General features: G+C 39.0%; 1 long non-coding RNA gene across 2 annotated transcripts; it reads left to right on the top strand.

The window, feature by feature from the left end:
• The first annotated feature begins 32,842 nt into the window (after positions 1-32,842).
• On the top strand, positions 32,843-71,113 carry LOC109145297. 2 transcript variants are annotated; one of them, XR_002046608.3, is made up of 4 exons: positions 32,843-33,027; positions 58,018-58,164; positions 58,795-58,972; positions 60,349-71,113. It is a non-coding gene; the product is annotated as an uncharacterized LOC109145297 (long non-coding RNA). The 2 variants fall into 2 exon arrangements; XR_005601551.1 differs by lacking the exon at positions 32,843-33,027 and adding an exon at positions 50,967-51,683.
• The last annotated feature ends 976 nt before the right edge of the window (positions 71,114-72,089 follow it).

The raw sequence follows: 72,089 nt of genomic DNA, 5'->3' as shown, positions 1-72,089 counted from the left end.
AATTTTCATGATTTGCCATATTCTAGGCCTTCCTGATATTTTCTGCAGCAAGTATTCAGAAGTAGCACAGAAGCTTGAATGTTCAAACACATCTCCCAGCTTCGTGTCCTTCCCTGGTTCTCTTGCTTGTAGTTGCAAATCAGCCTGACAGGAGAGACAAAACTGGTTCCTTAGAAGGCTCTATGGCCAGAAAAAGGACTCCAGCATAACTGAGCTGGCTGTACAGTCCATTTCTAAACTCAGACACCTTCCATGGCTTGTGCAGGATGATTCTCAAACTCCAAATTAAAGTACACTATTCTTCTGAGAGCCTCTCTGAGTGGGATGTAGACATCACTGCAGAGTTCAGCTTGAATGTGAAGGTAAGACAGAGAACGGGTGGTGCTATAAGACAATAAAAGTAACATCCATTAATAGGAATTTGTAATAGAATTTTCAGAGTTTGAAATTTAAATTAGTTATGATTAAAGTTTGAGTTTCTATAAAGAATTATTTTAGTAGTGTTTTAGGGGACTACAGTTGGACCTTCTCTCTTCTTTTGTAATCAACATCTCTGTCACCAAGAGAAAGCTCGCAAGAGCACCTGTAATGAAATCCTATTTCATAATTTATATGTGATGAAAATTTCATCTTTTGAAATCCAAATGCTGAACTGTCTTTAAGTTGGTGAATTTGGATACTGAATGGAATCTATACCATTTATTGGTTTGGATTGACTAACGTTCCACAGCACTTGCATTTTGAATGGCTCAGTATTTCCAAAAACTCCTTGTTTTTATTTCAGTTACGACTGCCACCATGAAGCTTAGAAACTGCACTGCATGTTTAATGAGAGCTAAATATTCCTTACTGCCTTGAGAGCTTTTAGAGGAAAACGGAAACTTTTCTTGTTTAGTCTAAACAAACATTTAAAATCAATCCCGACCACATTTGGTTTGAGAACTCCCTATGATGGAGCTTGTTTTTTTATTTTCAGCATCTTCTTGTTCATCTGCTGGAGATTATTGCAGTACCACAATACAAGCGGTGTTTTATGGGGAAATTTTGCAGTGTAACATGCCTTGTGCCTCTGCATATATTAGATTTTTTTTTTTCTGGGGGACAAGTTCAGTCCTTCCTCAAGCATGAGAAAATCTTTTTGAAAGTTGCCAAAAATCCTCTCTAACCAACATTTTTTTTATATTTTATGACCCTCATTAGTCTTTGTTTGGACATCCCTTTATGCATTAACATATGGTATCAATAAATAATACAAGTGTTCACAGTTCATGCCATCCTGTGAAGCACACACAATGGGATGTAAATTACATTGAAATAAAACTGCATGAATTATCTATATAGACAACCAGAATCGTCATCCTTTAACCAGATGCTGACAGTTTCCAATTCTAAGTAAGTTTTGACTGGGTTCAGTGCTATTCAGCTGGGGAAAAGGCCATGTATTCAAGCACATAGGTTGTTGGGTTGATTTGTGGCAGTTAAGGGCCCTTCAGTCTTAGTCAGCCTGTTACTATTTTGTGCCTGTATAAGACTCTGGCTAAAAGTAAGCCAATAGTTTTATTTTCATATAAAACATTTAAATCACAGTGCTGAGGTACTGTTTAATCTTGGGGTACTGTTGATACCACATGTGGATGTCACCTCACCAGTTGAGTTCTGAGTTAGGTTAGTACTGTCAAAAAGACAGCCCTGAACTGGCAGGGCCTGAGGGTGTGCTAGCCAGGAAAACAAGAAGCCCGGGGGTCTGGCAGCACCCTCCCTGTCCGCGGTTCTAAGGGAGAGAGTGAGCTCCTCACCCGAAGGAGCTTGTCCTGGGCTAGGCTGTCGGGGTGCACAGGCAGAGGCAAAGAATGAAGGCGGGGACTCTCTGTATAGGTTCCACAAGCAGGTTTATTGCTGGTGAAGGGACAAGGGATGAAGAGCCAATTTTTGAAGAGGGTCCAGGGATTTTACACTTGGGGCAGGAAAAGCAGGGATAAGGGATCCAGCCAATAGGGTAGGGCTGAGGAGGCAGGACTGACAATGAAGCGACCAATGGGGAAAACACAAAGGAGGGGTTACAGGGGATACCCAATGGGGTATCAAGTAACACAGAAGCTTCTAGAACTGATACATATTTAACGGTGGGAAATGAATATTTACAAACTTACACATAAAACAGGGAGGGGAGAACAAGAACCAACCAACATAGAACATGTAAATAACCGCACGAAGGGGTGACGGGATCTCACCCTAACCAATCTGTGTCTACACACTGGTGCCTGACCACCAAACACCGGGGTCTGCTGTTTCATCTGGGGTCAGAGTGGCTGTTAGCCACTTGCACTGCCACAAGGGCATTTGGATTTTGAGGTCTTTTGGAGATGGGCAGACAATCTCCACCCAGCAGTGAGGGATGGAAAACAAAGGGTTCTTGCTTGGTCTTAGTGGCTGTTGGTTCTCAAAGAAGCTGAAAACTGAATGAAACTCAAAGTGACAATCGACCATTGTATCATGTCTTTATAGTATAGTAGTCTTTATAGTATAGTATGTCTTTATAATATAGTAGCAAGACAGCTTGGGGAAGTGGAAATAAATGGCCAGGCTATATCCATTCTGTACAGCTTTAGGTGATTACATGCTGACCTTCTCATGCTTGCCCATACGAATGTTGCTGAATTCAGCACAGAAACTGCAGCCTATCTCAAGACACAGCTGATGCTGCCTTTCATAAAGTAGTTTGGAGCAATCAGATCAATGATGGCAGGAACTTGGGCATCTCCATTAGGTAAATGCCCAAGTCAGTGTGTTACTGCACAGGATATTTAGACCAACTTAAATGATGTAGGCAACTAATTTTTGGAGAAGGCTTTAGGTTATTAGTCCACATTTTACCCAGACCATTTAATTCAAAGATGCAAGAGATCGGACTTGGAGAAACATTACCTTTCCTCTAGGAAAAGTATCAGGAATATTCTTTAATAGAAGTTGTCAATTTTCAAAATGAAAATTGTCTCTTCAGATGAAAATTCATTACCTCTTATTTTAAAAGTAGTACTACTCAGCATTCCTGATGGCTCTATGCTTTCTATATTCCTCTTTTATCTTTGCTTTTTTGGGAGAGGGAGGATATTAAATGAGAATTCATGGAGACTCAAGGAGTCACCCAAATGGTATTTTTCTACAAGTACCTGATTTTACCCTCTACTTCTCTGCTAGGCTGCTCTACTGGAACTCAATTCCTATTACAAATTAATATGTCTTTAAATAAGAAGAATTTATCTTTTTCACTCAGATGGGATTAATGATAAAGGTAGCCAGTGCTACACTAAGCTTTATGGATAGGTTTTTGCTGCAGTATAAACATAAGGTTCAGCAAACATATAAGTGTTTTGGAGAGGTGGCCAGAATAGATTCCAGGTTTGTCACAAAAGCTCTTATCAAAACAATATTTTTTTTACTCATCTTCATTACAATTTGAACAATCTTAAGGTAACAAGAGTTTGGAAATTTTCCTAGTGTTTATGAACAGATTGCAAGATTTTACAAACTGCTGGGACCTCGCAAGAGCAGCATAAATGAGCTGTAATAAAGTGACCAAAGGCTTTACCATTCTCGGATGCAGTTTTTCTTCACCTGGTCTCATTTCTTGGACATATTTTCTAGGGATGTTCATGTTACTTTGGCCAAAATAATCAAGCCTGTTAAGATGATGCAGTAAGATTCAAAGGGTGCCTAAAGCACTGCAGTGTTTAAATACTGGGGTCTGATGTCACAAGTGGAACTTACGTTCTTGTGTCATGTGCAGTGAACCGAGAGGTACAGGCTTCCAAGAATGTGATTTACAAGAAACAGGGAACTAAAGGGGTATAGCTGTGCCAGTTGGTTGGAAATAATGCAGAAATTGCCCTGCAATTGCTCTGCCTGCCTGAAACAGGGATGAAGGAGACAGAAATGCTCTTCTGGCCTTTGTATAGTTAATGGCATTTAGAAGGTGTAGAAAGCTGCAGCTCAGTGCACATGAGAAAGGAGAAAATTAATTTCTGAGCCTTCTTCCTGGGATGTATATGGGAGTTTTTTTTGTTTGTTTGTCTTGTTTGGTTTTTTTTCCTTTGGTTTTGGTTTATTTTTCACAATAAAGATTCATAGAAAAAAAAAGAAATAGAAACACTTCAAAGAAAAAAGTTCATATAATTCATTGACCTCTCTGACCTAAATGATAAAAAATCAGATTCATCCCTGCCTTCAAGTTGTGTCTTGTGTCCTTGTTTCAGCCTAGACTGGGAGCATGCTTTGAACACTTTTGTTCACAATGCAAAGCAGTCTTAGAGACCATTGCCTAGACACTTTTAACTGAAGTGAAATAAAAGGTAATTCTTTAGTTGCATGCCAGATGCTCTTTAGAACCATAGCACAGGAAATCTCTGGACTTCAGGAAAACAGATTTTGGCCTGTTCAGAGCACCTGATTAGAAGAATCTCATGGGAGACAGTCGTGGAGAAAACAAATGTCCAGGAGAGCTCTTTGATTTTCAAGGATCGCCTCCTGCAAGCTCATAAAAGCTCCATCTGGCTATGCAGGGAGGCAGGCAAAGGTGGCAGCAGGCCAGCATGGATGAACAAGTGCTCATGAAAACATTTGGACATAGAAAGAAAGCCTACAGGAGACTGAAGGAGAGCTGTGAGACCTGGAAGGCATGCATAGACACTCTGAACATTCACAGATAGGATGAGAAATGCCTAAGCCCATCTGGAGTTCAGTCTGGTGATGGACATGAAGGACAGTAAGGAGGGCAGGTGCATGAAGAGCAAAAGAAAGACTGAGAATGTCTGTCTGCATAGCTGGAGCTGGAAGGGAAGAGACTTTTTCTTTCTCTGAAACTATGCACCTGTGAGATCATGAGCCAGGCCCTGGCACTGATCAGGTTTAGAGCAGCCAGGACAGGAGATACTTGTGTAGCGAGGGGAGCTGCTGATATTGCAACATCGACAGTTTTATTGCTGGTTATTGAGTGTAATGACAGTGGCAAAGGATTGTTGCTTCCTGTAAGAGTTTTGATTGTGCTCTCAGCCTTACAGCCACTAGAGGAGGAGAGACCATCTTGGCCCAATCTAGTAGGACACAGTAAGACCATATGAGAGATTTGAAAAAGCCATCAAAACTGAAGTTCAAAGGCAAATGGTCAGGAACCAAAAAGACAGGCAGAGTGTACATCTTTCACACACAGCCCTAGTATCCTCAAAAAAAAAAAAAAAAAAAATACAGAGAGGGCTGAGGGCTGAGGATCATATTACAAGGATATTGCAACCCAGTCAGATCTGCTGAGTTATTATTAGAGTCTGGGAGAGATGAGTAAGAAGGACAGAGAGATTCAAGTATCTAATGGATCCAGAGTAAGCAACAACTCACTATTGACAAGTGGGAAGGGACGGATCAACCTGCAGAGGTCCCTCTCTCTCCTGATTGTGGAGGGAACAAAGTATGAACAAGTTCCTGCCTTTGGAGTATCAGTTCAGTAAATAAAATTCAGAAAAAGCTGGTTCAGGCATACATTCATTTCCAGGCAATGAAGGAGTTGATAAACAGAATTAGCACAAACAGTGCAAGACATAGTTTTGCAGTACAGAGATGTGTGGACATACCACTTATCCTGTCTTAAGGCAGAGGCACAGTTTAAAAAGGTGGCTTCTTGGCTCACAACTGAATTCTACATGTTCTAAGGTTTCTTAGAAGCCACAGTGTTCTTGCAGGTCTAGGCTACTGAGGAAAGGTGCTGCTGGGGTACCTGTAGTGCTAGGTCAGATATCAGTTTAAAGCATTTTTTTTTAGTGAGGAGCAGTACTTTAGTCATATACCATATGCCCAGGTGCCTCAGTTCTGACTATGCCAAAACCATGTGTCTAAGGAACAATGTAAGAACAGGGGCTACGAATGCTGTTATTTTCCCATGGTACTTTCCCAGCCTTCGACAATTTCAGGCTCAGGGACTTTCTGAGCCTGACCTCATATTTAATATTGTTCAATATATCGTTGTTCTGTGCATCAGTTTAGTTATTTTTTGATCCATGCAAACTTTTAGCACTTTTTTTAACAGTGTCCTGTTTCAAATCTTCAACAGGCTGGCTTGATATGAGGTCCCCCAGCTCAGGATGAAAGGCAAAGAGCTGTTCTCTACTGATTCATCTCTCAAAAGATAAAAGTCATGGATATTTTTTAAGGATTTCCATGCAGGAAAAAGTAATATTGGCATGACAGTGTTATTAGATTTTTGACCTTTGAGATTATCCAGTGTATCCCCAAACCTAAGAAATTAAAGCAGAGTGGTTATGGTACCTAGTATGCCTTCAGTATATTATGAAAATTTAATTTTAGGTTTTTCTAGGGCTTAAAGACATCTTATATTTAATTTTACACACTGTGTTTCTGAAAACTTTTCTGCTTAGCTTTTTTAACCAGGCCGCACAGAGGATGGAAAATGGGTAAATTGTTTACTTCAGATGCAAAAGGGTACATTTTATATGATCAAAAAAGGGAAGATATTTGTAAAATTTACTACATCTGGTAATATGAAAAACATTTTATTAATCTCTTTATTGTAAATATTCTGTTAAGTTGTGGACTTTGTGTTTAAGTCATAGAAAGCTTAGATGTGTTTGAGGTCTTACTGTCATACAGTATGAGTTTAAGAAAGGGTGGTTCCCTTTCAGTGATAATGAAGTGAGTTCATATATGAAAATACTTGTTACTCCAATCGTAGTTTGACTGACATGTTCTCTTAAATCACTTCCAGATACAAGGATCTTTCTGAAATGAAATAGCTTAACATCTCATGGTTAGATTTACCATACTTCATAGGTTCTGGACCAGGTCCTAAACCAGGATGACATTGGCTGGATTCAGGCACTCGGAGGGCCAAGCTTTCTTTTGTTTCATTTAGAAAATAGATGCAGTGGGCAAAGTGAAGAAAAGTGCTCTGAGGTAAAAAATAAGGACACCATGTCACAGAAATTGTATATGCAAACAAATTTATTATTATAGATTCCTAAAACAATGATATCAGACACAGACATTAATATAAGATTTAATGTAACATTGTGGCCTTGGTTTCTAAACTTTCTTTCATTTTATTGTCAAGCAAAATACGCTGTTGTAAACCGTGACCGTGGAAAGCACTTCAGATTTAAAGTGGTGCAAGGACAACTTTATTTGAAGACTTACGTTGTTATGAAAACATCCATATTTGATCCTGGCTTCATAAAAAAGAGAGTTTTCTTCCAAATGCCTATATTTGGTTTTTGAATAAAAGCCATTACTCTCCATAATGAACATTTTGTGCAGCATGGAGTAAAAATTTTCCAAAGTTTGAATAAGTAAAAGTGATGATGTTTTTGTGATTGCTGTGCTTTGTCTGGTCTTGTCCATTTTCTTAACATTTCAGGTTGTCAGTGGCAGAGGAAGGGTTCAAATTCTTACCCAATGTGAGCTATAATTGCTCTGTCTGAATGGTAATCTGTCAATGCTATAAGAGTTTACTTTGATTGAAGACTGTACTTGGTGTCGAGGTCTATTATGCAACTGTTTGGTGTTGTAGATCTGCATTTGCATACCTGGCCAATGAAGGGAGATAAATACTGGATGCCCACTTGGATGAAATTACTGTATGAAAAGCATCTTTTTTCAGGTTATGCTGAAGCAGTAAAATAAGAAAAATAAAGATTTAACATTTCTCACATTACAGAATACCAGGAAAAGCTGATGATAGGCAACTAGACACAGATTAATTTGAGCTGCATGGCCATAGTTGTGCATAAAGAACTTTATTTCTATCTTCATATAAAAACTGGGTTTGGGGTTAGAGTCGGAGTGAATGAAAAATATACGAAGAAGAGACACCTCTCTAAGCCCTATAAACTTTAATTCTCATTTGAAAATGAGGTGTTTTTTGCAAAAGCTTGAACTTTTTTTTTAGCTACCAGAAGAATGACTGCTAAAATATTTCAGGATAGCTGATTTCAATGCCCTTTCTTCATGTGAGACAGAAATGAGTTATGAATTTGTAGCCTCAAAACAAGAAAGCTACTTTAAACCTGTATTAAATACATTCCAACATTTATCAAGTCTAAAACTCTAAATAATTGTAATTTCACTCAGCATCATTTTTTTAAAACATTTTGATTATTTTTATCTCGTGTCATAAAAATTTCACATTGCATCAAAGAGTAGATGTTTGATGATATGTTTAAACCAGAGAGCTGAAGTAAATAGTGTCCAAAATCTCTGGCTACAGCTGAAGTTGATGGTTATTTCCACCTCAGAAACCATATTTCAGGGAGACCTTTAAATCTGCAGATTTCTGTGGTCTCAAAATTTATGGAGTATTTTTTTATACAATGAGAATGTAAATGAAGGGGGATAAGAGGGATTAAAGAAAATTCAACTCAAACATTGATGTGGCCAGGACAGATACTGCACAGAGTTAAAAATGTCCTTGGAGATGACTGAGATTATATGGAAGTCATATGTGAAATTACAATGAGATTTTCCTGAAAAATAGCAGATGCTTTTACTTTTACTTTTTTTTTTAATCTCAAACCCCTGTAAAGAAAAAGAAAAATGGTGAAATAATTTGGTAAGCATTACCCAACACACAAAAATTTGAAAGAATTTATGCTTGCAAAAGCATAGGTTACTGAGCTCAAATTAAGTAAGTAGAAAGTGATGATTTATAATGAAGTTCTGCAAAGAAAATATGCTTTCAGGAGCTGCTGATTTTGTCTTTATTGCCTTCAGTATGTTTATTCAAATAAAATCCATTCTTCCTTCTAGGCTCTTGATTGGGGGATTTATCCAACAGCCATTATGCAATACTGTAACTACTAATATTACTTTAACTTGGTAGAAGCTGTAAGAGTTAGACATGATCTGAATACATTAATTTAATCATGCTCTTGCAGAAATTTGCATAGAAAAATATCCAATTCTAAATAGCTTTTGTCAGGAGACTGGAGCAGTCATTTCAGAAAAGGCCAGGCTATCATGACATATTATTAATATATCTCTATTAAACCTTTAACTACCTCAGGAATATTTTGCCTGTAATGTTATACATATAATTTCAGGAATATAAACCTGTACTTTCCTCGATTTTAGTTCCTAATTTTGCCTTGCATAATAATGATAATCTGGCTTCTTGGAAAGCCTGTTCAATTCAGTCAACATTAATACAGTCTATTCACTGATTTTACAAGCAATCGGGCAGTTTTAGAGCATCTTTTTCAATGACTTCTCTCTGGACAGAATGTTTTTGAGATTCACACTGGCAGATCTTGGTGAACTCTGAATCCATGGACTGTAGCAGCTACTCTTGGCTTGTTAATGGCTGCTGCATTTGGAAGGTAATGTGCTGGCCAGAGACATGATGATGCTTGCAGTCTCTCAAGGCTTTCAACACAGTTGACTTCACTGTTTGGGAACACATTTTGGGGAATGGTTTTATTTCAGAATTTCTAATTTTCCTAAAAAAATTTTGAAGGTATAAAGCAGTTAAAGAAATTATACTTCTCTTGAATGTGAAAATTTTTCACTTTTTTATCTCCTCCAATAATAGGCATTTTGCTTCAATTCTTCTTTTGATATTTATGAGAGATTGATGATGAATACACAAGAATGTAATTGGTAGGATTTTGTTATATTCTCTCTGCTTTTTTCTTTTTCTTTCTTTTTTTTTTTTTAATTTCTGTTTCTCATTGTTCTAATGACAAGGTAATAGCAAGTTTAGGTTTTTTATCTCAGAATTGGGTTTTGTGTTTCTGTGATTTAATGTTTCTCTGAACTGGTAATAAAGTAGATCAGGATTTTCTTATATGTAGAGGTTCACTGAAGTCTTTAGAAACAAAATTAGAAATTGAGCCTTTTTCAGAGCTCTTTCAAGTGCACTCAGACATGCTGAAGATATCAAACCACTCCATCCAGGTATTTTTATTGAGAGAAATTAACAATAAGATAAAACCTGCTTATTCCAAATAGGGGTCTTGTAACAAAGCATCAGGCCCAACTAGGCAGACTCAAATTGCATTTCTAAGTAAATAAAAGATTTTAGCTTTATGAAACTCTTCAGACAAAATTCCCAGATCCAATGCCCCCACAAAAATTAGCTTTTCTTGGCAAGAAGAACATGATTTTTTTCACACGATATTTCTTGTTATTATGGACATGTTGTAACATGTCCTGTCTTATATACATATCCTAACCTTTTTTTAATGTTGCAATGGTTATACAGAAGATAACACTTATTCTTAGAAAATGACACAGAGATCTGTAATATAAAAACTATCACTATGAAGAATGTGTTTGCTGCATACAGGCCTGGAAAATAAGGCATTGGTGAGAATCATTAGATTTCACTATTCAGATAGCTAGGGTGAAATGTTCTGGGAAAAAAGAAGAAAATAAAGAGGATAAAAAATCCAAGAGCTTTAAATTGCAAACATATATGAATATAAGCAAAAGAATCATGTTTTTAACATACATACTATTGCCTGTATTGCTGCCAAAATAATTTGTAATTCTACTTCATTTCACATCACAAACTTTATAGTCTTCAATTTGAACTATACAGGCTTTCTTTGGAGTGAGACGGATTTCAGTTGTGTGTCCATGTTGCTTCTAGGTAGCTATCACGTTTATACTTACCAAGACTCATTAGTTGACTACACTTTCCCAAATCTGTCAGCGTTTACTTACACCAATTAAAAGAGAAGCTCCTTGCCAAAGTAAAACACCCAAAAGGTACATGAAAGCACAAAGGGTGTTGTGCAACTTCCAACATTTTGGTTCCTACCCAAGAGAACTTTACAAGGACGCACTTTGTGATTTTTTTACTGTCTGGTCCAAGAACTGAGTTCAGAAAGACTTTGAACTGTCAGATGAAGTCTCCTGTAGTAAGTTCTGCACCAGATACAGAGCAGTTGAAAGGGCCTTAGAGACTGAGAATTTTGGAGGGACAGTGAGAACTCACAGCTGAAATAATTTGGAAGGAAAACCTCTTTTGTAATGGGTGAGCTTCTGAAAAGCTCAAGTTGCAATTGTGTAAAAGTGTAAGATTTACTTTCTTACTGTTCAGACCAGTAATCCATGCTGGCTGTCAAATGGATAGAAGAAGCAAAAGCTGTGCTGATTTTCAGTGAAGTGTCCCAAAAGGTCTGAAATTTATTTTAGAAGGGTGAGCATTCACATAAAGACTAGGATAATATGGACCCTTCCTTAATTTAGTCTTGTCACTTTGTTTCCTTGTAAATCCTCTTCACTTAAAATAATTACCTGTCTTTCTGAATAAAATGACTTGCAGCTAATCAGCACTCATGGATTCATCTGTGTGAGTTTCATTGCATTTTATATTTGCACCCAGTTTATTCACTTCAAGTCTAAATAGACTTGCTACACGCTAAGTTACTTGCTGTAAATCCATGAGTCCTTCCTGTAACTGATACGGTTTGCAGTTGTTTCACAGTCCTATGTGCTTTAAGCTGATTTTCCACTTTTGTCACTTGTAATAGGTTTTTTTACTTATATCTATGTTATAAGTAAGATATGCCAGCAGTGTGACTGCTTAATTTGACTACGCAACTCCTTCTGTGTAAATCATGTCATTCCAGCTTATTCAATCCACATTTTTGGCCTTTTTTACTATATTCATGTCTTATCTCAACCATGCTCTAACCTCTTTCTCAGCACCCCTCCAGAAACATGTCCTCCAGCCCATACGTGTGCCCAGAAGGTGAGGGGTACACCTTTCCCCTTCCCCGTGGCTGAAAATGTCCCTTTCTAGCCCAACTTCCTGCTGTTTCTCTTCTCTACTACTCCAAGAGAACCTGTCTGTAGTGATCTGCCAGGTAAAATGCTTGTAGTGTAATCTGCTTTTAGTTGCAAGCAGTGATGCTTGTAATGTCTTCAATAGTGCCCCTGGTTTGAGTGGAGCGAGGGTAGGGAGCAGAGCAGGAAAGCTCCTAGCAAATGCTCACCAAGAAGGGAGCCTCTTCCAAGACTCAGACCTTTGCAAAGGACAAGGGCTCACAAATAAATGACAATTGCTAAAATGAATCTAATGAGGGTTAGGTTGAAAACATGTAAAAAGAAAAAAGTGCTCTGCTGTTCTGCTTCTGTTTAAGCCATCCGAAAGTTACCATCTCCTTTCCAAAGTGTAGATGATTTCTGTTATGTAATTTTCAATTTTTCAAGCATCAACCCCTATCCATCCAGCACTGGCCTCAGAGTAAATCCTAAGGAAAATTATTAGCCAAGCTGAAAACTTCCAACCCAACCCCTCTCCTAGTTTTCTGTAGCCTGCGGGGTCTGAGGGATATCCAGGCTCTGGATTTTTTTCCCTTTTGCACATAAATTAATTTAGTTCTTTTCTCTAGAGTTGATAAAAATACATTTCTAGGAACTGACTTCACTTTAATTGAATATATTCTTTTTTGAATGAAAAAAAAATAGAAAAAAGAAAGGTGTGTTTGGATTTTTTTAAATTTTGCTGAAAATGCTGGAGTTTTTTCAAACCTGACTTGAAAACAAACCAGTCCAACAACCAATGACAAAGTGAGAAGAATGGATTTTGCCTTTTCTCTTTCTTTGTTGACTTTTTTTCTGCTTTGTCCTTACAACCCTTTTTTTTCTTTCACTAAAAAGGGAGTGGCTTATTCAAGCAGGTAGCTTTTAAAAATGGTCCAGTGGAGGGCCAGGAGTTGGACGCAATGATCCTTTTGGGTCCCTTCCAACTCAGCTTGTTCTCCAATTCTGTGATACTTGCCTCGGGTGTATAAAAGGTGTTCTAACTGATAACCAGCAGAGGTTGATATAAGGCACATGAGATGATCCACACTGGAAATAGAGATACTTAGATTTTACTGAAGCTTGTTGGCCGCTTGTAAGCTTAGCACCATGAAAATCTGTATTTTATCTGTGATTTTTGCAGAAGAGTTTAGTACTCACAGTTATTCTAAGCTGCAATAGTAATAGCAAGTGTTTAAGAATTTACTGATGATGTCCTTAAGCTGAAAATAAAAGGAAGCACTTCAGTGTCGTCTTTTTGTGTTTGTTTTAATTTCGCACTCCTCCTTCCTGTCTGAACTACTTTCACATCATCGGTGAAAAGGTTATTTAGGCAGTATTACAAGTAAATTACCAAAACGGGCAGTAAAAATTTTAGGTGAGCTGGTAAATGACAGAACAAGGTGCTAGACAGATTTTTAGGTACTTGAACTACAGTGGTTTTCTGACAGAATTTTAATAATACTGAAGTCTGTTGGTTATGTACATAAAGCCTCATTTCAGTTTGAGAGACCCTCTCTATTAAGTAGCTCCATTTAATACCCTTTCAATCATAGCTCAGGATCACAAAGAACTTGAAGTTATTACCAACTGGAAAGTGGTTATTGACTGCCTGTGGGTCAAATGTGTTGGTGGTCTTCTGTTCCTAACAGAGAAGAGTTCACATCACACATATATTTGGGGTCACAAAAACACATTCACACCACCCCCTCTGCTACCTCTAACTATCAGAGCAGACACTAAACAGCTTCTTCCTGATGACCTTAAAGGAGAGAGGGATTGAGGTTTATCAGGGAGTTCTTGCAAGGAAACCGTAACTCTGAAAACAAGACTGTTAAAAGAGAAATGTCCCTTGTGCAAAGGAAGGGAAAGAGTATATTCTTTGTTCCTGTGTCAGCTGCCCAACTTGGTCGTTGCTAGCATTTCACTTTCACCCTGAAGAGCAGCTAATTGTTTATGAAATGGCCTTGTTATTCCTGCCCTAGTAACCTTGTCTGGAAGGCCACCACATGCCTTTATTATTCTCCAAAGGAAAATGTGCTTTCTGACATCTGTTCTGCATTTGTTTTCCTTTAATTTCCTCTAGTTTCCATCACCCCCTCCCCAGATTGCTCATCTGTGCTGCTCTGCACAAGGTGGCATGAGCTCTGCTAGTCCTGCAACCCTGCCTGTGCTCAACTTCATCTTTTTCTGTGGTTCTTCTGTCCTGCATGGTAGTCAGGTACAAAAGGAGAGAGGGGCACTGTGAAATTGCCTTCCCTCCCATTCCCCTCCTGAGACTTTACATCCAGGCTTCTGTATCAGGCTTTACATTCCCTGAATTATGTATTTCAGTTTAAGTTTGTAAGAGTTTATAATGAGAGTATTTTGAGGACAAAGGCTCCTTCTCTCCTAACCTGCCTCTTACACCTAGTGCCAGAGAGTGCAAAAGCACTAGCAAACCACAATCTCTTTCCATGTCATTTTTTCAGCCAGCAATAATGAGCATCTACAGCTCAGTTCTGAGCATCAGTTACTGAGCTTCTAAAACCATGAAACTGTTTTGCAAGAAGTGTAAGTGACCCAAATGTCCTCTTTAGTAAAGGAGCTTTAATGTTGGCCATGATCTCTTTCAGCCCTTTCAGATTTCATCTGATAAGCACTCTAAGAGAATGGCCTGGCTGTTCCTCAAGGAGGCTTTGGGCATCTGCTAAGTGACATTTCTTCAACAATAGTAGTTAAGTGACTGACACCATTGCCTGCCCTCTCCCAGCAGCGTGAGCTCCAGCCCTGGCCATCCTTTGCCCTGAGCTAGTGTAAGTGTTTGAATGGTCATATCACAAATCTGATTTTGGATGGGTTTTGGGACAGGAAGAAGGGGTTGGAGGAAGGTTTTACAAAAGATCTGGATCAGTAAGTGGCGACACAAACTCCCATGCTGGCATTTGAAAGTGAGTGGTGAGTAAATAGGAACACAGAGCACATCATGACAACAGTTTCTACCAGCTTGAGCAGGACCTTCTAACACTACAGGCTTAATTCTGGGTTTATCTCAGTGGGCATAAAAGGAAAGGTACAGATTTGAGTGGAAAAGAGAAGTACCTTTAGCACTCAGTCTTGCTATGAGAAGTAATGGTGTGTAAAATAGGGGAGGAAGATTTACACACATTGTGTCTGTCTATTTCATGAGATTACCCACAGCCTCATGAATCCAGGTTATCACCATGAGACTGTGGTCACACCTGCAGAAATCTTGACTCTTCACTCTAGCCTGTGAGTCTGTCTAAGCTTTCAGACATGTCTTTTGGGTTCAGCCTTCCCAAGGTCACTCAAGGGGCATGTCCATGAAACTGAGGGAGGGGTGACCATTTCTCCTTACTAACTCACTCCTTGTCCAGTGATGGGAGCTGTTATGGGCTCTTAAGTTAACCTGCCTATGCCTCTGTTCTCCTGGGCTTTAGCAACAAAGACCATGTTCTCAAGAAGTGAGTAGCCCTTCTTCTTTTACACAGCCAATGCGGCAGGTTAAGCAGTCAAGTAGTTTTACTTCAGAACATGTGCATTCAAAATCTGTCAGCCCTTAGGGAATAACGTGGAATCTTCCAAAGGGTTCCAGAATTGTTTCATAATCTCTTATTTATGGAAGCACTATACATCTGGCCTTTCATGGGGATAGTTGTAAAGATGCTACTTCACTTTTGTGGTGATTTAAGCTGGTAGCTTGATTAGGTTGTATAAAATTACAATGATTTTTCTTTTCTTGTTTATTTGGGCTGAGATCCATTGTTGGTTTCTTTGGACAGCTACAGGACTTGGCAGTACAGGGTCAGTTGATGTCCCGAATATATTAAATTACATGAGACAGCACCTGGATGATTTTATGGTTTTTATGGTGCACTGTTGACAAATAAAGGGGGTGACATGGAAAGAAATATAACATTCCAGCTTTCCAAACAGGTTCCTTACTGGCAGGATACACAAGGTTTCAAAGGAAAAGTTCTCTGCATCCACCACATAAGGTGTTTGTGAGACAAATCCTATGTCCTCCTGAGGTCTCCTCCAGGTTCTTTGTCTTTTTATTGTTTTGCTTCATTTCATCTTCTGGGCTCTCTGCTGCTTATCACATGTCCTCAATTACGTTTGTCAATGCTGAGTTTTATTTACTGCATAGCAGCCTGATTTCAGAGGAAACCCAGTTCCTTTTTCTGCTCACCCACTTGATATAATCTGTGAACGCAGCTTGCATACTGTTTTCCATCTGTCTCAGTCATTTATATAGATTAAAACCAGCAGAGAGGTCCAACTAATGGCTTTGAGGGGACGATTCTCCACAGTGGGGCGGCTTGCTTTACAAGTCCTCAGATTTCACTTGGTTTGTTTGCTTTTTCTGGTCTGTACATTCACCGCTTGTATGTTAATAGTGTTGAAGAAGACTCCTCTCCAATACCCTCACAGCCTCATCTGAAACATCAGACAGTGCTGTTTGCTTATTCTCTTTCAAAACTCAGTAATTTGTGTTTCGTGAAAAACCATTATCCTTGGTTCTTTTCTTAGAGAGAAATTTTCTTATAAGATTATAAAAAATTGATCTCAATTAATTCCTAAAGCACACCTTTAAAGCTATTTTCCTGTTTTAATGTTTGAGATAATGAGTTAGATACTGTTAAAATCTCATAAACACTTAACCTCTTTGAAAGCCTTGCAGCTGTACAATTCTCATTTCAGGAGCAATTCCATCACAGCAGTGAATACACCTTATCTTGCAATGTCATTTTTTCAAGTTCTTGGTGTCAGAGGCTTTGGGCTATATTTTCACACATTTGCCTAGCCTTTATGCTTCAAGTATCTACCCTACCATTTTATATTAAATATTATATAAAACTTGATTTGAAAGAGCAGGTGAATTATTAATCCAAGTCTTTTCACTGTCACAGGTACCACTCCCTCCTCCATCAGCAATTCAATAAGAAGAAATGGCTTAATCTAAATTAAAGTTGAACATTTTGTCCCATTGGTAGAGTGGCAAAACTGTATATGATTTCAGAAAATCATGTCATGAAAATGACAGATTTCAGAAAATTTCTCATAAAAGCATACTACTGTGTCCTACCTCTGTTGCAAGTGCTTACAATAGCTAGATGTATAGGTATTCAGGCTGTAGATGTGTCTTTGATCTGATCATTCTTCTCTTTGTCACCATTTCATTTTGATTAGATTGAATATGTTAACACATTTTTCATGTGAATCTTAAATATAGTTGTGGGTCTTAAGGCAGTAAAGTGACAGTATTAGATGGTTGACAAATACTGGCAAGCTGAGTGGTGCCTTGAGCCACAGAGGTGTGAGGAAAAAGAAAAATTAGATTTAAACAAGTTGCATGGTGGCAGGGTTGTGTGTGTGTAAGAAACATTAATTCTTAAAACAGCAGTGAAAATGAGTATTCCCACTGCAGAGGAAAAATATTTCCATTCATGGTTCCTTTTTTGCTTTGCTCAAATCTTGTAATGTGCAGAACAGGGCCTAAAGGTGTGTTACACATACTTGGGGTATAGCGGGGTTAAATATCAAAATTATAACATTACCACATAAACTAGCTAGGTCTGTCCCCATTCAAGACCTAGCATCATAGAATCTTCAAGGTTGGAAAATACCTTTAAGACCCAGCTGTTAACCCAGCACTGCCAAGTCCAGCACTAAACCATGTCTCCAAGTGCCACATCTACACATCTGCTAAATACCTCCAGGGAGGGGGACTCCACCACTTCTCTTGGAAGTCTGTTTCAATGTTTAATAATCCTTTCAGCAAAGAAATTATTCCTGATGTCAAATCAAACCTCCCATGGTGCAACCTAGGGCCATTTCCTCTTGTCCTGTCACTGGGAGAAGAAACAACTCCCACTTGGGACCCCCAGCCCACTCCTTTCATGGAATTGTAGAGAGTGATAAGTCTCCCCTGAGCCTCCTTTTCTCCAGGTTAAAAACCTCCAGCTCTCTCAGCTGCTCCACATCAGACTTGTGCTCCAGTCCCTTCACCAGCTCCGCTTTCTCTGGACACACTCCAGCACCTCAGTGTCTTTATTGTAGTGAGGGGCCCAGAACTGGACACAGGATTTGAGGTGTGGCCTCAGCAGTGCTGAGTACAGGGAGATGGTCACTGCCCTGGTTCTGCTGGCCACACTCTGCGACAGGCCAGGACACCATTGGCCTTCTTGGCCACCTGGGCACACTCTGGCTCTTCCAAGGTTCTTTTCCAAGGGCAGCTTTCCAGCCACTCTTCCCCAAGCCTGTAGTACTGCATGGGATTATTGTGACCCAAGTGCAGGACCTGGCACTTGGCCTCGTTGAATTTCATACTGTTGTCCTCATCCCTTTGATCCAGCCTGTCCAGGCTCCTCTACAGAGCCTTCCTACCCTCCAGCAGATCAACTCTCCCACCCAGCTTGGTGTTGTCTGTGAACTTACTGAAGGTGAATGCTCCTAAGGCATCTTAGTCCACAGGCAGTAAAACAGGCATTAAAACAGGGCAGCTTCAGAGACTTGCTAGCTTTGGTAGAATACTTCTGGAATTCACAGGTGTGTAAATTTGAGTACAGTTTCAAGGTTTATCACTGGAACTAAATATTGTGGTGGCAAAAGCAGATGGAAAAGTACATCTTTAATGAACATGTGAATAAGAGATTTTATGTTAGCTGCTGCCTTAAGAGTCTCCCAAGGCCCTTTACAAAAGCAAAACATCAGTTTTTGACCATTGCCAGGCTATCTGGCTTCCAACAGGAGTAACTACAAACTAAAAATTGCTTTTAGAATGTGAAATTTCTGGTAGTGTCTGCTCTGAAAAGGATCATCATAATTTATTGCTCTTGGTTAGATCAACTCTTAAAGCATTTCAGTAGATCAAGGAAAGGTCTTTCAGTCAATTACCATTCTTTGAAGCCCTGTTACAGTGCCTATAAATCTGTTTCTTAGTTGCTCAGTTGGAGCTGGAATCAGTTACCATACCAGATGAACTCTGAAATCAGAAGATCAATTGCACATTCCCAAGAGGATTTTTTCTGTCTTATCTTTTCTATTTCTCTGAAAGACATATAAGATTTCACATATTCAAAACTTATATTCATCTCAACACCTACTGTATCAAATGAAAAAGCTAGGGAAGATAATGAAGCACAGTTTGGTTTATACTTATCAATCTGGCTTTTCCATGCCAGAAATCAACTCCCTGTGGAAGAAAAGACTTGTTCTTCTTCAGTAAAGAGATTTTTGCTATTACGGACCATGTGTTATGTCCCAAAGTTTATCAGGAAATGCTGCAATATCAGCATGTTTCATTCATTCTCCATTGTAATGAATCTCATACAGAGGGAGTAACCTGCAAAAGTGGCATAAAAATAGTGTGGAAGATCCTTGAAAACAAAAGAGATATAACAAAGCTATGTTTCATGATCTTTAGCCAGAACATTGCTGAAACTGTGAATGCAAGTATGGCACCATTCTTCTAATTTGGTCTGGCCTTGTGTGTAACTGGCAGACAACCTTATAAAGACCCAGACAAAGCGTACCTGAGAACTGCCAGAATCTCTTCAAAGCATTGAAATAAATGCCTAGACTGTGCAACGTAAGCTTCACAAGGTGCAACAATTCAAATAACAAATAAAGAATATTGCAATACTTTCAACAGAATGTTGTTGAAATATTAAGAAATTGCAAATCCTAGTAGCTCAGACACCAGATCCTGTACAAGCCCCTCAGTATGTTTCAGATGACACCAATCAGAGGAAGGGAGCTGACATGCTGGAGGATAGATCTGCTCTTCAGATGGATCTAGGGAGGCTAGAGAAATGGGCTGATGGAAAACTCATAAAGTTCATCACAGACATGAAGGAAGATCTGCAAACTGTAGGGAATATCGCCATGTGATAAAGCAGTCTAGGGCAGGAGCTTTGCAAGAACGAATCTGTGGATCCTGGTGGCCAACAACTTGAACTTGAACTGTATAAGTGGACAGTGGGGTGGATTGAGAACAGAATGGCAGATCTCAGAGAGTTGTAATCAGTGGCACAGGTTCTAGTTGGAGGCCTGTCACTAGCGATGTCCCTGAAGGTTCAATACTAGGACTGATATTGTTCAAATTATTCATCAGTGACTGGGATAAAGGGGAAGATGCCTCCTCAACAAGATTCTAGAGGAGTAAAGCTGGGAGGAGTGGCTAATACTCCAGAGTGCTGTGAAGCCCTTCAGAAGGACCTCAACAGGTTGGAAAGATGCCCAGAGAAGACCTGTCTGAAATTCAAAAAGGCAAATGCAGGGTCTTGTGGTCTTGCACCTGAGGAAGAATGACCCCATGCACCAAAGATGGTGGACAAACCAGACAGAAAGCAGCTCTGTGGAGAAGGACCTGGAGGACGTGGGGGCAACAAGCTGTCCATGAGCCAGCAATGTGCTCAGGAAGGCCAAGAAGGTCAATGGTGTCCTGGGATGCATTAGGAAAAGCATTGCCAGCAGGTCAAGGGAGCTGATCCTGACCCTCTACTCTGCCCCAGTGAGGCACATCTGGAGAGCTGTGTCCAGTTCTGGGCTCCTCAGTACAAGAGAGACATGGAGCTCCTGGAGCAGGTCCAGTGGACGGCAACAAAAATGATTAAGGGACTGGAGGATCTCTCTTATGAGGAAAGACTGAGGGCACTGGGCCTGTTCAGCCTCAAGAAGAGACAACTGAGAGGGGATTATGTCAATGTCTGTCAGTGTCAGAAGGGAGGGTATCAAGAGGATGGACCAGGCTCCTCTCAGTGGTTCCAAGCAATAGGACAAGAGGCTACAGGCAGGAACTGATGCACAGAAAGTTCCGCTTTAACACAAGGAAGGACTTTACGGTGTGCGTTACCACGCACTAGAACAGATTGACCAGAGGGGCTGTGGAATCTCAGTTGCTGGGGATATTCAAGAACTGTCTGGGCACAATCCTGTGCAATGTGCTCTGGGATGGCTGTATGTGAGCAGGGAGGTTGGATCGGATAACACAACGTGGTCCCTTTCAGCCTGACCTGTTCTGTGATTCTGTGACATTGAAGCAGCAGTGTGCCCCTGCTACAGGGAAGAGCAACCATATACCAGACTGTACAAGAAAGAATGCAGTCAGCAAGTAAGGTTAAATTCCCTTGCTTGGCACACGTGAGACTACATCTCTAGTACTGCATCCAGGTTTGGGCTCTTCATTACAAGAATTACAGTGATGGGCTGGATTGGGTCCCATGGAGGACCACCAAGAAGGTCATGAAGCCAGAATACAAGACCTATAAGGGAAGGCTGAAAGAGCTGGGTTAGCTTAGGCTGGAGGAGACACAGCTCAGGTGGACCTTACTGCTGTCTGCAACTCCCTAGTGAAGAACGTTTTGGGTGCATATAAGAAAAAGATTCTTTGTTCTTCACAACAAGGGCAACAAAACACTGGCGCAGGTGTCCAGAGAGGCTGTGGAATCCCCATCCTTACATAAACTCAGGCTGAACCAGACATGGCTCTGAACAGTGTGCTCAAAACCCAGTCTTGGTCTGAGCAGAGGATGGTGCCATATGATCCCCATGGTTTTCTTTGAAGTTCATCTGTTCTGTGATTTTGTGTTTCTCTGAAAAGCAGGGCTGGCCCCACTTGTAGGAGGGGCCTTCCATTATTGCCTGTACTTGCAAACTGTGTTGGAGGTGGAGTCTTTGAAGGATTCCTCAGGTTGTTGTCTTACTGTTGGGTAGGTGTCATTGGGTTCTATACAAATGAAACATTTTTGGGTTTGTTTAATTTTATGTTCCTAGTCAGTCTTTGGAAATCTTTGGGCAAAAGGCAGAGAAGAGACCTTCATGACCCTGGGGTACAAGATGCTCTTACTTCTAATTCAGATTACTTGTGTGATGCTGGGATAGTTAATGTAACTGAGATTTTTGAGTGATGAGTAATTTTAGGCTACTTTTATGGAAAAATAATTATCAGTCCTGATCTTCAGCTTACTGAAATTTTGGATTCTCTCAAATGTTAAAATGGGCTCCTCAAAATCCCAAACCTTCCCAAAAAGCATTGGTCAGTTTGAAAAATCCTTTAATCTCCTCTTGGCTTCTTCTGTATAATATAAAAGGTGGAGAGGTGGGGTTTTTTTTGTTGTTTTTTTCTCCTTGTGTTATCCTTTGTAAGCCATAAAAATGCTGGATTTCTACACTAGGTTCCAATTGCAAATTTGGACTTCATCAGTAGTGGATCAAGTCCAGAGATGCAATGAGAGACAAATCAGCATGGGAAAAATCTCTCCTCCTTCCCGTTCTCTAGGGATAGGTTCCAAAAACACATGGCTTCTGGCTGTCAGCTTGCTTTTGGCATCTGTATTCCAGCTGAGAGCTTGTTTGGCCTTGCATGCTTTGATGCAGTAACAACACAGCCCACATTTCTGCTGATTAATCATTTGGTCATTCTGTATCTTAACCAGCTGTGATCATGAGCTATTTTACCCTGCAAAGATTAGAGATGCCACTGCTCATCATCTTCATATTCTTCACTCCCTTTGTATCATGGCTAAATGTTCTCATCCTAGCAGGTGCTGAGGGTCCACATCCCCACTGAAGACAGGGAGGGGTGCAGATGTCTGGCTACACTCAAAATCAGGTATTATCCCCTTACCCCTTCAAAGATCATAATAAGCATCTTTTAAATTCAGTTCATGAGGAATTATGCTCAGAGTCCAATTTTATCTTAGGAGTAGGAATCCCCATGTCTCTAATTTGTGCTTCAGTTTTGGCATTTGGGGGCTGTAACCCACTGCGGGCAGATGGCAAATGTCAGCCAAATGGCACTCCCTGTATGACTCATGCGCTCTCTGGAGCATCTCACAAGTAAACCCTCCACACAAGATTTATGTTAAAGAGGAAGACTGTGCTGATAAACTGTTGCAGCTTTTTTGATTTCTTCAGAGCTATTTCAGTAATTCTCACTACTTGTTTCAGTCACTGGGGTGGAGGCTGCTAGCAGTTCAAGCTTCCTCTATGGAAATGGCAGTATGGTCTTCAAGCAATTTGCTCTGCAGCCAAATGAATGCTGAATGCAATAAGATTTTCTAATCTAATGTCTGATTCAGCTGAAATTGCCTAATAATGAGTGAATTCTGACATAAGAAATAGTATTTTTGTAAACAAAAATGCACATTAGGTGTCATCTCATTGATCCTTTATTCATAACAATAGTCTTTTCTCTTCAGGAATGCACAGGTTAAATTTTCTCTTCTATTTTGTCCAAAGTGACTGGTTTAGCTCTGGAAAACTGAGTTAATTAAATTATTTTTCTAAAGAGAAACAGAGCCTGTAAATCTGTAAATAATATAAAAAGCCAGTTAGTATATTCTGTGTGCAAAGTAGAAAAGCATGTATGAAAATACTCTGTCCCTCCCAGATCATCTATAAAGAATCGTCTGTCATGAGAACAACTTTTTCCCCCTGAGAAGAACAGAAAAATGCCCGTCATTAAATGTCATTCACTTGGAGTCTTTGTTTAATACTTTGGCTAGCTTTAGCTGCAATAAAAATCACTTCCATTGGACTGTGTTTTTCTTTCTATTTTTTTTCACATGGAGAGAGACCTCCTTTCCACACTGAAGGAGCAATGATACAGGAGGGCAACTGTAAATGTCATCCAAGTTAGCTGAAGAGCTTGATGATATAGCATTGTCAGGTCGATAGGTAAGGGAGGAGTGAACGTGGCCTTGAGAGAAGATGCAAGGGAGGAGGTTGAGAGGAGGAGGTTGAGAACTGCAGATTCCATTCTCTTTGCATGTGGAATTACACGGGATTTATGCTTTATGCAATAATCAGTCATCATGCCACAAGGGATGGCAATTGCTGGCCCCTGTTCAAGAGCCAGCTTGAGCTGATGCCTCAGCTCTTATGAACATAACACCTGCATGGGCCTCAAAGAGGGCTGGTGGGCATTAACACTGCTCATCTTTCTAAATCAGAGATAGTTCTGTGCTAGCAGGAAGCACTTCTTGGCTGCTAAATCTGTGGTAGGAGAAGGTGCTGGAGGAGACATGCCATGTTGCCTTCGCTAAGAATGAGCAACAAAAAGCTAATTTATGAGCCTTGCTTCTTTAATAAGTTTTTAGTGATTTGTAAGAAACCCAAACCATTTTGGAAGGCACAGCCATGGCTATAAAGACCTTGGCAAGGGTTTGGAAAGATATTTAGTTCTTTCATCTCCCTGAGAGAAAATAAATCTGCCAGGGACAATAAAGCACCAGCTTTAATTTTTCGTCAATATTCTCATGTTTTCTGTCTGCCATATCAGTGAAACAGCAGGAAAAATGACCTTTTTTTACATGGCTGTTTTTGGAGAACTTCCCTCAGAAAACTCGTAAGAGACCAGAGTCAGCTTTTTGGGATTTATTTGGAACCATGGACAAAAAAATGACCATAATGAAGAAGCTGAACAACAGGCCTGCCTAGACAGGCTGAGGACAAGAGAGGAGGAGGTTAGACTGTTATTCAGCTCAAGACATCCTCATTTTGCCTTCCATGATTTCTTTGCTGTTATTTTTGCGGAGAGGAAGGTGCATAAAGCAGCTCAAAAGAAGACACCTAAAGGAGCCTGCAGAAAGAAAAATCAGTGAGCAATGTATACTTTAGCACAGTAATGAACTTGCCTTGTCAAAGAATGCTTGTACTTGTCTGTGATAGTATTCAGAAGTGTTTCTTCTCTCGATTTCAAAGAAGCTGAACATGATTATACATATTTAAAACACCGATTGTGACTCTTGTGTTTTATATGTTTTGATTGGTTTGTAAGCACTAGTCTGTCTATTTAGCTGTTTATGACAGTATTGAGAGTGCATATTCTAAATCAGGGTTAAAATATCTGGAATTAACTATTCTGTTTGAAAAATAAAGGGCTGTTGAAGAAGGCTTTGAGTATACTTTTGACAAAGATCAGTGTAAACGTCTATATCATTTGAATGGTTTTCTGCATTATACTTTGATATAGTGGTGGCTTGTTCCTGTTCAATCTGTCTGGAATGTAGATCAGTAAAACAACATTTTATGTATATATACATTATTTTATCAGTGAACAGAATATAGTTTGGTAGTGAAGGGCTAGTTCTGGACCATTATTATTAAAACTGACCTTCTCAGCTCTAGTGTATGAGTTCACAACATTTACCTGGGAAATGTGGTGGATGTGGATGCTGCTGTCTTTGACTAAAGGAGTCACTACAGTCTGATATATCAAGGAGCCAAACTAATGATTTGAGCCCACTGCAATTGGTAAAAAGATAAAGAGCCTGAGTTTGTCATTGCAGTAGCTTCTAGGGATGTACAGCAGCTGCTACTCTAATTGGAATTGCTTACCTGTTTGAAGTAATTGCAGGTGATTATGGCATTAGGAGCAGTGAACAATCCAAACCATCTCACCTGAGCTGTGCCTCAGCCTGCTCTCTTCTTGCATACCCAAAGACTAGAGTGTGAGTAGGGACAGAAATGTTTCTTTCATGCTCTTCAGAAGAATTTTATATTTTTTTATGACTGAGTAGTTTTGTTTCCATAAAAAAGACTGGTTTACTATGATTTCCTCTAACATAAAAGATAACCCAAAAAGTTCAAAAACATTTAGTTTTGATTTTGGCAAGATAAAACCTGGGTTTTTTTGCTTCATTGCCAAGGACTCTGTGTATCCTTCAGTGCTCTAACTCCTGCTTTCACTCTGCCAGTGGTGCCAAGACATTACATTAAACCACCTGATCTCATTACATTAAGCCAATGGGTTGCTGATCTCTTGGTTGCCGTCTGAAAGAGAGGTTGTGGGCCAGGCTGAGGAATAATAAAAATGGCTTGGGACAATAGTGCCTGGGTGAAAGCCTGTTTGCAAAGGAGAAGACCAGGCTTATCTTCTTAAGACTGAATACACCTGGTTCTGTCAGTCACATCTCATACATTCTGTTTCCACTGATGACTCTGCAATGACCTTGCTCTAGTATGTCATTACCTGTCTTGTGCAAGGGACCCCAAAATTGAACAAAGTCCTCTAGATTTGATCTTATCAGTTATTCTGTGGAGGAGAAGGCCTTTTAGGTGGCCATGGCTCTCACCTAGCCAGCCTGAAGTACCTGAATACCTCTAGGAGTTTTCCTTTTTCCCCCTCTGCATGGCTGCAAATAATCCAACCACTATTATATCTCTGTAAAGTGTTTTTTTTACCAAAACAGATAAAGTGATTCTGCTCCTCTGGTGACAGTTAGCCTTGGCTGGAGAACTCTTCCAACACTAGGCATGAAAGGCACATGGAGAAGCAAGAATACAGCAGAGCTTTGTGAAATAAAGCTTTTGAGAAGAAAAAAGGGCAGATCTGAGCTAGTTTGATTTGGAATAGAGGAGATGGAAGGAGGATTTATAACAGTTTTGCAATATGTATAAGACTTCTCTAAAATGAACTGTGATAATTTTCTTTCCTTCTCTTTGAAGGGAAGAACAAGAAGTCAGCGCCTGTGATTTTCAGCAGAGGATATTTCTGGAAATGTGGTACTGAAAAGAGATGACCCTAAAGAAAGTAATGCATAGGAATATGTCACTCAGGAAATCTTTAGATATTTCTTTCATGGAAAAAATTTAATAGCAATCTGAAGTACTGCTGCTCAGTGATGTTCCAGAAACCATACATGGACTTTCAGATCCGTGCTGGTTTTCCCTTTCGAAGATTCACTGAAGGAAGATATCTATCTCAGCATAGAAACATGGAGTTGATTTTTTTTCCTAATAGCAAGTTATGGAAATGTACTTTGAAATATATCCTAGGGTGTACATGTGCTTTTACTTTATCAGAAACATCCAACCCTTTTTTTTTCCTAGCCCTAAGGAAAGCATCTGCTGTTGTTGTGAAAGTCTGTGGTGGCTCGAAGGAGAGATGGACAATCATTCTCCATTTTAGAGGAGCATGCAAAATCCCCACAGTATTTTCAGCTACAGAGTTATTACAGAATTAATAATTTTTTGGTTTTTTTTAATTTCATACTTTAAGTAGAATAAAAAAAAAAAATCTTTGTTGTGATACTAGATGGGCTTTGCAGCTCTTTCTTACTCATTTCATGATAACTTTTCCAATCATAACTTCAATATCCCATTAGAGAGTAAGTAAAGATTAATGAAATGGGAAGGGAATTGTGAAAACAAGCACAAAAAAATTAATACTATAAAGGAACAAGATACTCCTATTGGACTCTCATAAATAATGAAGAAACACAAATTCATTTGAGGAAGAAACCTATGACATTTCCTACATTCCATTGGACCTTAATGTGGAGTACCACTGACACTCCAGAAGATGTCTGGATTTCAATACTGTGGAATTGATATACATTTGGCAGAAGTTAATGGAGGTTTTTCTGTAGTGGAGTGAAAAAAGCCTCCCATGAGAGGATATTTTATTTTTCCACTTTGATGCCAGTAAATAACCATTATGTGTAGAATTCAAGGATCATAGACATGGTTGAGGTTAGTCATATGACCTCCTCTTCTACCAGCAGATAACACTGGTGTTCCTAGATGGACTAGAAGCTTTCCCTACAAGAAGTTTGAAATGACTTCAGCACTTTGTTCTCTGCTTCTTGTTCTTATTTGTTATTTATTTTCTGAAAGTATCTAGCTTTTTTGCTTAGCAGGGAAAATCTTCAAAATAAAGACTAAGCAGTCAGGCATCTGCCGCTATCTACAGATCTCATCAGTAGTTCTGTCAGCTGCAGTAATATCAGAGACATGACTCAGTGCGTGGGCAGAAGGTGGACTCCATGTGCATTGCTGTTACACCAGTGATGGGGACAATGTGGAAATACTTGTAATTCCTGTGCCCAGTAGGCCAGAAATGAAATATGATGTAGGTGCTTTTGGATCTTGAGAGGATTGGCCTTAAAACACCACAAAGATTATCCAATTTGGAAGCATACATCCCTAGATTTTCAGTAAAATTTTCCAAGTGTTTTATTGGAAATAAGAGAGCTAAAGAGGCATAAGTATTTTACAGATTTCACAGAAGTGAAATAGAGTGAGAAACTTATAGCAGGTGGCCAGAACATTTTAACATCTCTGTCCGGTCAATAGTTCTCAGGATTTGGCAGTGACCTTGAATTGCTACTAACAGCCCATGCATATCCAAAGTAAACAGGCTTGGGAGAAGCACAGGAACTGAACAGAGAGAAGACAATGTAGTAACTGCTGGCATATTCCTAGAATTTGCAGACTATGAAGAGGCCTGGTTAAAAGTGGCTTTTCTATTGTGTAATGAACCATGCAGTTGTCTAGATCCAGGGCAGCAAAATAATCTAACACAATGGGTGTGATTTTACTGAGATTGCTTTGCAGTGTATTTACAAAGGCCTCTGTTATTTCTTTAGGAACTGAGGCCTGTGAGACCTCTGCAGTTAGCTTATTGAAAAATGTACAAGGAATTGTGTTTATTAAGGCAACCTTACAGTCAACAGTTGTTTTAGCAATTTCACAAGGATCCTCCATTTTCATCAATGATCTGAGTACTTGAAGACAAACTGTTTCTGTGTCTTAGTTATTCTTATGATACGTGTTTGTACTACCACTGTTAAAAATTGTGAATACCCTACTCTTTACTCACTGAGTTGAAGAGCCATTTTTAATTACATAGCTGGATCTACGTGCCAGTTCATGGTGTGTGGATTTCTTCCTCCTCATTCATATCATCCTCTGTTAGTGTCCAAATATACTCTCTGTTGGTGAGATAACTACGTGTGCTGCTCTCCTAACCAAAGGTGCCTAATTATGTATGAGCTCCTGGATCTGGGAATACAGACTACCTCTGTCCCCCTGAAGGGCTCATTATTCACCATCCATTATAACTGTGGCTGCAAAATTTAGAGGTCATGCCTCTGCTAAAGGAGGACCCTGGATATAGCTGCACATGCTGGGTTTTTTGAGAGATGAATGGAATTTACCAGGGCACAACATTGATAAGGAGGAACTCTTGACAATTATTTTCAGGAGTTCTTACATCTTGCTTGAAATATCTTCTTCATCTCTTCAAAATGATGAATAGATGGTCAAACAAGCTAAGGAAACATTTACTAATATTTCCACTAGGAGGAAACAAAGACATAAATGGTAAGTACATACAGACTTTGTTTTATGGTAGAAGAGATGGGTCTGCTCATCTGTGTAGGCTGCTTCAGTTAGATGAACAGTCTGAGCTGTTCAACCAGGATCTCATCATACTTACTGGAGGAGATAACTACTATCAGGAGGTGAAGCATTTTATTCTAAGGCAAGAATTTAAGTTCATAGACACAATGTATAATAAATACTTTTACAAGAGATGCCAACTCTATACCTTGTAACAACATCAGAAAATGTCTCTGTTCCTTTGAGAGAGACATTGTCTTGGAGCAGGAACAAAAGTATGCCAAATACATCCATTTTAAAGAATATTGGTTGATAACATTTTCTTGTAAAGAAAATACCTGAAATTAGTTTTCACCTGGTCTAGGGATACTATTAATGTGCTCATGTGTTCCTCATTCATTAGAGCCATCCTGAGATGGTATAGAAAGGAATGGTCTTATGCAAGACAATCTCTACTCACTGAATGTGCAGGGCTTTGATATATTCAACTAATCTTTTGAACATGGAGTATGTAACATACAGTGATTTCTCCATTTTTGTCTGTTAAAGATGGTGGCTGTCAGGACTTTAAATCCTTATTAGTGATTGAAATAATTTGTCAAAATATCTTGTACCCTGAGCCCATCCTGCGTGCTAATGAGTTGGAAGTCTCACTCATGAGTGCAAAATACATCTGAAAATGTTGGTCTGATTATCTGGATGACTGGACAGTTGTCACCATCTTGTGATCCCTTCCTATACAATGGCAATACCATCTTTATTCCTACCTCATCATCTTAGCACAGGATTTGAATGTAGTGCTTTTAAAGCCTGGTTGTCTTGGGCAAAAAAATGAATGCTTTCATGAGGTCTATTTGTGCACCTCTTAGTCACTTCTCAAAGAATACTTGTTGCTGTTGGGCCACTTCAATCCACATTGAAAGGTGGTTAGAAGTCAAAGATCTTGATCACTTGTATTTTGTGAGAAAAGATTTTCTGGCAACAGGGAAATAAACACTCAAATAGAAGCTTAATTTGGTTCTAGAAAGGACAAGTTTAAGGTACTAAAGGCCAATTCTGAGATGCCCTTTAGTAGCAGAGTTACAGGCTGTCTCATTGTAGCAGGAGGAAAGGTCACAGAGTTTCCTCCTTGCAGCTGATAGTTTCCTGTTTTACTTTAGCATAGGTCACATTGCCTGTTATTGTTGGCTGTGATCCCTCACTGACTGGCTGATACACACCAAAAGCTGCCTTTTAGCCCACAATGCTCAACCACTAATCAATTGTCTGAGCATAAACTTAGACCAACATAGCATCATATTACATGAGCTGTGCAGTGTACTTGGCATCATCAGGGCTGAACTGTTGAGGCAATGTAGACAAAAGTCAATTCTAATCTGAAATTTGCAGTCAGATGTTTCTCCTTTTGACCCATATCCTAATTTTGTGCTTTCACATTTGACTCAAAAGATGACACGTTATTTTGGCAGGCTGCCCACAGTATAAGTAACAGAGACCTCTTTGAATATCTGCCCCTTCTCCCTGAACCAGTTTTAGTTAATAAGAGAATTACCAGAAAATGCTATTTTGAAATAAAAACATTCATAAATGCAGAGGCAATTTGTAAATAGCTTTGAGAAGAAATAAAATGTAAAGGGGAGAAAACATCAAGATGTATTTTTCAATTTTCAAAATGGAACATTTTAACTTCTCATGATGAAGAGATGTTTTCTTTTATGAAATTACCTCACTTAAGAAAAACGGTCATTTTAGATATCCAGAAAACAAAGCAGGCATTTAGTTTTCAGCTGAACATTTTGCCTTAGAATAATTTTTGAATTATTGTATCTCCGTATTTTTCCACAGAAATGGAACTTAAAATTTCATTATGCCCATGGCTCTACTATTCTGATGACAGGTATTTACTCAAGGTAGAAGCCAATTTAGGAAATCTATATGGACACTTTTTTAACAAATAAAGGACAACATGCATGAAGTAGAAATGGGATGATGAAATTGTCAAGTCCTAGCAAATTGTTCTCTTCAAGGAAAAACTTGCTACAGTAAACAGAAAACATGAAGCACTAGTGTACATATTTTTAAATCCCTTGTGTCCCTCAGAATGTAGTGGTTAGCAGCAAGTTAGTGCCAGTGGCCACATTGTATGGTTGCCTACAGATGTGAAATATTTTAATTAAGCTGTTACAAGGTAAATAGCTTAGTTATGCATTTAACAATCTGTAGTTGGATTTTTGTTTTACTGCATGAGGTAAATGCAACTGAAAATACATTGCTTTTGAAGGAAAAAACATGAACTGGGTAGGGACTGTTTTCAGTGAATTGATGAAGGTGAACTTATAACTTCTGCAAGCAGCATACCAAATAGAGGTGAAGGGAAGAAAATAACTTTTCTTTAATGGAGGGTACCTATTAATCCTGTCAAATCATGTTCTGATATATCCATCTTCTAGTGCTGAAATAATGCAGTTTGGCTATGAGAGATTCTAACAATTAGTGACTGTATTTGTCATTTTAAAAGATTTCATTGCAATTAGGTTTAAGTTGTGAAGTGTTGAGCAAAGTTGTCATCCGCTGGGGGTTGTAATGAGAGAGTAATTCCTCATTTGAGTTTACACTCATAGGGGCAAGCTGTATCCTGAGAGTTTGAAAGGGTCTTAAAGGGAAAGGTTTGGGGATGGCTGCAGAGCTTGAATAGGTCATCTGATGTGCTGTGCGACAGCACCATTGTGTGACTGGTATGATGGGTCCCTTCTACTGGACAGTATTATCATAATAGTTATACTAATCTCTTCTGCTAATGAATTAAATGGTGACAAAGTGGGGGCACTGGCACTGGAACCAGCCCAGTGAGCAAATGTTAGACAGTCCTGGCACTAGGACAGGTTTGGCTTGAATAGATTTGGCCTGGACTAGTCAGCACTTACCCAGTTCTTGTGGGCAGGAATTATCAAGAACCAGGGACCATTCCTAACAGATATTCTGGGTGTAGTTGACCTATTTTGAAGGACAGCAGTCGAATAATATAAAGAACTTTTGTGTAAGGCAGCTTCATTTCTAGAGGAGTGTTTTGAAAATGTTTGCTTTAACTGCATGGGTGTATCCAGACTGAAGAGGTCTTTTTCATCAGTAATGGGTGACAGAAAATTTGGAGTGTTATAAGAGTAATATCTACAATGGTTCATAGATCATTATCACTCATATAAAGTTATTCCTGATAGTCCTCCAGGGAGATTATCTTCTGCACTGAAGCAATATGGATGGCTTTTCCAAACCTCCTAATTTTTTTTAATAGGTTAATAAACTCTTGAATACTATGATTCTGGTTAACCTCGTAATCCACATAAATGTCCCCTTCTGCTTTGGCCTTGCCAAACTTTTTGCCTTGATGTAATGGCAGAATGCCTTGATCCTGTGGCAATGATTTTCAGACTGAACATGAAGATGGTTGACAGTGTCAAACAGTTTAGGAGATACAGGAGAGAAAACATTTGCTTATAAAGATTTTACCCTCCATATCAGAATGGAATTAGTCTGTTGTCTTCAGGTTTTTAGCATTCTCATTTTCTCCTCCTATTGCTGTCATGCATTTACCTCCACCTCAGGATTAAAATAAATCTACCCATGAACATAACTGTTTCCTAAGTGCATGGTCGTCCTTCCAATCTCATTATTTACCCTGTAATATTGCTTTTCAGTTCCCACTGTCTGGCTGTGAGCAACTTAAGATGTCTCCGGGGCAGTAAATAAACAAAGCCAGCTCAGTGTGAAAACTCTTTGCTTCTCTGAGTCTTAAAAAAATAAAATTTTGTGTGTGGGGGGGAGGAGGTGTGAAAGGGAGGAAAATATTTTTTGCAACAGCTGCCAGTAAACAGCTGGGTTTCCAATGTAATGTTCCATTGCAGCTCCCAAATTATTTTTGAGTTATTGTTTGGTTTTACAGTGTGGTTTTATATTACAGGTTTTCATCTCTGTTTTCAGTTTCAAGAGATTTTGATACTGGGTGTCAGAGGAGTCCTACTCCTGGAGAATGGCTGTCCTGAAGTTGTGCCTGATGGAAGAGCTTTGATTTGCCTATGGATGTAACATGTAAGGTGTCTTCTATGCCACTTCTCTGAGGAGTCTTGCAGTCCAATCTTACTGCACAAGACTATGCTGAATGCTTTGCTATCATTAAAGCAGGTGGCAGGTTGTGCCAGGTGCCATAGATTGACTTGGGATTCTGCTCATCCTGGGTGCTGGCTGGGAGGATTGGGTATTTTTCTGAAATAGACTGATTAAAGTCCAAAAAATATTTCAGACTTTTCTTAACATGGCTCTGGATTTCGCAATAAATAACCAGTTCTGGAGTTCTTAGCAAGAAAGATTTTTCAGTTAATAAATTAAAAATCAGCTCATTGTTAACTTCATGAACATTAAAAACAGTAGATGAAAATGAAATTTCCTATGAAAATAAAAATGTTCCTAGGAAAGCAGCTCCTCCATTTGACTGTGTCATTTGGAATACCTTTTTCTGAGAATATTTGAGCTTATATTTGAGTATATTATACTTAATATATCTCCCTATCTCCTCTCTCTCCCTCTCTCATGCTTGACTCATCTATTAAATGTATTTGGAGTATAAACCTTTAGGAAAAGGGGTTAAAGGGTGCCTGATCTGCCTATAGCTTTGTTTGATTCCATTCAACTGTGACAGCAATTTGTCTACTTGGCCACTTGTCTGTAGCTGACTTTTCAAAATTTTCATTTATGTTTGTGTGGTAGAACCATAGTTTTTTATAAGTAGCTGTATACATATCAGTAACAAGAAGGTTTTTTAAGTAGAAGGAGATATTTAGTACCCCAAAACAAGGGCACGGTGTAGAGAAGTGTGAGTGTAAACTCAAATGAGTTTGGTACACAAGGAGTCATCTTGAGAAGTGGAGACACTACAGGCCTGGAGCCTGACAAAACTGTTTACAGGGTGACACAGACAGCAAATAGTATCTAATATATGTAAATGGCACTATATGTAGGAAATGTGGATGTAACCTGGACAAGCACCAGTGAAGAAAGAGAAGGCTAGAAATGTGTGTTAGAGAACTTATATAAATGACACTAACTTGAATGAAAAAAAAGTAAAAGAAAAGTTAAAAATTAAGAAAGAAGCAGATGGAAAGAGGAAACTCTTTTTGAACATCTTATTCCTCCTGGTGAAGGATTTCAGATTCTGAGTCCTCCCTGCAAGATCCCACTACAGCCAACATCAGTGTGAAACCACTCACCTTAGCATGCAGAGAAGCAGAAGGGGGAGTTTAGCAGCAAGAAAAGTTGTGCTCTAATCAGCTGACTTCAGATTCTCTGAGTTTATTTAGGGTTGAGTTTTATTTTTTGTATGTAATTATGTTCAAAGTAAGTCACAGGAATCTGAGTAGAGAGGTGGCTTGCATTAAAATGACATAAGTGCTGAGTGGCTATCTTGATCTCCTGTGATGAAATGAAAGGAAAGTCAAACAAACAACCAGCAGACATCTTGGCTTTGCTTGTGTGAAGAAGAGATAGCAAATCTTAGACAAACATGTTGCTTATTATTGCCAATAATGAAAGGTGTCATATTATACACTAAACAGACTTGGTGCTGATATTTAAAATCCAAGATTCTTAAGAAATTCTGCACCACTGACTATGATAACAACCGAATGTCATTGACTTCTTTATGGATGGTGTGTATGAAGAAAATGGACAGCAACCATATCTCTGATTTTGCAGTTATTGGTGAAAAAAAGACAAAGAGAAACCAGTTTTTAGCTTCCTTATTGTGTCAAGTCATCTGCAAATTTGATATGATCAATGGCAGATAAGAACACACCTTAGTGTTTGCATTGTTTGAACATGGGGTCTGAACACTATTTGACACTTAGAATCACCACAGAATCATGGAATATCCTGAGCTGGAAGCGACCTACAAGGATCATCAAGCCCAGCTTCTGGATCTGCACAGGACAACCCTTTGTCTGCTGTGATGGTAGGAAAAATATTTACCTTCTTCCAGTCCTCAGAAACCTCCTCAGCTGCCATGATGCAAAGGTAAAGGACAGTGGCCTTGCAATGACATTAGCCAGCTTGTTCAGCACTATTTAGCAGTATGCCCACTTTTTCTCTTGTTTCTTTAGCTGCTAAGGTACCTGTAGAAGCCCTTGTTGTTGACCTTACACGTTCTTCACCAGACTGAACTCCAGGTGGGCTCTGGAATTCTTTGTCCTATCCCTGCATGCTCAGGCAGTGTCCTGTATTCCTCCTTAGCAACGTGATTCTCCTTCTGCCTCCTGTAGGCATCCTTTTTAATGTCCAAGTTTTGTAATGGGCTCTGTCTTCATCCATGCTGGCATCCTGCCACCTTTGCCAGACTTCCTATACAACCAGATGGACTTTGTTGAGCAAGGAGGAGATGATCCCTGAAAATAGAACAGCTCTCCTGGATCATCTCCCATAAGACTCTGCTAAGCATGTCCCCAAATGGGTCAAAATCCTCTCTCCAGAGTCATGGTCCTTTTTTTCTTCCTTTTCTCCCTTCTTCTGAGATCCTTAATTCTGCCAATACCTGTTCACTGTAGCCTACCTCTAGTCTTGGCTGTGAAAAGCAAAAAATGCTAGTAAGTAAAATATCTTGTCGTGTGATAAAGATACTGACTAGCAGTTCCTCATCACAGAAATAATATTTGCAGTTGTGACCATTCCTTTATCAAAATATTGCACAAATCAGCATTTTTGAGGCTAGGCTTGTAAAAGGCAAAACATTACATTAAAAGTTGCCTGATGGGTGTTTTGCTTGGCCAGAGACAAGATAATGACTAATGTTTCAAACAGATATGAAATACTGGGTTTTTTTTTCTTCTGCTGAGTAGTTCATCCCAACAAGTGCTATGAAGCCAGCAAAAGGCTCTTAGAATTCATGTGTAAGTCCCTGAACCAGAGTAGAAATTTCAACCATCTTGCTGGTAAACTTTTACATCATGGAGTGAAAATGCATCTGGTAGTTACATAAAGAAAAATATACAAGGCTGTAATTATTTTTTTTTGTTGTTTTCTACTCAGTGTATAAATAAAAACTGGAAACATGGATAGGATAGCATTGGAGTCAAAAGGGGAAATGAGTTTAAAAGCAGTCCTTGAGGGCATTAACGTTAATAGCCTGATTGAAATGTTTGACTGAGGGTGTCCAAAAACCACTAATTGCTGGGAGCTAAAAGAGTTTTCCAAAAGAATTATGATTTTTAAACTTGTACAGTTCCTTTTGTTTTGGCCACTGTAGGGAACAAGATAACAATCTAGGAGGACCTTTGGTATGGTACAGTTGGACTATACTTACATTAATGTTTGCTGTTGCAAGAAGTGCTGTTATAACAGACCATCATGTCCTCCAAACACTGGCAGAACCACTAATAACAGGGCAAAAGTGTTCTTCGGTGTGTAATTCTCACCAGCACTCCAACAGCGTAGTACTGAGTAGTGCTATTGTGAAAAAGAGACTAACTGTGAAATCTTCACTAGGAGCTGTAGCTCCATCCCACGTGCTTCTCTCCCCTCCTCTCCCTGGAGTAACTGGAAAGAAAACATTGCAAATGATACGTGAGAAGTGCTCCTGGCATGGTCACTAGCTGTGGCTGAAGTGATGAGATATTGTGAAATCCAAACACATGTTTTATTATAAGGAAAAACTTTGTTCAACTATTATGCAGTGCTGAGGAATCCACACTTCATTTGCAGGGGAAGAAAATGTTCTATGTCAATTCTTTGAAGAGATGTTACCCACTTCTTGTGGGCAATCACTTCAGTGTTACAGCTTGCTTCTAGATTCCAGCTATGTAAAAAATGTTGCCAATATCAAATATGCTGACTGCTGTATTCCATGGGCGAATGTTTTCTACAAGGAGCAGAATTCTGAGGAACAGTTAAGGATCTCTGGGTCCCCTTCTTCTCTGATTACCTGAGACTTGTTTATATCTGAATAGTCTGTTAAAATATACATATATCAAAGAAGTGGTAAATCTCTTAAGTACAGGTGTTGTTGTAAGAAACATGTAGATTCCATAAAATACCTATTGTCATTTTCTTTGGGGTAGAGATTGAGAATTCCAGGGTCTGAGTTGTCCAGACTAATAGCTGAGTCTTTAACTCTCGTACCTCTGAAAAGTAACCTGTATCTGAAAAGGTTACAGAAATATAACTTTTACCCACAAGGAAAGTAAAATATGCAGAACTAGTACACAGCACTAAGGTACACGGTAAGTGGATCTACAGTACTTTTCTGAATGGCTTAATTATGGATTGGCTTTGTCTCAACATGAATTACCTAAAGGCTGAGCTGTTTAAACCATACCAAAGTTCTAATGTAATTGAACCCAACCTAAGACTGCCTTCTGGGACAGCATTGAGTTTACCTCTAGAGCTGCCTTACTCTGTTCATTGACCATGTGATGACTGGATGCGGGATCCATTTAGTCTAACTTAATTTATGTAAAAGTCAATCATCAGCATAGGACAAAGTTAATAGAAGTTACACCTTAAATGTCCTGACAATAGGTAATTTTTCTGGGCAGCAACCATGTTGAACAGGAAATGCAGATGTCAAAAAATCTGAGAAAGAAATTAAAGAAATTAAACCATTCTTTGCCACTGACTGTAGTGGGATCAAAACTTAACCTCTGATGCGCTTATTGCACCATAATCTACATTTGGTCTTTTTCACCCTGAACATGATATAAAGGATGTTGATTAAGCAAGGGTTTCATAACAAATATTCAGACTGGAGACCTGGATATTAGTGATACTAGATGTTACTCAAATTACTGTGATAGTCTCTGCTGTGGCTATGTTGGGTAAGTTTGTGGACAGTCTCTGATGAAGTCACCCAGCGGGTTTGGAAAGGTAGCTGTTAAAAGCAGTGCTGCATTCCCACTGAATGCACACCTGCTTGACTCCAGGAGACCTCATGTCATATCTCTACTGCACTGAATTGTTGATGACCTGCAGACATAAACTTCACATAGACATGCTCATTTTGATCTCCTCCATATAATTTGCTGCAGAGTATGTCATTAAAAAAAAAGTTATAAAAAGTCATGTTTTCCCTCTATCCTCAGATCTCAGATGAATCTCAGCCCAAAATTCAGAGGCTCTGTCCCCCTTATCAGATATCTGCTTTTGACCTGTATCCTTTCTCCAGTCACCATATCTCAATTTCTATAGTCTCCATTAAGCTTCTTCCCTGAACTTGTGAAAATTTTGTCACCTAAATATCTAATCTAATGCTTGTATTGTGTCATGTTTAACAATTCATCCCTTGGAGACCACTGGGCTGCATTTCTCATTGTGCAGAAGCTGGAGGAGGTTCTCCTAGTTAAAGGAAGTACCCAAAGGAGGCTATGCCCAGGATGTTGGGGAAGATTTCATATGCCTTCAAACTTTACAGTTCAAGCTTGTCAAAACAGAGCAGCCTAAGAAGCTTTTGTATTTTTTCTGTTTCTCTGTAAATTGCCAGCAGTTTTCACTCTAAAGATATACAAAGATAGCAGGGAAAAAACTTCCATTCTTCAAAACTCCATTAGCTAAATATTTGACATCTATTATAGTAGAAGTTACAATGGCTGGATTTTCAGAGGTAAAAGGAATACACTATTATTGAATGTAGCTATAACCCTTAGTTTTGCAAACATTCTTGTTTGTAATTATGATAAACATTGTTAAATTCATAATTAGCCCATTTTATCCTATGGGAAAATAAAAGATAGAACAATATATATATTTAAGTGTGGCTGGCTTAAATGAAAATTTTCCCTTCTTAGTTCCTTACTTCTAATGTTTATATCCCCAGGACAGGACAGGTCAAGATGTAATCTGTGGTACTTGCAAGAGTCAATGAATATAAAAGCCTATTATTTTAAGGGGCTCTTTAGGGTTTTAACACTCTTAACAAGCCTCTCAGGGCTAACATTTAACACATGTGCCCTATAGAAGCCTGTAATTTACCACGTGCCATCAATTTCATATAGTCCAATATATGGCTGTCAACCAGGTGCAGTTCTGCCTGCTCCATAAGAGTTCAAGTATTCTGGTGCAGCCCATGATGGCTTAAGTATGTTAAATAGCTGGCTGCTCTCCTGCTTTGTTGAGGTTGCATGCTGAGACCAAAGCTGGTAATGCCTGAAAATTATTTCTCACAATTTTCACTCCCTCTTTAATTGGACATACACAACAATGCTGACACAAAAGCTAGCAGTCCTGCATCCTGAAAAGAACACGTGGCTTTTATTACTATTATTATTATTATTACTATTATTACTATTATTATTATTAGGTGGAGTTCAACATATTACTGAAATCTCATCATCCAAAACCCCAACTTTAAAATTTGTTGGGCATAAAAAATCTGGGCTGTGTGGGTAGGGTTTTTTGAAAATTATTACATTGGAGAATATTTTCATGACAATCAGAGAGCAGAGGTCTACAGCAGCCGCCACATTACCATGACAAATGAGCAGTAGCACAAGCTCGTTTAAGTTGTGAGAAGTAAATATGCCTGAAAGTGTCCATGCTCTTGTTTTTGGCATCCTTAAAGAATGTGAAAAAGTTTTGGGGTGTTTGTGTCCTAAAAATGTTTTGTGTAATAATATTCAGCTTCTTCCTTCTCTAGTGGTGAATTGGGAATGAAATGGGCTGAAGTTGAAGAGGGAGGAAAACCACAACTGGCAGAGAAATTGTAGACCTCAAAATTAGCTTTTCTTTGTGTGAATAGCAAAAATACGGAGGGTTTTTTTGTAGAGAAAAATGGCTAGCCGAGGCACTGACATTTTTCTAGACAAGAGAGTGGTACAGAAATAAAGGCTGATCTTCACCTCTGTTATGTTTTCAAGGGCACTTTGAAATTCTGTTAGTGTTGTATAGATTTTAAGTTGCTTTTTATGATCCTCTTGGTGTTGCACAGATATATAGTTTATTTTTGGGAAACATTCCATGTTAGTTTACATAAAGCACCCCCTGATTACTGTTGTATTCACTAGTTGTTTATATATAAAATTACTTCTGAGCCTTAGTGGTTTGGCTTGGGTATTTAATTGCTTTGATTTGTTTATTGTATATGATGAATTAGTGTTTACTGGTTTAAACTCAGCCAGAGTGCACTTTATAAAAATGCTGGTTTAATTTCTAAAATACAAAGACATTTAATTTGTTTGAGATGGTAAGGTGGCTTACAGTGAGTTGGTTCATGCGGGTGCTGATCTTTTTGTGACACCTCATGACTCAGTGGACTCCTAAGGCCGCCTCTGAAGCCATTTAAAGAATTACCAGGGGATTTCTTGCTGGACTCTACTTGGGCCAAGTAGAACTATATGTTATATATGATGAAATCATTTAAATATTTTAAATGGCTAAATAGGGCACATTTGGATTAGTTGAGACAAGTTGTCAGTTCCTGTTGAGTAAAACAGATAATTTTGTCAAAGAGGAAATGGTCAAAGAAAACAAATTCTGAGGAAAAAATACAATGAAACTTTCCAGAAAAACCTTTTTGGTCTTATTTTTTTAAATTTTGAATCTGATTTTTTCTTTTTAAAGCTCTGAAAAGTAAAAGGGCATATCCAAAATGTGATTAAAGTATTAATTCTAATATTAATATTGTAGGTCAAACAAAGTAAGATTACATATAAATGGAGCTCTTTTCTACCAAGAAACATTAAATTTGGTTTGATCTAAGTAAACTTTTTCTATCAATAGGCAATCTCAAAACTATTTCATATAAACCCAGCTTTCTTTATAATTGTCAGTCTTTGCCTTACATTTTAGAGGGAACTCTTGAATGCGCCCTTTAAGTTATTGATGACTACCCCAATCTTAGAAAGAGCCTTTGTTAATATGGATTTTGTATTGCATATCCCTAATATGGGTTACATTCTACCTTTAAAAGTGGAATTTCACCCAATGTACTATGAAGTAGCATGTGTGATGTCATATCACTGTGATCAAACCTGATCTTTTAAATAGCAAAAAGGGATTGGACAAAGTAGAAGTTAGTGAGAAAATAGAACTGCATTTAGCCTACAATAACTGTATATTTTCACTGCATTTCTGTTTAGTTAGTATGAAGTATGAGTCTGTATATAGGACCAAAAGTCTTGACCACAGATATATTGCTTCACAAATAAAGACTTGTACATGGAGAGAAATGTATTGTGGTGAAACTGATGTGAAGTTCCTATACACAATTTATATTCCTGACTTGATGTGTTATTCAGATGTTGGATAATTGGGGTTTTTTTCCCAGAAATCACTGGTGGGAACTAAAAGTGGACTGAAGACACACTAGCAGCTTTAGAGTGTTTGATAGAAATGCAAGTTTGTCAGGTTGTGTCATACAAAATGTGATTCACGTCCTCTCCTGAAACAGCTGTTTTTTCAGAAAAAAAAAAAAATTGGGTTTTTTTGTTCCAGAAAAAGCAGATTGTGTTAATTTTTCTTCAAAGCTGTTCATGTTGTGTTTAGGAAAACTGGATGTACAGCTACTTACCCTGGAAAACAGGGTGGAGAAGGTCGCTGTCTACATTTCTTGTTAGATGAAGATTTCTCAGAATGCTTTTTCTTCAAATGGCAGATCTATGAATAACAGCTGACCATGAAAACGCTGAATTGCTACAACAGTGATATTCCTGTACAGTTCTTCTGGCTTCTGTTTCACTTCTTAAAACATTAATATCTTCTAAAAATCATAGAAGGAAAAAAACGTAATTGGTGAGAAAGCCAAAATCATTGGCCAACTCTTATTAGGAATATGAGTTAAAGGAAAATGATGTGGTGTAATCACATTTTACACACGTGTTGTAATCAATTTTAATATTGATTGGACATTTTTATCACTGCTGTCTTCCTTTGACCTGTCCTTTAGAAGAGCTGCAATAAAGTAGAAATGTTAATTCTTCCTCATTACAGCTCAGTGGTAGTTAAGTGTTAGCTTTATAGATGGACACAATCAAATGCTGTTGATTGCATGAGTTGAACTTGGGTTCCTTATTATAGATATTTATTTTTAATTGAGTTTGTTTAGCAGAAAAAGTGAGGAAGTGTTCATCCCAGAATACTGAATGAAATCACATAATGTACTGGGATATGTTGTAAAACACTTGCTACCTGTACATCTCCTTCTGTTCCTTGCTAGAAGGACGTCTCCTTTCAGGGAGGACATACTGGAATGGTAATAGACTGCAAGAAAACAGTAAATTCTACCACTTCAGAGTCTTTCCCATGGCTTTAAGAGGATGTATTCTTTAGAAAAGAGCTCCTCTGAAGGCCCTCTGAGATTTGAAGTGCAAAGTACTTTTCCTACCCCAGTGACTGTAGCTCTTCAGAATTCCCCAGGGATTTGCCTGATTTGTATTTCCGTCATACTCAGGAATAATAAAAAGGAATAAATCGTTATGTGCTATTTATTATTCATTACAAGTATTTTAACACTGATGAGATAATCAGGGAGTTAAAAACTTCGCACCTTTGAAAATCTAATCAATAGAGTGCCTAGAGAAAGAAGACAGCTATTCAAAAACAACTTTAAAATAGACAGCTCATTTTTTGCAGCAACATTTTGAAGCCATTGTAGCAGTCTGTCACTATCTTATGATTATCTTTTATATTTGCGAGATTTCTTTCAGTATGCACTGGCAATTGGGGTTTTTTCACAAAAACCCATATTGAACTGGACAAATTAACTGGTCCAGCTACTGGGTGCAGCAATGCCCTGTAAGCATCATCCCAGGCAACACAGAATGCAGGAGCCCATCTAAGTATTTAAAAATGAAGAAGAGGATGTTTAAGTCCGGCAACACAGAACATCTGAATTCACTTTCTTATACAGAAAAAACATTGCTAAAATGTTTCTTAGAAAAGAGATAGAGAACTTGTCAAGTTGAAGGCTCTAGACTACAAGTCTGATGAAAGCAGCTGAGGAAGCTGGGGGTGTTTAGCCTGGAGAAGAGAAGGCTGAAGGGAGACCTTATCACTCTCTACAACTCCCTGAAAGGAGGTTGTAACCAGGTGCGCGTCAGCCTCTTCTCCGAGGCAGCTGGCGGTAAAACAAGAAGAAATGGCCCCACATTGTGCTAGGGGAGTTTTAGATTGGACACCAAGAATAATTTCTTCACTGAAAGAAAGCTTTGGAAAAGGCTGCGCAGGGAAGTGGTGGAGTCATCATCCCTGGAGGTATTTAGAAAATGTGTGCATGTGGCACTTGGGAATATGGTTTAGTGACGCCCATGTTAATGGTTGGATTAATGGTCTTAGAGGTTTTTTTCAACCCTAATGACTCTATGTTTTTGTGACTAACTAAAACATAAACTAACTAAAGTTGCTCCACTGCAGGGTAGGGACTATGACCCCGACTCCTGAGTAGGCAGAGCTATTTCCTATCAGCCACCATTAAGTGGCCTGTCCTCTTGGCCACATCCACCTCCTCAGGACTTCCTACTGAGTGGGTCAGATTGATCCCAGGTTAGCATCTTCGTTTTTCTGGATCCTGTACTAAGTTTACTTTTTTCCAAACACTGTATGAGGAGTAGTATTTCCTAGTTTAGGATTGCAAATCCATTAAGCCACATGGTGTCATTCAGACCAGCACTATAGCACTGCACTTGCCAGGTAATTCTTCCCCTGAACTTTCCCAGGAAGGCCCAATTCACTTTTGAAATACTAGAAAATATTATCAGATATAATCAGTAGTAAAATACTTGACACATGAAAGTGTTTTAAAGCTGCTATATATTTCATTGTTATGGGCTGTTTCATCACTAAACATAGAAAAATTGTCTTTTTATGTGATGGAGCACTGGAGAATGAAACAAAAGTCCTTCTGTGATGGACATCTTCATCCAAAATGCCTGACCTTGGCCATCATGGAAGCTGGAATTTCAAGGGAAGCTGGCCTCAAGGGGTTGTGGCTAGTTAATACTTCTGGAATATTATGGTCATTTGCAGGTAATCTGGGTACCATTTTATCCCTCAAAGATGGAAGAAATTCGATGGAATTAATTTTGCCTCAGGAATGAAAAAATCCTTTTATGGGCCCTGAAAATGTTGTTGACTCCACTGGGTTTTGCATTTAGACAGCTACCATACCAATTCATCTGATATTTTTCAGTCAATTTGGCAGTCATGTTTCGAGTGCTGGTAAAATAAAGATAACTCTATCTCATACTGTGTAAGTGCTGCAGGATTCCTCAGAACAATCACAACTCAGATTATTTTTATAGTGTGGTTTTTATAGTGATATGCTTCACCATTCTACAAGGCTGAGTAAACATCCACTCAAGCTAGACAATGTTTTTCTGTTTGTTTATGTCAATTAAAGAGCTTGAATATACAGACAGTGAATCCTACATTGCTTCCCTTAAACCAACAGAATATGAAATCAGCTGGGCTCAGTGCCGAGAAGCTGATTTCTGGTGATAAACTGAAGTAAAATAAAATCTGCTCCATATGCTTCAATTGTAAACTTTGCAACTACAAACAAAAACATGCTGCGTGACTAAATGTTGCAGTACAAAAGCAGCCATAAAGTGCTATCCCTTAAGGCAAAGTCAGCCTGTCCACTTTCAAATGTACTCTTGAATTAAAAGGGAGTGTGAGAGACCAGGTGATGCTTGGTATATGTATTGCTGGGGAGGGATGTGGTGGTTCAGGTTTCTGAGCTCAGGCCATGAGCTGAGGCATACCTTGCATCTGGCAACTGCTGGCCCTGCCTTTCTGCAAGAGTTAACCTGCAGGAACCAACACAAAGGTAACCAAACTCATGTCAGGAGTGAAACTCCCTCCATTTCTATCTACTGCATGGTTGGCATTGCATGCTTTTATCCTCAATGGGCATGCAAATGGGGCAAGTCTAGATGTAATGATTCTTCAGCTTCCTGGAATCCTAAATAACTCCGCCATGTTATAAATCCTAGATATACCTATGTGTTTCCAAGGAGAGCAAGCAAGAAGGCAGGTCGAGGTGTTGCAGACACAAAGACACGTAAATGATCCCCACATGCACTAACCAAACATTTTCAGACCTGCTCCAATCCAGTGCCTGATCTTGTCTTAGAAGGACAAAAGTAAGTAGGAGTTTGAAGAGATCCCTGGTCTATCAAAGGGAATATTTTTTTTCAAACCTGCCAACCAAGGCCTGCTTTAATACACTCTTCTGATAGATCTCTGAGCATCTGCTCTTTAAGTACAGCATTTCTGGATTACACATCGTAGCAGAAATCAGATATCCCCATGAGAAATGTCTGAATGTTTCACCTGACTTTTTGGAAGGTTTTGATAGGAGCACATTCAGGGGACTTTGCTGGAGAAACACCAAAAACTTCCTCAAGCTGAGATAGTTTAGCTGTGTCACAAATTGGAGGGGATTAAACCACTCTTCTCTGCAGCACGTTCAATGGTCTCTTGAGTTTAGAGTTGCAGAAGAAAAAAAAGGGAAACACTTTGCCACTGTGAATTAACAGCAGGCCCTGTAAACAGTCTTGCTAAAGGAAGGAGCAGCATGCAACGTTTTTGCAACATTTGAAAGAAATTGTGGGAAGGAGGCCAAAAAAACATTACCCCCAGCTTCAAACTGTAAAAGCATTTAAAGTTGTTTAAGGACCCCATGCACTCCCCTTGTATTGTAAAACCAGAACCTTCAGGGAACAGAACGTAAGGAACTGGAAAGAAAGAACTGAAGATTTATTGGTGTTTTCAGCATAAACACTCATCTGTCCCCTTTCACAGAAAAGGAAACGAGCCTGCTTTCCTCTTTCAGCTAAATGAGGGTTTTCTAAAAAGCCTCCTTGCTATGTACGTATGAAACAACACACTCAAGGAAAAATATATCATATTATTAACTGCAATATATATAGACAATTTTTTTTTAAACTAAAAACAAAGTGCCCCACTGTTTGATTTCAACAGGACAGCTATGCCTTTGGGTTTAGATCAGAAAGTGCTTCCAACTCTATTGTTGCGGGCGTGCCTGAAGCATCAGCAAAGGAAAGGGCTTCCAATTTTTAATAGAAATTCTCAATAGGGCAGAGATGATTCTTTTTCTTTATTTATTTTGCTTTTGTTTTGATCACTCCAATAGCCATGTAATGTTTGGAGGTGGCCTGGGGTAAAGCTGTAGCTGAACAGACTTTGCTATTGGTTTCCAAAATGTAACAAAACCTCAGTTCTCTTCTGAAAGGGGACGTGTGCATTAACTGCCTTGTTCAGGGTTAGGAGGAGGCAACTGAGCTTTCCTGGTCCCCTTGAGCCTCATTTGGCATCTGGTTCTGCTTACTTATCCAACAAGAAGCAAAGGTATTTGGCAGCACTGAAAAAGGGAAGAGGAGAAGGTAAACGAATCAGGACAAACTGAAAAATACAAGGAATCTGAAAACTTTATTAGAAAGCACAGCTATTTCTAGTAATCATGGGAAAGGTACCTCTTAAGGTTCCTGTTAAGAAAGTCCTGTAAAACTGAGTCAGAGTGTAGAACACATAAGCAAAGCTCAGATCCAAACATGACAAAAAGATGGCCACAGCATCACTCATGGTTGACTTCCCCTGCAATGGTGACCAGCAGCCAGTCTGCAGTGCAGGGACTACTGCCAGGTTTCCCAGAAGCATTTAACACAGTTATTCACAAGGTTTATAGATGGATGAGTAGAAGCCTTCAGATGGTTAAATGGATGCAGAAAGACCTGATGGTGTCTCCTGTCCACCCTTAGTGTTAAGGTCTTGCTGACTGTGCCTTTGCCACTCTGTTGTGTTGGTCTCACTCCACATATCTATGCTGGATATCCAAGTTGCTGCTGGATCTCAGAAGACCTCAGTTCAGTTTACCTCCCAAGGTAGGTTTTGCCTTCTTGAATGTAAGACTGCCATCCTTGGCCCTGAAACCTTATTTGTTCCCCAAATTTGCCCACAGTTTAAACTTCTGCTTTTGAAACTCATCCATAAGGTGATTTCCACCCTTAAAGTGTCAGCCTTCCTGATTGCAGTACATATTTGAAATATAAAACACACATAGATGTCTGTCCTGAGAAGTTTAATAAAATCGCACAGGGCTGAGGGGCATGCATTTCCCTGAGCTTGTTTTTTCAGCACTCTGAAACATTCTTTGGTTGGAGTCTGGTCCTCTAGCATTGCCTTTCTGCCCCTTGGTATGTTCTGTCTCTTTCCTTGCTTCAGTCTTTTCCTCCCTCATAAGCAATTTCTGCTTTCTCTGAACCCTATAATTGTGGACAGATAAGAAAAAGACCTCCTTTCATTCTTCCCATTTCAAGTGTTCTAACAAATAGAAACATTCAGGTTAGGTACTCTTCTCTGCACGTTGTCTGATTGTACATATGCAGCAGCAACTACGTTCTGGTCACCACAACTTCTAGACTGTAAATACAGACATTCTCCAAACCTCACTCTTGCTCTTTGTTATGTTCCATTATGTGAAAAACTACTTCTGTGCTCATGACTCACTGAAACACCCATGTCCTTCTACAGCACTTCTGTAAACAAGGCCCACAGCATCTGTCAGATCTTGCATTAATTCATTACAATTAGGAATGTTCTGAACTGACCTCCTATACATCTTTATGGCAAAAATACTCCTTTAAAAAATCAATCTGACTTGAAGATCCCTCACTAGGAAAAACCCACCAAAACTCATGAAAAATAAGTATCCTTTTTCATTAGCTTGGAAACTTTCATAAAGAACATAACAGTTAACTGCTAACACCTGAATTGCAAATGACCTGATCAATGCACTTAGACTGCTATTGCATATTGCAACATATTCTTTTCCTAGAAAAATAGTAGTACAGTCTTCTGAGCAACACACGGTGCAAGTGGAGAAGCAATTTAGGTTAGTCAATAACTTCCATCTGTTCTGAAGCAGTAAGTATGAAAAGAGTTCCTTTATTCTGGCATATATTCATGGCAACGCCTCCTCAGTTTTATTTGTTCCAGGGTCTGCCATTAGTGTATCCTGCAACTATTGCTTGTCCTGTACATATTTCTGAGTGCCAGCCATACAAGGAGGTGGACTGTTACCTCGGGTGCTCTATCAATTCTTGTAAGATGTATATTTATTTCTTTTCTGTGGCCTGACTGAATAACAAAAACAAATCTCCCTCAGCTTTGTTTCCTATGACTTCATTGAAAAGTATATGTTCCCCTGTTTTATCATAATTTTAGAGTTTACTAGCTTATGTACTTCAATTAATGTGTCTTCCTAGGAAAAACATGAAAATACTTCCTTAAAGTGTTTCCTGACCTTTATTCTGTCTTATATTTGCATGAAACTGTTTTTCTCCCTTGCCTATTTAAAAACATACACTATTTATTTCTAAAGTTTTATTCAACCAAGGGCTGTAACATACTTGCTGAAATAGGTTAGGATTTTGAAAACCTAGAAATTGTGACCCTTATGCCAAATGTTTGGAGAAGTACCTATCAATTCAGGGTTCTCAACTTTGATATGAACTATTTGGGATGCCAAACTTGAGACATCAAATACTGTCTCAGTCTGAGCTTTCATTGGAGACAATACTTCTGAAGGTGTTCATCATCTCCAGAACAGTAAGTTTCACTTCACAATGATGAGATGAGGGTGACATTTTTGAATCCTGCACAGTTCAGAGCCCCAGATTTAGTTGCCCATTTCTGCCCTTGCAGCCTGGAACAACTGCAAAGGTAACAGGCTGACAGCAGGATGCATTGTCCTGCAAGTACTTTGAAATGGGCCTTAAGGATTTCATTTTCTTGGCTCCTTTTCTGCCTGAGAAGCTATACAGTTTTAGACATTATGCTACACAAAAAAAATTAAGATTTCTGGGCTCTTTTATCTCTTGCAGAGGGACAAGGCATTTGACCTTCTCAGACACTCCAAGTCTCTTGCTATACAGCCATCAAGAAGCACATTTGTCTGATCCTAGATGCTGAAACTTTTGTCTCAATTTAACCATTAGACAGACATCTTTTTCCATATGTGAATGGTACATGTTGTTTGGAATGATCTTAGGACACTACCTTCATAGAATCTTCACTATTGTCTTGTCTAAATATATAAATGCCTGAAATGTATTTCTTTCTTCCCACTTGGTTATTTTACATATTCTCTTCTTTAAAAAGTGAGAAGATTTAAAGTTTGGTCTCTTATTATGCATGGTAAAGGATTTTGAATAATTTTGCCTATTGCAGGATCTTACCAGTTCAGCTCTAATGGAACTGTGTTTGAGGAAAACTCCTTCACCCCTGTCAAGTCCATCTAGAGCACTCCTTAGAGCTGCAGCCATTGGGACTGAGCCATATCAGGTGGCTCCACACACGATGGAACAATCCAGGACTGGGAAGGAAGAAATGTAGCTCACTGTTGTTTTTAGTTTCAACTCCTCTGAGGCTCTAAACTCTGAGTTGAACCTCTTAGATTCACAGCACAAAAACACAAATTAAGTAAAACAAAAATTTAATTAATTGATTACAGGAAGTTCATGAGTTTGGGAAAGGACTATACAAACATACAAGAACAATGAGCTTATATGTTGCCCATACAAACACAATGAGCTAAATCATTATACCAGAGATGGCTGGGGTGACAGGAGCCCTGGGAGCCCCAGGCCAAGGCTGTGCTATGCAGGGTTGTGTCTGGCTCTGGGCTGGCTGCCTTGAGCTGCAGAAGAACAGAGGACTATGGGCTAAGCCATGAATATGCAGCTGTGGTCCCAGCAGGAAGCTTCTGCCTCCAGGATTTACCAGGTTGTGACAACAATACAGACACACTCCTTTTGTGTCTGGGAAGATTTTTTACCCAGTTTCTTGAGACAGGACAAAACTATTGGCTGCTTGAGTAATTGTTTCATGCTGGCAACTATCCTTTTATGAAAACAGTTTTAGGAGAACTGGTTAAAATGGTAGTGTTCTTGGCATTTTGAACACCCCTGTTTAAGGAATGAAATTAACCCTGAAGAAGAAAGCCTGGCAACCACAAAATATTTGTTCCTAGATATGACTTGATCCCAGGGTAATTAGTTTGTAGACTAACCTTGCATTGTGGACCCCTGAAAGAGTTGGGGTACAGATGGTCTTGCATAGTTAGAGCAACAGTTAATAGACAGAGATAGACTCAGAGCTGGGCTTTTTGTACACAAAAGACTGTGAAAGAAATAAGACTCGGTCCTTTTAAACTTTTAAGATAAGAAGGTAGAAATACGATTACAAGGATTCTCGTTCTTAACAGCAGCAAAATGAACATGAGAACTTTTTTACAGAGGCCCTGTGCTTGCAGATCCTTTTGTGTACCTGAGTATTTGTCTTCTTTCATGACAATGGCATCATTCTTAGATTTACTGCTTCTATGTTCTTAAATTTGGTGTCATTCTGTTGTGGCCAGTCTATAAACAGATTTTGAAATGTCTCCTACAAATTAGTGCAGATGCACTTTACAACGCAGGAAGTCTCAGCATATTGAAAAAAGAAAAACGTGGAAAATTGTTGTCCAAAATCATATACAACCTGTAGCTTTTCTTTTCTTTTTGCAATTATTTCCTGGACAGTTGAAAAGTAAACCAAACCAATTTTTCCACCTTTCTCTCACTCCAGTTATCTTCTCTTTTCTTTGACTTCTTGTTAATATGTTAGCTCCAATAGGCCTCAAGGTGTACATTTTGTTTAATATATGTAAGAAGATTGGCAGGGATGGAGTTAAATTTTCCTTCAGCAGCCCATACAGTGCTCTGCTTTGCAGCTGTAACTAGAATGGTGTTGAGAACGCACCTGTGTTTTAGTTCCTGCTCAGCTTCGCTGCCACACCATCAGCATCCAGGCTCTCTCCACCCCCACCCCACTCCCACAGGCCAGTAGACTGGGTGTAGGTAAAAGGCTGGAAGGGGACATAGCCAGGACAGCTGATCCAAACTGACCAAAGGGATATTCCATACCATATGATGTCATGCTTACCAAAAAAAAAAAAAAAAAAAAAAAGCAAAGAGAAAGGAGGAGGGGAGAACATTCATTATTTATGTGATTTTCTTCCAAGGCAATTACTATAATTACTGAAGCCCTACTTCCCAGGAAATGGATGGCCATCTCCTGCTGACGAGAAGTAGGAAAAAACCTTTTGTCTTTGTCCTGGTCCTGTGCATGGCCTTTGCTTTTGTTTCTTAAAGTGCATTTATCTCAACCCATGAGTTTTTAATCTTATTTTCTTCACCTGCCCTCCTGAGGAGGAGGAGTGAGAATGGCTTGGTGGGCTCCCAGTAGCCAGCCAAGGTCAGCCCACCATTGTATGATCTGATGGATAAAGAGTTTACAATGAAACTTGGGATATATCTGCATCTTCCAAGTGATGTTGGATAAGTCACCTATATCCTGTGCTTCTGTCTTGTCTTTAGATTTTATTTATTTGTGTTCAGTTCTAAAAATCTGTCATCTTCCCCTTTGAGTATAGGACTATGATCATATATTTGTGGAGCACTTATCCCCACACAGTGGGGAACATGAAGCCCAGGAGCTCATCATTATAACAAAATGAACTTGTGGCTCAGTTGTTGTTGCTGTTTTTCAGGAACCTCTTCAACGTATTCAGATAATAAGTTGCATGACTGACAAACTGTGCAAGTTTCTCACTTTCTCCAGCCTTCTTTCATGAAGGGCTCTGCAGCCATTCAGGACACGACATAACAGAATATCTGGTGCATGGTGTTCTCTCACTGCCACGTGAAGAGGTAAAACCTGGGACTTATGGCCGTATGATAGATAAAAAGTGATGAGGGAAGAGTATCTAAAGAAGGCTGTCCAGTGCATTCATAAATGTTAAACACTTCCACTTTTCCAAATCAGTAGGATTTTCCTTACTTGTTTTCCCCTTGAATAACAGCCCTCAGTTCTGGTCAGCCAATGGGTTTTGTCACTCTTCTTCATTACAATGGATTGTCAACTCATTTCCAAGAGTCAGGTGAGTGCAGAATTTATGTAACGTAATATGAGTATAAATATTTTAAAATAAAAATACAGATAAGTAACAGCAACATAATGAAAAAGATTTTAAAAAATGTTGCAAAAATCAGTTACATTTGGCCCATCATGTTAAGTGGGTATCAACTGATGTTGTTAGTTCAATTTTCCAGTAAGGAATACAGTCATGGGAAAAGGCAGGCTTTGGTCTTTCCTACTGAACAGTCCTACTGAACTACTCCTCTTCATGTTCAACTTCTAAGAAACTGTTCATTTCTTTTATTTTTGTGCCTGGAAATAGCAATACAGCTTGATGAGCAGAAAGGTTTTATGCATTTTTTTTCTGCATCTATCTTCATGACAATAAATCTGCTAAAGTAATTGGAATGAAACACAAGACATAATATACCAGCAGGGACTGTTGAAATCTCTGCCTTCGATCTTCTTCTTAGGGTTAAAGAATTAACATAAACAAGCTATAACCAATATCAGTGCCAAATATAATAACAGACCCAACCACTTTGAATATTCTCCTAAACAAAGAAACCCTCATTATCCAAAGTGTACACATCCAGCAAGATTAATTCACTCATCACTGTTATCCTCAGAGGTAGATTTAATCTATTTATAGGTTTCTTTAAAAAAAAAAAAATCAAGAGAGAAAAGATTTTCCCAGTGAAGCATATCAATGAACTTAGTTTTCCTGCAATGGAACACCCTTTCTCTGAAGACTGCTAGGCTGGTTTACAATGGTCATTGAGAGACAGAGATGGATATGTAGTCAAATGTTATGATTTTATCAGCTTGTTTTTAATTTTGTGCATGAAATCTGGTGAGGGAAGCTACTCTTTTTTAGCAACACCCTTGTAAGTACCTAGCAATCTACATTAAAACAGAATAGGGGTATATGTTTACTGGTGTTTCCCCCGTTCTGCCTGTTTTCAGAATTGTTGATATCCTCATATTCCTCTGAGAAAAAGAAAGCAAGAATCTGTCTGGTTGAAATACTATAAAGTACACTTTACACACAATTACCTCCTATTGTTGGATAAAACATCAGCTCAGTCTTTTCCCAATACTCAGAAAGCATCATTTGTACTCAGAACATCTTTTGGCACAATCAGTCTTACTAACCTGTCCTCTTATGCATCAGGCCAGATGTTGGCTGTCAAAGTAATTATCAGCTGATTACAGATATTCTTGAAAGATTTTGACTGACACATTTATCTCCCTGTCAGTTGGTGAGTTCATCTCAAAAACCAGTGAAGAAGCAGGTCCTGATTCAACAACTGGTGAACGTAATATAACTTTAATTAAGCATTTAGGATCCACAGCAGGTTTTTTTAACTTCTGTGCATTTTCATTTTAGGCTCTGTAGTCCTCCAGGGCACTAAGCATCTCTGTGCATCACAAGTTGAAAAGCTGTTTAAATCTCAGTAACACCCTCAGTGTCTGAATAGAAACTGGTAAAGATGCTCCTCTCCCTGAACATACTGGTATTCTGCTTGGGAAGATATAGGTTCAAATATGGCTGCTGACTTGCAGTGAGGGTTGATCCCATATCCCATATCCCATATCCCATATCCCATATCCCATATCACATATTCCGCTATTTTTCATGGCTGAAAAACTTTTCAAAGAAATAATCAGGTGCATGGGAGACAATGTCTGCTTGGGTTCCCCAGACCTTTCACTAGACAAGGATAGTCAATCTTTCTGTGGTTCAGGATGTCTCAGGATTTGCTCAGTTTCATTTTTTTTGGAAGACTGATGAATAATGTATGCTGTTGAATTCTTTTCCCCAAAGAACTAAAAATATTTAATAGAGAATTCAACATATACCTACTTGTACAACCTGGAAATGTGTAAAGGATTTGGCAGAGAATAAGAACAGAAAGTTAATTTTTTTTCGTATAAGTTTCAGCATGTATTCCTAGTAATAATAGACTAAAACTGTAGGATGAAATCCAGCAAATAGCAAGTATGTTGGGTTTCAAAACATGACATTATATCTGAAATATCACACAGTGGCTACTTGTTTGCTACGCTTACGCAATATTGCAAAATGAAAGGGCGAGTGCTCACATGACAGTATATGATACACTGTCTTCTTCGATAGCAGATTTTCCTACTAACCCCTCAGGAATCTGCATGATTTGTTACTGTAAGGCATTTTTTCCAGTTGCAAATGCTGCTTCTTGGTAGCATATTACTAAATCAAATGTGAAAAGGACTCATTCCTCCCATTCCTCCGTGGTCACACAGCGTTCCTGGCAGGGGAAGTACTCACGCTCACATGAGCGAGGGTGTTCTAATGTGGGTGTGAACTGCGTCGAGGAAGCAGGGAATTAAAGGCAGGATCCACCCAGCAGTACATCCAGTTACAAACATGGAATTTCCACCTCAGTTCCCAGTAAACTCCTTCTAGGTTTTTTTGTAGGAAACAAATTTGGAAAACGGAGACCTGAACAACTAGTGCTTCACCCATCCCTGGAACAGAAATAATAACAGAAATTAAAGTATATTTAATAAGAGATGCTTGCAGTAGATGTCATTTGAAGCATGATTCAAATATGAATTTAAAGTGACTTTGCACTAAATATTATATAAAATTAATGACTGCCTAAAAATGAAACCTGTTTTATTATGCAATTACTTTCCAAGGGAAGCAAAGAAAGTGTTTGGGGCTTTCACCAATGAGCTAGTGGAAGCATCATGAAACATTGCAAGTACCAATCCTGTGTAACAGAGATACAGATACACTTTACATTTTTCATTTTAAAAGTCTGTGCTTAAAGTTCACAATAGATGTTCGTAAAAAAACCTTTGACCCAAAGTGAGGAGGGAGCAGCTGCCCTCTGCCTCGGAGTTAGACACCGTAGGTGAAATGAGGTTCTTGATCTCTCAGAGTAGGATGTTTCAAATGAAGGGCTCTCATTTTTCAGTGCAGTGCCTTTATTTCACTGACTATAATTAACATTAGGAGGCAATTCCCCTCCTACTTCAGACAGGACATGTGCAGCCAAGAATATCAGGTTTATGTCCATGAAGAAGAGAAGTAAGAGTATATCCAGGACACTGCTAAAGTGAGGATGTGAGTAGAAGAGAGGTTTAGGATCCTGCTGTGGTTTACATTTTTTATTTGGTGATTTCTTTCACTCTTTCTGAAGGTATCTAGGTGAAAAAGGTGACATGAAGTAGCACATAGTGTGACTGGGGGGAAACTGATGGTGTGATTAAGGGTAGGACAAGACTTAGCAGTATTGCCTGCTGTTGACTATCCAGGTCCTTCCAAGTTGTTTAACATTTCTTCTTTTCCCCAGTTATACCGCTTGTTTTCAGTCTTGGGACACCGTGTCTGCCTGCAAGGAAATATTGTTTATCCTCATGTACCTTGTAGTATAATTTATTGTTCTATATTGCCAGCTAAGAGCACAAGCTGGAGTAACCTAAATTTTCAGTAGGAACCCCAAAACCTGAACTTGCTACATTTCACTGTAAAATAGAGCACAACATCAGGACTATGGAACTCCTGTGTGGCTCCCTTCTTTGTTTGTTTTCCTTTCCTTGTGGTCCCTCATTTTGATGAGTTTGTGTTTAGCTGCTTCTCACTATTTGCAGTACAACATAAGGGACTGTGGCATGTTTGGCCCAGATTCAGAAAATGAAACTGAGCTCTTCATTAGCCAAAAGCCAGCAGTTCCTCCATATTCTTTATCTGCATAGTCTAACACTTGAACACCTCTATTTTATGGCTCTAGCCATTACCTGCTTAGCATCCACAAATTGTCATACCCCAACTGTTCTGCCTTTAATACTTCTTCAGTTCTCATTTCTCATTATCTTTGGAAACATGTATTGTTCTCCATAGTAGTGTCTGTGAAGAAAAAGCAGATAATTAAATATACATATGGAAGAAGCATTACATGAAAGTATTGGGTTACATTTAATCTCTTGGAGACTAAAAGGCTAACAAAAATTAGTAAACAGCAACAATTGACATACAGAAAACAAGGGAGAAAAAGTGTTGTCTAACTCAAACTCACCAGTATTGGTCAGCTACCTAAAAATTACAGCAGATTTTTCTTTATTTATCCTCAGTCCATGTGGAATGCATACAAGACAGAGAGGTCCCATGGACAAATGACATTTAGACAATAAAAATACCTTTGCAGTCAATTAATTGCAGACATTATCACGTTCAACGAGGAAGTCAAGGCCTACAGTTGTCATTATACCTTTTATGTTCCTTGAACTTGCTTCCGTGCCAGTGAGTTCATTTCTAGCTTGTATGGCCCCACACAGCAACTCCCTGCTATCCTGGCACAGTCTCATACAAGAGCATTCACCTCTAGTTCTTCAGATGTGGTTCAGCAAAGAGTGGGAAGCACTGCAGAGAATTTCTACCATGATATCCCCTTGTCTTCATCCTAACAGATGTTCACTGTAATAAAATCTTGTAACTCTAATGCCTCTGAGTTGTCTTCCAAGGCCAGAATGGTCTTGGCGTGACTCAGAGCTATATAGGGGTAAGCTAATGGAATAGACCAGTCTGTTTCAGTTGGAAGGAACCTACAGCTATCATGTAGTCCAACTGCTTGAACAATTCATGGCAGACCATGTTAAAGCACTTTAGTAAGTGCATTGTCCAAATGTCTCTTAAACAGGCTTGGGGCACCAACTGCCTCTCTAGGAAGCCGGTTCCAATATTTGACCACCCTCCTGGTAAATAAATGCTTCCCAGTATCCAGTCTGAGCCTCCTCAGGTGCATTTTTGAATCATGTCCATGCTTCTTATCAGCGGATACAGGGAGAAGGGCTCAGCACCTTCCTCTCTGCTTCCCCTCCACCTGTAGAGTGCAATGAGGATCAGACAAATGCAATTGACTCCTTTTCAGTGACAATAATAATAGAAAAGGATAAGGTACTAGGCTGTACACATAGTTAAACACAGGACTGCCATCATATTTTGGCATCCTGATGTTTCTTTACTTCTTATGCACTCTTTTGCACAGAAAATACAGACCGCAAGTTGGCCATGGACCTTTTCAGAGCTATGCAAGCCGATTTTCCTGTGCTAGCTGTTTCATTTTAGAGTGACTCCTCTCCATTTGCTTTCTGTTTAGCAATCACATCATCGTTTGTATCTATGCATCTTCCATGTACATATCACCCAAGTTCAGCCCTCAGCCCTCCCCAGAAAAGCATTTCCTCAGACATTTGTTCTGCAACAGAAATGTATGTCCCGTACATGTTACAAGTCAGTGGTTAGAGGGGCTCTGTTGTGCATGGGATGTATTGGGAAAAACCATGTAACAGAGAACCAAACTCTTAAACCCAGGCAATAAAGGATGTTACAGTGAACATCCTCTGGCTTAGCCTTGCACTAGTATAGCATAGGCACATTCTTGGTTTTTATTAGAATCTTCTGTTCACTTCAGATGAGGACATTTGGTTGGCTTGAGGGCTAGCTGGAGGGAGATGATGAGAGGAAGTGGGTATAGTTGCAACATAATGTTTAAATATGGTAAACTGAGCTTATTTCACCCCAAGTCTTAAAGGAATACAGACGTGCGTTTCATGCATTTGGCAGAATTGTTTCACAGAAATAATACTCTAAAATTCACTCTGTAGATACTCTGGGTAACTTACAGTGCCTGAATCCAGCTAAGTGAACAAAGAATTATTGTTTAGTTGAATGACAATGAAACCCATACTTCAAGGTAAATGATTCAACATGATCCACCAAAGGCTGATATTTGCTAGAAAACAACTGCCAGGATTAATCCATAGACCAAAGGATAATATAATGCAGGCAAGCTTTGCTATACATCACTGGAAGGGCATTGGAATATTCTATATTTCATCACTTTAAGTGGTTCCTTCATGAAGCAATTCTTGCGAAGCAAAGCCAAAAACCTGGAACATAAGGGCTAAACAGAAGGCATTAAGTACATATTGTCCTTATAGCCACTGAATTTTGCTCACAAATTAGAATTGCCTTAAAAAGTGAAATTCCTTATTTTTTGGCATGTTCTAATGTTCTTTGAAGAAAGTTTTTCTTTGGCTCACTGCTTTTTCTGTTACATATCCTCATTTCATCAGTTATATGCACTGAATGTGATTCCAGTCTTTTTCTCCCATGTTTGTTGGACCACTGAACCACGGTAAATGAAGGCACATGGCCAACCATATGGTAACAATATCATCAGTGCTGCAGCAGAGGAAGATCAAGAGTCGCATATACATAAGGTAATATGGAATATATTTATACAGTTTTGAAGAATATCGCTAGTCTGTTTTCTTCAGTAGTATTTATGTTCGTTGGAGTGACAGAATGAGGTCAAATCCAAGACGCACTACAATGAAAGTACCAGTCAAAAAGAACTTGTCCCTTTCATCTGTTCTAAATTTTGATCTTCCATATAACTTTGTGGAAATTATAATAAATCAAGCACTATTGGTATTTGCCTGGAAAATATGCAATTTTCTTTTCAGATAATTGCAATAATTAAAAAAATTATATAACAGAATGACTTGCATTTCAAACTGTAGAGCTAAAATTTATGTCCTGTACCCCTTCCCATTATTTTCAGAATGCCCCATTTCTTGGATCCATTTCTTTTGTCAACTGGGATAACTGAAGTGCCCAGAAAAGTGGTATGCAAACATCTAAACCTAATTAAAATTATTAATTAAAATTTTCAGCTAAACTGTAAAATGGTATGAAAAATCATTCATAAATATCTTCCCGTCATTTAAACAAATCTAATCTTAGTCAATCACCAGCAGCAGCTCTGAAAGCTGCTCAGTTATGCTTAACCATCAGTCTCAGTTTAGTTTTTGATCTGCCTAACCTGAAACTGGTTTATTGCTTTTCAGCCATGTTAACAGGTGAACAGGAAAGATGACCAAAAGGAATAAATGGAATTTATCCTACCAGAACTGGGTGGGATTGCAGCACTTTGAAACACCTTTTTTGATGAAGTGGAAGCACTGGAGCTTTCATGAGAAATGGGAGAGCATTGTTTGAAACTGTACTAACTTCAGTAAAGAAGGAGTAGGTCAATTCCTTTTAAATATTTGCCGAGTCTGTTTTAGATAGATACTAAACTAAGATATAGGCTGAGTGTTCAAACTCAAGTAAACAAAGAGACTCATACATTTACATTCACAAACTGAGACTTCTATTCAAATAACAGACAGTATTTTTCACTTTCCCATGCCATTACAACTGTCATTTACAACTTCATTATGTACAAATCTGTTCATCAGAATATATTTTAATGGCAATGATGTCTCAGACTACCTGATAATATGTGGGTGCATATTCATAAAGGTTGGTATCTTATGTTAAATTAGGAGAATTTACCTTTTCCAGAAATTTTATTTTTTTGTCCTGGAATTCTTGAGAGATTTATATGAAAAGAGTCTTTTGAAATTGGATTACAATGAAGTCTTAGTTTAAATGAAGATCTATAAATATTCTGTGGTGTTCTTAAAGGCCATATTCAGGCTGCACAGTTCTGTGTTACCTGAGCTATTACCAAATACAGAGCTGGATAGCAGAGTCACATGAAGCTGCTGGGCAAAAAGTTCCCGGAGTCTGGGTTAGTTTCTTTAGAGCTTCAGGTCACTCCACAGGGTGATCTAGCATGCTATTTGCTTTAAATATTTCCTTGTGTGGAATATCCTCCTCTCTTTGTTGGTGAGAAATTTTATGTCATATCAAGATTTGCAGACTCATGTATACTCAGACTTCTTGAGATTGAATGATATCTCTTTTCTGACTGTTTTTTTAAATCCAGGCAAAATTTCCACCATACTGTGTTCCCAGTAGAGCTCAATGAAACTATCATAGCAAAAATAAAAGTCTATAGGAATGACTTTTGGCTAGTTTAGGGTAATCCATTTAATTCCATGCTCATCCACATAAAGTACCATAGTTTCACCAAAATGTTGTCACAGAATTTTAGACAGCAAATAAATATCAGATACATTCTTATGATTGAAAAAAGATTTGATGCAAGTTTAAAATTGTACTGGATATACATGTATGAGTCTCAAATACAAACTTCCACTCAGTCTGCACCTGTTTCTGTGGGTAAAGCACTGGTACTAAACCCCTATTTCTATGTGATTTGAAAGAAATAGGAAATTTTTCTGGAGCAACTCTGATTTAAGAACTTAGTTTTCAGTTTATAGGATGGGGATGCAATCAGCTGCAATTTAATGTGCTAATTTGGCAAGGCAGCCAAGCCACCGTAACTGGCTGCACATGTGTTCTTAGCTCACCTAGACATAAGCTAAAATGTGCTGGTTTAAGCTAACACATTTATTTTGTTGTTAGGACAGGTGGGTAGACATATGGGGCAGCTGAAGAATGTTACTTGTTAAATTAATGTCAGTTTTAATAGTTCCAATGTTATGTGTTAGCTTCAAGAAGAGATTTGATACCAAGGTTGAAGAGAGACGTTGTCTTTGAACCTGACACTGAGGCATAAAAGTTATACTACACATGAAGGTAAGAAGGCTTCCTAGATATGAGAGGGACTGAGAAATGAAAAAGAAAAGCAGCAGAGAAAGATTAATATAACAGGCAGGGAAGTTATGATCTTCCTCTCCAAATATATTTTGCTCCCTTATCAGAAATGGCCAATAAGTAGATCTTTCCTTTTTTACCCTCCCAAATTAAGAGCATGTTTCATGCAGCTTTTTTTTCTTTTGCTTCCACAGTGAATCTTGATAGTTTGAAAAGAATTTCATTCATAGAGCTTTTTGCTTCCCCAGATGACCCTGGGTTTATGTGAAAATGTCACTGATGGAGCTTCTCAGGAATATACCTTCTGAATTCAGCCCCATATATATATTGTTTCAAGGAAAATTGATGTAGCAGCCTGTTGTAACAGATTGGTTCATGAAACACAATGAAACCACATTTTTCAAAAGTTTCTGTGGTAAGCCTACTGTGTCATGTGCTGTATACAGTATGAGCCATCTCTCAACTTCACTGAGACAAAGACACGGTATCCCACACCAGAGTGGACAGTGCAACCTCTTTCTGGGCTGGTTTCAACAGGCTGAAGCTCAAGTTACTTCTCTGTTCTGAAAAAAGAGTATATTGAAGTTTTAACCTCATGGTCTGCAGTCACCAGACCCCGTGCCAGTGTCAAACACTGCGCAGATAGACAGCAACACGTGTGGGCTTCCACTGCTGTGACCTCCTGTAAAGTGTGAAGTACACTCTGAAGTTTTCAACCTCCTAAAGAGCTCATCTGCTATTTAAAATAAAAAATATTCCTTGTTTGACTTCTCTCCTGCCACATGAGGGGCTAGGTGATTTTCAGGGACAGCAGCAGCAATAAATACATGGGATTTTCCTGGTCTGTGCAGGTGTGAGGCACCTTCGCTTTATAGCAGCAGTTGGCAATTACCAGGAAAAGAGGGCACTTGAGCAGCAGCTGCTTTCCCCTCTCCCATTCCCAGAAAGTGCTGCAAACAGATGAGAGTGGAGTACCCCTCTTCAGCCCCAAAAGTTGTGTCATTCCTCAATTATCCAAAATCCACGTCTGATAACTACACTGTGCACGGCATAGCTCAGTGTCGAGCTGCATGGGTTGGTGAAGGAAGAAGGAGGACTGCAATTCAGACTCCCTCTTGAACAGGCCATTCTGTCTTTCCAAGCTGGAATGGTTTCAGGATGAGGTTTGCAAACTCTGGAAACTCCTCAGTTTCAGGAGGATCCTGTCAACTCTTATTAGAAAGTAACAGTCAACTTTTGAAATTACTTCTATTTGTTTAAACAGTCTCTAGTTTGCTGAAACTGGTGAGGTAAATCCTTGTCCTTCTGGGGAGAAAAAAGCACAAATCCAGTGCTTTATTTATTTTCAAAGTGTTTTGTAGATACTAAAGCACCTTCAAAACCTGCTTTTAGAGAGTAGGTAAGTGATGCTACTTTCACAAATGTAGGGGAAAAACAGAGGCTGAGCAGTATATCCTTGGAATGTGCTATTCAAGAGCTAAAGGAAATTCATGAGTCTCCAGCCCTAGCCATAAGTAATATGAACAAACTGCTGTCAACTCACTAATGTGTGAAATATAGTAGGCTAAATTTTATGCGTTTGGGTTGACTGATTTAAAAGCAGTAGTTGGGAGAACAGTTTAATATTAGCTCTACTGTATAGGATTTAATTTGTATTCTGCAGGCTACCCTAGGTAGTCATTGGCTAAAGTACATAACTATGAAATGAACCTTTTACACACTAAATTCTTGTCATGCTGGCTCATGTAGGAGTCATCGTTTGCTGCTGTCACAAAAAAACTGGGCGTAAGAAAGTGATGGATCAAGGAGGGGATTTTCCCTTCCCTCCCTAGAAGGCTGCTCTGGATTCTGTGGGAGCCTTCCTCTCTGCTTACAGATCATAGCCACTCAGTGCTGCCAGGAAACCACAGAAAGGCAGCAGAGTCATGCAAAATTTTTTAATGCAATCATAGTGTCTATCCTTTAATGACCCAGTGAAGTAGAAATCGTTCCAAACCACCGGAACTGCTTTTGTATTGCACATCGGGAGGCTCCCAGCTTCTGATCCTCAGTGAATCCCCACATAACTGTAAGAGATAATCCTACGTATGTGGCACAGACTTCTCATAATTGTCCTATGCAGATAAGTTCTTGGAGATAATGTTCTTTTTCTTGTCTCTTGCACTTCCCCCCCCTAATTTAAACTGAAAAAGAGGCCAGAAATCAAGCTTTCTTCCCTCTGTTTTAAAAAATATTTTTCCTTTATTTCATGTTTTTTCAAAGAATTTCAAATATCTCTTCCTAGAAAATAACTTGGCATCACCTTGTGTAAAATAAGTTCCCCTATAGCTATATTGCATGATAAAGGAAAATTAATATGGTAAATCCTGCTTTGACAAGTACAGGAACTGTAACAGTAAAGTCACTTCCAAAGTGCTACACAGAAAGAAGTTGATCATATGGGCAGAGTTGCAAAACCCTTAATAATTTTCAGAAGACTGGAACGTCAAGCTCTTTATGCACATTATCTGTTGTGCATCATGGAAAATGTCAGTAAATGAAATATCTACAGCTGATGGAAATATAGCCTTGGAATTTGTGTCTTCCTGCTCAGCCAGGCAGTTTGCTGATAAAGGTGATGTGCTGTCATGCATCATGGTCCTTGGTAAATTTGTGCCCTGATTGCCTGGCTCACACTATTTTCTCTCCTAGCCCGGGAAGGGGTGAGTGTTGATTGGATACCTCCCACCACCACAGGACAGCAGAGCTTCCCATCCCACATTTTGTACAGGAACTACAGGAGTGAGGAATCAGCTTCAGGAATTGCAGTGACATGGTCACTATTGGTTTTGTGTTTAGTCTTGCATTACATTGCAGCACAAAGTACTGGACTTCAGATATCAAAAACTGCCTTGACTCATGTTTCACACTGGCTGCAGGCAACACAGTGATGCATCTCACTTTCTACCTGACCTATGGATGTGAAAGTTACATGAAGACTGACTCAGTCAAGAAAGCATGTGTGGAATCTACAGCCCCCCCATGGGCTCAAAAATACATTCAAGCCACCGGTGAGGGATATCTTTAGAGGAAGGAGGGTAGAGATGGCTTTTGGCACAAACTCAAAACCTATAATTTCAGCTAACATTTGGCTTACTGGATTTCATTGTATGGCTATATTAAGCTTCTCTTTAATGCTTTTTAACTTCTTATTTGTAACTTTCAGGGCCTTTCATGGAAGATCATGTGTTCCTCACCTTTTGCAGCAGTATCATTTGGGGGTTGTACCAAGGCCAGGAAAGCCTGGTTTCCAGCCAAGTCAACTTCTTGAGGCCTGAACAAAAGTCTGTTTTAATAAAATGACATAAATCATGTCAGTCATTCTCTTGCCTGCTTCGGGATTAATTTTCTTGCACTTATGAAATGCGCTTACGCAGCTTCCATCAGTCTTGGTTGCTCCTTGTAGCAGAGAGGTTTGGCTGGTGGGTTGCCTGCTGCCCTCAGTGCAGTCTCTATGCTGTTGGCTATTTCAGTCTCAATTTCCCATTTGGTGGCAGATCAAATAGTCTCCATGAAAGGCAGAAGGAATGACAGAGACTTGCTTTCTTCAAGTAGAAAACAATGTCCCATATGTGACCTCAGCAAAACCACTCCATGTGGCACTTTACTAGTTATGCCTTAAAGAACTGGATTGTGTCCAGGCCCTGGTGTGGTGCTAATTACCACAGCTTTTGGCTAAGAATGAACTATAAATCTTTAAACACCAACAAGTCTGATTAGGTTTGATTTTCTTTGGCACTGTTGTGGTACCTCCAAACAGAAAAATGTTTTTGCAGAACAGATTCAGTATATGTGATATTTCCTTGCATGCAACACTTATCACACTCAGGTTTATTGATGCAGGAAGTTAGTTTCCCAGTCCTATTCTTTAAAAAATTGAGGTAAGGCCAGATCTTCAAGTGATAGATATCAGCATAACACTGTTGTCCTCAGTCCTGTTTTCAGTAGTTCAGGATATAGGTCCTGGATTTCAATCCTGTAGTCTAGTGGTAGAAAGGGTCTATCAGGTCATGTTGTCTATGTCCTTATCTGTGAAAAATTGTTCCCTTGTGTACAGAAATAGGAAGCAGCCCAACAATGTTTTTAAACATTTCATTTCCACAAATAGTGTCTTTAACACTTTCCCTTGGGAGTCTGCTCCATTCAGATGGATATTTTCCTGGCCCTAAGCTCTACAGTTTTCATTTCATATTCAGATCCACAATTTCTGTACCCAGGTAATAATTTTACCTTTGAAAATTTGCATTCTTCAAATATCTGTGGACCATTGTCATGCTCCAGCTTTTTGATTTTGGACAACCTGAAAACACTTAACTCTTAGCTGTTAAAGAAAATAATTCGCTTTAAAATTGTAATTGTTCTTAAATATCTTTTTCTAAACTGCCTTCTGTTTGTAAGGAATCACCTGCTGTCCAGCAATGAATGCAACATCCAGGTACAGATCACCAGGATCGAGCAGAGATAGACTTTGTCTGGGGTGAGGGGGAGAGGTGATGCAGCCTCCACGTACATGGAGATGCTTAACTGAGCAGTGGGGTGCTGAGTAAGTTTTGACATGGTAGCACTCAGTGGTCCTGTTTGCCTTCCAGAACAGAGCAGGGGAAGCATATTTCAGCTCTTAAAGTATTCAGTTTAAAGTAAACCCCTAAATCCTACTCAAGATTGCAGCCCTGCAGAGGTCAATTGAAATTATCTTGCCTGGGGAAGTGACCAGGGCATTATTCTGTATCTGGGACTTTCAGTAATTTCTAAGTGTTTTCCAGTGAAGATGATTACTCAAGTGTAGTGAAAGTATGGCAGCAACAAACAAGTTTATACCAATAGTTACATTTCACAGACTTGACAGTATTAGTCTAGGGTCTCTCAGACACACCAGGAATACAAGCAGAAAACCAATGTGGTCTATAATATTGTGCTGCTTTCTCTTAGAGTGATATTTGGAGCTGTTTCCTTTGGGACATACCACAAAAAGCAATGTACCTGCCATGCAGATTGATGGAAACTGCACACACTCTTTGACCATGCATCTGAGAGTGGGAAGCACCTTCAGAAGAACATGCAAGGTAGTAGGGAACACTTGCAACAAAAAATACTGGTTAATATCCTTTAAACTGCATAGCATGAAGAGAAATGGCTGCAGAACTGGGTGAAGCTTTAAATTACCTTGCTCAGAAAGCTCTGAGTTACCTTCCTGTTGGAGGTGAGTAACCTTGTGATGCCACAGCATTACCAGTGTCAAAACTCACTAGTCCCTTTTGACATACACGATTTTGTTCTTAAAAATATTCAATGCATTGTTTGCCCAGGTCCAAGAATTTGAACTGCACAGGAGTGTCTCCATTTGGCTTTGTATGCTGCTGTGAGGAACAACCACCAACTCCAAAATAAAGCCTCTTTTTCTCTTCCTTTGCTTATGCTCTTTGCTCGTTTCTACAAACACTGTCTGCTGGACAGAGTCCTTCCTCAACTCAGCTGTAAAATTTACTCTTCTCTTTCCAATGGCACGCATAAAAAATCACAAGTCTGAAGAAAATCAAGATAGTACAACAGAGTAGTTTCACACTTCCCAGGTGGTAGCTAGAGTTCTGAACACAAAAGGCCAATGGGTTTTCATGTACATTTTTAAATAGATGCTGAGACTCTCTAAAACCCAGAAGGAGGAAAGACTGTCAGAAAGAATGGAAATGTCACAGGGTTCCTCTTGCAATGCTACATGCGACAACTTACGACTGACAGAGTTTGTGGCTACCCAGTTCATGAAGAGAGTTGGTTGATGAAAAGGAGGTTTAAAGATGTTTGCCCCAAAGCAAGTAACCTAAGCTTCACATTAGGAATCAGCACAAGAGAGGACAGGATTTAAATCTTTCTTTCATGAGCCGAAGGGAGAAATGCCTCCCTCTCTAGCCATTAGATATTTCTTTCCTAGAAATACCTTTTCTTTCAAGACTAGAAGAGAATTTTGCCCTTTCTTTTAAGGAAAGAAGGGCTATTGTTGTATTCCTTCCACATTGATGCAACCAAATAGATCAGGTACATATTTATTACCCAACGTTTTGCTATTTGATACTATTTGAATATGTCTGCTGTGAGTACATAGCTACAGAAAGTGCAATAGCTGAAGAATTTCTGTGAGGCAGGGTTAGCCACCAGCATCTCCACAAGAGGGTAAGGAATGCCCTCATGTCCCTTGCAGGTCTGCCTCACACAGTGAGAGAAAATACTGAACCTGAAAGCTCCCCATTACAGAATGATTGCAAAACTAACAATTCCATTAGAAGGTGTGACTGCCACAGCAAAGGCCAGTTTCATACCAGTCTCCAGTTCTTACAGCACCACGTTATGAGGCACTCCTTCACCACTATTGATGTGGCCACAACCTGGGAAAATACTTTCATATTGAAAGAAAATGAATTATATGATCAGTCCACAGGAATGTTCTGATAATAGTTTGCAGACAAAAACAGTGCCATTGAATATTCTATACATGTCTTACATATCTATGATGACTTAGATAATAAATAATTTTGTCCTCATTTTGCATGAGGAAATAATATTAATTTATTCCAAATAAATTAGAAAAGTGGACCTGGGAAAGGATAGGTCATTTAAAAATTTTTTTTAAAAATGCCATAAAATTATAGGAAATAGCTTTCCATATTCTGTCTTTTATCATTCATATTGGGTGAATTTGACATTATATGGTTTATCCCAAAAGGTTACTATTATTTCTACATTGATTTGGCTGGAGGCAGTCTCAGAAAATATGAAATTACTTGTAAACCCATTACTAACCAGATGGTTGGGAAAGGTCATGAATGAGATGGGAAAAAAGTGGCCTGTTGCAGGATCCAAACCATAAATATGGGACCTCTCAACAGACACCCTAATATGTAGTTGGAAAGAAGAGATGAAAGTATGATGGAGCCAAAGAAAAAAATCTTTATTAATGTTGAAATGATTCCTGAATGTATATCCATCTCTTTCATTCTAAAAGAAAAGAAAATACTGCCACAAAACTGTAGTTAGATCTTTGTTTTGTATTTATCCAAGCTTATATAAACAACATGTTCCCACATTTTTTATATGCATGTCTCTTTTTGGATAAATTCACAGAGGCAATATTTTAAGTCATTATAACAGTACTTTTTTTTTTTTCATTCTTTGTTTCCAGGGTACTCAGGCACAACACACAGCCTGAGCTGGTTGTTTTGGTTTAACTCAGTCTCTGCACTCACTTTGTTACTGTTAAAACACCGATAAAAAAGACAATAGATTTATTCAATGAGACCAGGTGGTGTTTCAGATCAGACAAAATCCTGTGCACCAGAAATGTCCTCATTCCACTGAAGCCTTGCTGTACAGACTTGTAATTCCTTAACTGGTAAAATGGACCACAGCCCTCATGAGTCATGCAGGGCAAAACACTGTATTTGAATCTGGGAGAAGAACTGCAGGGTCTTCCAGCTGCTGGAAAACTTGTAAACGTAAAAGTGTGTAAGCTGACGGCAATAATGTGATGTTTTCAGTCACATATATAAGATGTACAGTCAGTTGCTAAGTGTTATGACATTTAATGTCATGTTAAAATGGAAGTGATGAGGCCCAGTCCTTTGTTTTGATAATGGGATTTGAGATCCACAGCATGGATCCTTGCAGTGCTGGTGCTCTTTGAAGAGCAGACACAGTCAAAAAATACCACAGGGCTGATGGATCCTTCAGCCTCTTCTTATGTAGACATTGATTCTGTTCTCCAAGGTTTCCTCCAGCCCTGGGAGTGGCAGAGCACTACTTTTATTCAATAATAGTTGTGTAAGAACTTGTCTAAATGCAGAAGTCCTTTCTACAATATTGACCCAAATACTCTGCATTGCTGCTACTATGTTCTGTTGCTTGGTCTTTGTCTCTAACAGTAACCAAGAGTCAAATCATTAGCCTGATATCTGTGTGCTTTCTGAATCACATCTGCTAAAAATCCCCACATGATTAGAAGAGAAAAAAAATCAAAACATGAGGAAATGAGTATTTCTTATAATTCTTTGAATTATCTGCAAATGTTAAGTTGTGGCTCTTCTGTAAAAGCATGTGAAACTGATTAGAAGGAAGGATTCTTCACACAAATGCCGAAGTAGTATAAAGTCTCATTTTGAGACTCCTGTGTTGTGTCCATACTCAACAGAAGTAGAAGTTTCTTGAAGTTGTGGTTTGCCATTTTTTATATTGCATCCCACTGCTTGTTATCCCAGATAAAGAGTGGGCCCAACTGGAAGTAAAAATCAAAGTTATTCTAAACAGTTCTGACAATTTGTCCGGCATTCATCATTCATATCTACACAGAAATTTGAAACAAGCTTGAATATCTAAAGGCTTTGTGTTTAACAAAACTGTAGATTAAAGGCTGTAGCACTACCACAGGCTACAGCCTATTGCCTGTTTCCAGCAGGCAGCGTGCCATAATGTTTGAAAATGTTATGGAGACATATCACATTATCACAGTGATGTTGCAAGATTCTGTATTATTTTTCTGGCAGTAAGAGACCTACTATGAGCTGTTAATATAAAACCCAGCACTCTAAGCCATCCATGTGGCTATGTGCAAACCCACTCCACTCTTGTAACCCTACCTCAGATTTAGCTAACGTTGCAGTCTGGCATTCTGAGTGTGGCACATACATTGTGCCACTGTCAGGAGAACATCTCAGCAATTTTCTCAGCTTTTCTGTGTTCTAGGCACAAAGGTGTCTTGAAGGAAACACAAATCTGAGCAGAAAACCACTTTTGTATTTTACAAATGCATGGCCAGTCTCAAGTGAGATTCTTCTGGAGTCCTGTCTGCTGGTCTGGTCCACAGAGAGAGAGTTGGTTTGCAATTCTTCACGGACAAGGGCAATGGCATACGATACTCTCATGGGTGAATTCCTGCTCTGTACTCCTACCACCCCCCTGACTCCACCTGAGCATTGCAGTATTTCATGCCTTTAATGAGTGTGGTTTCTCTAACAGCTGTGACATCAGGAAAGAACTGTTATCTGTGTCTTGTGTATGGGGACTGGGACACTGTTTTGCACTATGTCTAACTGAGATGTGATGCCATCCATGTGTTGATCACAGGAATATTCTTTCAGATATTAAGAAATATAAATGAGCAGTGCCTACATCCACAAAGCTAATTAAACTTCTCAGCTTTTTTAAATCCATACCGATAATTGATTGTAGCAAACAGTATCATATCTCCTTTCATCATTTCTCTCAGCTGCTCATCTCATAAGAAAGATAATACCATGGCTCTTTTGTGTTAACCATGGAAAATTTTTGGGGAGAAGCCTGTTCAAATCATCAGTAATGTCAGTGGTGATTAAGCAGAGCACTACGCTATACCCTTTAATGACAATTAGCTATGTCTTCCTAGATTAGTAAGTTTTTCTTTAAAGAGATTATTTTTCTTTATGAGAAAACATTGCAAGATGCACCCTACCTTGTACATTACCATCCCTTGAATCCAAGTTTTTTCAATACTGTTTCATTTGGACTACAGATATAGCCATTGAATATTTACTCTGTCTCAGCTTATCATACTATATAGAGGAAAAAACAAACTGTGAAACTGAAATGGTAAGCTCTTTTTAGAGGGTAAAACTCTTCCGACTTAAAAAGAAATAAAGAAAAAACATAAATTTAGTAGCATATTCCTGCTCCTTTTTACAATTCACTGAGAACAGAGTAGATATGCATCATGCACCAAGAAAGCACTGCAAATAATAATAAAAACCCCATCATTTCCTTATGCTCATAAATGTTCCCTCTGAAGTGTAATAATATATGTTGTTAATATATATTGTAATTCCTTGCCTGTAGTTTTTCTTAATGATGATCTTAATGAAAACTGAGTAGTTTATTTAGCAGACAAACATCAAATATTAGTTCAGGAGAATTCTCTAGGCCTTGTGTGCAGACCAGTGTGGAATTAATCTTTGTCTTTAAACAATATTTCAGTGTGTGTTTGGCTCAGCTAATCATGTTTCTGTCTTTGTGTGCATTAGGGTTACCAATCTCAATTTAATGGGAAAATGTTAAAAAATAACCTTGCTCTGGTATAACTAACTGAAATTGATAGAGAATTAGAAAAAATAAGTAGGCTGAACTTATTTTTTGTCCCTGTTTTGTCTGCTTCAGGAAACGGGACACATTTGGTAACTGTTTCAGTGCTTGGAGGGCTCTTTCATCTTGTGGTTCAGGTGAAGGCAGCGTTTTTTACCTCCATTTCTACAGCTAATGGGAAACAAATGAGGGTGCCCATTAGGCCCTGCAACTGGGGTAGAAGCCCAAGAAAACTTTATAGGGGAAGGTAATCCCCTTCATCTTCATTCGTTCCCATGCACTGCAGCCTGTGCCAACTATTTTGCCTTCCCTGTGGGAACCCAGAGTGCAGAGAATATTTCTCTGCCTGTTTTGAAGAGTTCTACCCCCCTAGACAACACTGTTTTTGACCTTCATCCTTGGAGAAAATTGCCTACCCTCTGGGAAGAATTAGAATCTACACTGGTGTGAACTAGGTGATAGAGTATTATGTAAGATTGTCACAGGGTGAAAAATTTAGAGGATTTGGGTTTGCTAATATAGTAAATAGATAAAAGCAAACCACTTCAAAATGGAGGATTTTTGTTCTCCAGACCTTCTTCTTCTTCTACTATTCCATATTCTGCAGAAGAAGTAGTTTGGGATGATTGGATAAAGAATTCCACAGTTCCTGTCTACGCAACCAGACAATTTATTATACATTGGTGGAAAAGTGAAAATATCTTTCATTTTAAGTGTTCATTGGGTGATTTACTTTTAAAAGACTCTGTAATCTTGATAATTCAGCACTCTCCTGCCTTCTCTGATCTGTGCTATGTCTGGGTCACGTTAAGTGGCCCTATTTCTCTGATAAGACTTAATAAACAACTATCTGAAAGCAGAGAAGGCTGAAGGTCCCGTTCATCTCTCAGACTCCTGGAAAAAACTCTAAAATTCTCCCCCATCAGGGGAGGCATAATTACAGCACGGACAGTGTCACCTGGATCACAGGACAAAGGTGTTAGTGACCTCCTATGTGACCTGTTCTTCTTCAGATGGGCAGCCACTTCTTGCTGTGCACAAACACTACCAGGTTTGTACTTAAATGGAGCTTTGAGGCTTCCTATAAAGCTTTTTTCTGATGCCCCATACCTCTTTCTTACAGTAAAACTGAAGGAATAACTTGAAAACATGTAAATGGAAATTGCAGACTCCTGTCTCCACAACTTACTGCATTTCTGTATATTATTTCCTTATTTTTTATTATCTCTTTTCTATTTTTTTCCAAATCAGACATCCCTGTATGACTCCTCTAAAGTAAGACCCCACTGTAGACGTTCACACAGCCTCACAGTGAGGAATGTTCCAGCAGTAGCATGGGGAGTCTTCTCCTGCTATTTGTGACAGAAAAGAAGTCAGAACAAGGCAATAGGTCCCCTAGTAAGCCCCTTGGGGTTAGATAGATGAATGTAGGAGAGCCGTCAGAACATGCTGAGGCAGGAATAAATACATATAAATATAAATATATATGTGTATCCAGTCT

This window comes from Corvus cornix, chromosome 2 (assembly GCF_000738735.6).
Source record: "Corvus cornix cornix isolate S_Up_H32 chromosome 2, ASM73873v5, whole genome shotgun sequence".
Taxonomy (NCBI): domain Eukaryota; kingdom Metazoa; phylum Chordata; class Aves; order Passeriformes; family Corvidae; genus Corvus; species Corvus cornix.
Note: the sequence above shows the minus strand (reverse complement) of the source record. Positions and strands in the feature narration are given on the sequence as shown.